Below are 72,089 nucleotides of genomic sequence, written 5' to 3'. Positions count from 1 at the left end.
GTGTATCTGGGTCTAACTTTCGATCGAAAGCTTACCTTCAGAGCACACATTGACAAAACAGACACAAGATGCAACATTTTAATCAGGCCATTGTATCCCCTGATCAATAGATACTCTCGATTATCTCTAACGAATAAACTTGCAGTATACAAACAAATAATATTTCCAGTTATCGCATATGCGATGCCCATTTGGGAGTGCTGTGCTCCAACTCACAAATTAAAACTTCAACGCATACAAAACAAAATTCTTCGTATGATTCTAAACTCTCCACCCAGAACGCGAAATTCGGAGATACATCAGCTGGCCGGGATTAAAACCTTGGATGAAATTATCAATAACAATTGTATGAAATTTGAACAGAGTTGTGCTCTCTCAACACACGGAATAATACAAAATCTGTATGAGTATGCTACCTGACTTCATAGTCGTTACCTTTCAAGGTAACCCCCCTAGTCTGTACCTCATATCTAGCGTGGTGCGTCTTTCTCGACTCGAGGAATCCAGGATAGAATGGTCACTAACCGGCGCAATCATCAGTTCATGTAGAGTTGTCATGAGCGGTACAACCTTTGGCTCTTGTTGAATGATCAGTGGACTGCACAACCTTTGGCCCGTGTATCTGTAAAGAGTGTGTGTATGTATTGCCGCGACTAAGTAAAAGTTTATCGATCGGATAGGAGGGATATAAAACGGGGACACAATGAAGGAAACATCATTAAACGTTGACATCGGCGTTCCTGAGGAACAGGTATAGATGAAGCAGAAGATCAGGATCACGGCCACCTAAGATATCCCGGACGGGGATCTCCGATTGTCTGCCTTGTGCTCTCAGTGCTCTAGAGAGCTGAGAGCGAGCAGTATGAAACCGGATACTCGACCAGACAACATACTCGATGTCGTGGTAGCCATCGCCACAATCACAAAGATTGTTTGCTGCGAGCCCAATGCGATAGAGATGCGCGTTTAGGTTGTAGTGATTGGACATAAGCCGAGATATCACGCGAATGAAATTATGTTTTTGTTATCACTCGATATTCCCATCTTGTTCGGTTAAACCTTCCTGTTTAGCGATTGCGTTTGCCACTCGCCACAGCTTTCACAGTTGGAAAATGAAACTAATTGTTGCCTTGATGAGCGCTGAACCGAAGCTGCTCTGTTCTTGATGCGGTTTTTTTTATTGTCGTGAGCAGCTTTGCAAGCCAACTCGAGCACTCCGACGGCCGAAACTCTATAATCGCTGTTAGGTATACTGGTGCTCCGGCACCAATCCGTTCGGCCTAGTTACCCTTGCGGAGCAATCAGTGAATGCGACCAACAGGGAAGTGGAGACCTGCACGGTTCGAGTGAGACTTTGCCTTTCCCTTAACTTGTCCTTTTTTGTTACGTTCACGATGCCGATGCCGTACAACCACACGGGTTTACGGTTTGAAAGAAAATAAGATATTTTTTTTTTCACTTAAATTCTTTTTATTTCTTAATTTGGTTTACATTATAATAAAGTACTACATATGAAGTGATCAACCTAGGGTTCTACATCTTAAAGTTGCAATGTCAAGTTTTGTAATGATTTGTATCATACACATTATTCGATTGTTTCATATTCCTATTGTAAAATCATGCCTAAACTTTTCTAATTTTTTGTTACCTTTTTTTTTTCCTAAATCTAACTTATAAGATACCCTCCCCAAATTATTTACATTATCCCAACTTACACTACTTATCTAACTGGAAATAAATATATCTACCCGAACCCAAAGCCGTTACCTTGAAAGGTAACGACTATAAAGTCAGGTAGCATAATCATACAGATTTTGTATTATTCCGTGTGTCGAGATAGCGCAACTCTGTTCAAACTTCATACAATTGTTATTGATAATTTCATCCAAGGTTTTAATCCCGGCCAGCTGATGTATCTCCGAATTTCGCGTTCTGGGAGGAGTGTTTAGAATCATACGAAGAATTTTGTTTTGTATGCGTTGAAGTTTTAATTTGTGTGTTGGAGCACAGCACTCCCAAACGGGCATCGCATATGCGATAACTGGAAATATTATTTGTTTGTATACTGCAAGTTTATTCGTTAGAGATAATCGAGAGTATCTATTGATCAGGGGATACAATGGCCTGATTAAAATGTTGCATCTTGTGTCTGTTTTGTCAATGTGTGCTCTGAAGGTAAGCTTTCGATCGAAAATTAGACCCAGATACACTACTTCTGAAGACCATTCAATACTATTTCCATTAAGACTGACTGTCATATTTTGAGGAGGAACAAGCTTTGGAGTGTTCTTGTGGGGAAACAATATAACTTGTGTCTTTGCGGCATTTATGCATATTTTCCAATTATTGAAATATCCAGACAAAGCGTCTAACCCTCTTTGAAGTTTAGATCTTAGTTCTGTGATACTTCTGCCCTTGTAAATGATGGCAGTGTCATCTGCAAATAGTGACAGTTTCCCATCAGATGGGAGTGCGGGAATATCTGAAGTGTAGATATTGAAAAGAATTGGTCCCAAGATGGATCCTTGAGGAACACCTGCATTCACAATGAATTTCTCCGATGAAATATTGTTTATAGAAACATTAAACGCTCTATCAGAAAGATAATTTTTGATAATTTTTATCAAGTATGTAGGAAAACCAAAGTTCTGAAGCTTGTAAATGAGACCATTATGCCAAACATTATCAAATGCTTTTTCAACATCAAGATTATGTTGTATACTCTACGAAGCTGGTGAATGGTAGAGTGGCCTTTTCGGAATCCAAACTGCTCATCCAAAAATATATTGTGCTCATCTGCAAAAGCAAGAATGCGCGTTAATATAATTTTTTCGAATACTTTCGAAAATGCTGGGAGAAGGCTAATTGGTCGATAGCTCTTTGAAGAAGAAGGATCTTTTCCGGGTTTTAGTATCGGGATCACTTTTGCCAACTTCCAACTCGAGGGGAAGTAGCCAAGTGATAGACATCTGTTGAAGACAGAAGTCATAATTTCATATAAGTTGTTACTAAGATGTTTCAACTCAATGTTAAATATACTATCGAAGCCGGGGGCCTTCATATTCTTCAACGAGCGTATAACCGAGATAACCTCTGCAGTCGAGATGATTTCATTCTCTTGAGGTACAGAATGAATATTGTCAATAGCCCTTACAGTATCATTCGCCGAAGCTTCAAATGGACTTGTAATGTTCTGGACAAGATTGTGTGAACTAGCGAAATGGTTGCCAATTGCATTAGCCTTTTCGGCAGGTGTTATTAATCGTTCTGAATTGTCAGGTTGTAGAAGAGGAGGAATAGGATTAGACTTGGTCTTGAGAATTTTAGCGAGCCTCCAAAATGGCTTGGAGTTATTCGGAAGTTTACTTATATCTTTTGCGAATTTTTTGTTACGGAGATCAATCATTCTGGTCTGGATAACCTTGGTTAACTGATTATACTGTCGTTTCCTCTCTCGAATACCAGTACGTTGGTACTGTCTTCGATAGAGGTTCCGAAGTCTAATCAAATGTTTAGTAATTGGATCAATTTGAACAGAGTCACTCACCTGAATCGTTTCTGGGATGTGGTTTTGACGAGCCTCAATAACTGCAGTTTGAATATAGCTGACTGTTGCTTCGATATATTCGGGAGATTCAAGAGGCTGATCGAGATCAATATTGTTGTCGATAAGCTGCTGGAATTCCACCCAATTCGCACGATGATAGTCTCGTCTACATTGTGGCCTCCTGACTACGACATTCACTCCCAATTCAACCATCACTGGGAAGTGATCCGAACTCAACTCGTTAAGGGCAATAGGATCACCGATGTGGCGATCCATGTTGGTAATGAAGAAATCAATGATGGAATGTACTCCAGAACGAGAAATTCGAGTGGGGGTTGCTGTACTAAGAATCCTGTAGTGCCCACACTGTAGCTCATCGTTTAGAGTCACTCCATTTTGATTCCTCCTTTGGTTTCCCCAGGACTGATGTCGAGCATTAATGTCCCCGCCGATAACGTATTTCGACTACCTTCGTGTTAGCTTGATGATATCGTTTTTAAGAAGCAACGCCGAGCCATCTCTGATTGACGTCTGCTTGGGATAGTAGACCGCAATCACGATAATAGGCCCAATCGATGTTGTGATTTCCGCTCCTATAGCTTCGATGATGTTGAGTTTCAGGCACGGCAAAAGTCGATATCTGATGTTATTTCTGATGGCTAGGGCAACACCTCCTCCACCAGAACTAGTACGATCCATTCTCAATAGACGATAATTCGGAACCCGAAGGTTAACATTCGGTGTAAGATGCGTCTCGGTAATGATAGCTACGTCGATGCTGTTTGTCACTAAGAAGTCAGTGAATTCGATGACCTTACTCTTGAGAGAGCAGGCATTCCAATTAATTAGCCTGAGAGATGACCGATCCATGGTTATAATAAAAGTGTAGCATGACTTGCACTTGTTCCTGTTGGTTGCGACAACTTCTAGTCTGTCGATCTAGTTCAAGAAACAGGGTTGCAAGTTCCTGCATGCTATAAAGCTCCTCAGTAGAAGAGGAATGAGGTGAAGGTTTTGGTGTAGGTGGTAAACCAATAGCTGCAACCTTACTATAGCTCGGTTGCTCCTTTTTTGGCTTTTCGCTAGAAGAGGCCGTTTGGGGACGACCTGTAGGAAGTGGAAGAGGAGGAAGAACAGGAATCGTGCGAGAAACCATTGTAGGGAACTGCTTGTCAGTAAGTTCTGGAACATTCTTCCTATTCTGTGTTTTATCAGTAGCTTGCTTCCGGATACGTTTAAAATCCGTACGTTTTGTGCAGCTACGGCTGGTGGCTTGGTGACTTTCGCCACAGTTAACGCACTTGCGAGGTTCTTCCTCTGGAAGGCTGCAAGTGCTTGTTAAGTGGTCAGCAGCACACTTGCCACAACGAGTTTTCATGTGACAGTTTCTTGTTCCGTGTCCAAAACCAAGGCAATTTGAACATTGCGTTACATCCCGATGTTGAGGTTTGTATCGGTCCCATTGTACCGAGATGTTGAAGATCTCACTGATTTCTCTTAGGCGAGTTATGTTGGCTGATCCTTTCTTGAAGTGGATCAGGTACAAAACATTGAAATACCCATTGTCTGGTGTCTTATGCCGAGTCATCCGATATACAGCCAACGGCTGAATATTGTATGATTGTTCCAGATTTTTAATATCCTCCAACTCAATAGCAGGAAGACCTCGCAACATCACCTTAAATGGTTTTTCAGACGGCGTATCGTGAGTGTAAAACTCATGATTTTTTGATTTCAGGTATGATCCAATTATTTTATATTGCTCCAGGTTGGGACTAGTGATTTTAATCCCGATGCTGCATATTTTAAAAACTGGCTGCAATTTCAGCGCCAGCAATTCAGACCTCAAAGTTTCTATATCTCTCGATGTTGTAAAATAAGGTGGTACTTTCACCTTTTTCTCAACATTTACTTTCCTGGTAGTTGGTTCCTCCTCGGTATGGCCATCCAATAAAGCATAGCGGTTCCTTTCTAATATTGGCTCCTTGCCGGTGTCCGATCGATGTCGTTTGTTGGTGCCATGTGGTATGCCTGGGTCGGTTGACCGGGTTTTCCCCATTGTTGTAGTCCTCAAGGGCAGACAGGTAGTTGATGAATCGCAGGTAGACAATCTGAAAAGAGAAATTAATAGCTTTTTTTAAAATCAGGTAATGGAAGGAGCTCCAAACACGTCCGTCTCTGTCGACGGTCGGAGTGGAATAAGATATTTTTTTGGGGTCCGCGTGTTTTATACTCTAGCGGTACACACTCACAGGATAGAGACAAGTCGGCAGACTCAGCCAGAGGGGCGAGTCCAACGAGACGAACGAATGAGCGTTAAAAGGGAGCGAAATACATTCATTACGATTTGTTCGTTGGATTCACATGCAGGCTAAAAAGGGTCCTTTTCAGGATCACAAAATTATCTTCAATCTAAAGAGTTTATTGTTTTGTTATCAATCGATATCCCCATCTTGTTCGGCTAAACCTTTCTGTTTAGCGATTGCATTTGCCACTCGCCAGTTGGAAAATTTCTTCCCATCCAGCTTGTGACATATTTTACAGTAAATTACATTCTATGGCACGTCGCATTACCACCACTCAGTATCGGATTGGAGGTAATTTTAACCTGTAATTGAACATTTGCGATGACAGTGGTACAGTGTCGACTTTCAATGTGGGGTCATAATTTGGACCCCGAACTCTATGTTTACAAAAATGTCCAACTAAATACGTCGCATTACAGGTCCGTCCAATTAGCTAAATGTCGAGATAAGTGTAAATTACTGTACTTTCAATCTAGAAGCAATTTAAGAATTGGTGAAAATCAATAAACTCAGAACAACTGCCAAATTCACATACTCATCATGTCCTGACAAACAAATTATGAAAAAATCAATTTGTGTTTTATTATTATTTTGGATATTGTTTTAGAAAGCATTGAACTGTATTTCCTAAACTCTTTTTTGGAAGGTTTAATGGCCCTGAAAAGCGCCTTGTTTTATGGAATGGTTCCAATTTAGAAAACTTAGTACTCGTGGTTTTGAAAAACACCATTTCGAACGCCCTCGATGCCGCCTTGTTCTGGATTTGCCACCAAAGCAGTTTGTATAAAGAACAAACTTTTTTCTTCTGCTACCTGATGTCGTTTTGCGATTGCGTTTGCCACTCGCCACTCGCTGCAACTGCCTGTTGTCTTGATGTCCACCGAACGGAATGTGTTCTGTTCTGAATGCGGTTTTTCTTATCGTCGCGAGCAGCTTTACCAGCCAACTCGATCACTTCGGCGGCCGAAACTATATAACGCCGGCTAGGTGGACTGGTGCACTGGTACTAACGCGCTCGGCCTAGCTACCCTTGCTGAGCAATTGGCGGATACACCTACGGGGAACTGCACACTTGCTCGGTTCGAGTGGGACTTTGCCTTTCCCTTAACTTGTCCTCCTTTGTTACGTCCATGATGCCGATGCCGTACAACCACACGGGTTTACGGTTTGAAAGAAAATAAGATTTTTTGACGTAGTATTACGTCTTTCGGGAACATATTGGGGTACAAATTGAAAATCGAAAATCGAGTACATCGTGAAAGTTGTCCAATTTCAACCGTCATTGCTCAGTCATTTCATGATGGATTGATAGAATTTTTGCGTCATTTGATTTCGGCACTCCATAACAATTTTTTATATCGAATAAATAAATATATGTCATGAAACTAACCATCAAACAATTTAAAAATCTCAACCCCTATCCTAACAGAAATACCCACTTCTGATTGACGACATGCGGCGGTTCCCTAACGGAGACATCAAAACCAAGCTGCCTGGGGGAAATCGGCATTTCAAATACATGAAAATAGGGGGAACTTTAGTTTTTACCGAAATATGTTCCCTAATAGAGACATCAAAACCAAGCTGCCTGGGGGAAATCGACATTGCAAATACATAAAAGTAGGGGGAGCTTTCGTTCCTACCGAAATGTTTTCCCTAACAGAGAATTCAAAACCAAGGTGCCCAGGAGGAAATCGGGATTACAAATATATGCAAGTCGGGGGCATTTTTATATTGCAAGTAAGGTGATTGATACGATTAATTCTAGCAAATAAAATTTAAATTTGGAACTTTAATGTTGGTTGCTTCGTGAAATTTCATATCCATGACCGATAGTGTATTGTGAAAAATTTAGCACAAGTGTAACTGCGAAATTGTATATTGTAGCAGTTGTGCTGAAAATGACTGGATATATGAAACGGTTTATTTCAATTTTCATAAATAAAAATCAAGGTGTGTTCCCGCTCGAGAACGGGTCGTTCGGTTTAAGCTGTCTGTTTTGTTGTGTCCATTTTCACCCAAGGAAAGTTCTTACGGCGAGAAAAGTTGGAAAAGTGAAGAAATATTCGAAAAAGTTATTTCCCATATGCTCTCCATATGGTATTAGGTGTTGTTAGTCCAATTAAAATTGGCATTGGGTTGAATAAACACTCAGAAATTTAAAAAAAAGAAAATTACCTTTTCCATTTCAAATATGTTTTCTCTATATTAAAGTAACATGTTTTTACTGATGAGAAAAATTGATAATTGTGTTCGGTATTGGTAATTATCTTTTTCATTCATACATAACACAGGAGGCATCTCGTCTAGGGTCACAGAGGGCGGTTTTCATCATATCTCATTCCACTTCGGTATCTTCTATCTGATACGCACCATCTAACGACTGATTACCATCATTCTGTCATCATCACTCGGTTGTAAACACTGGTGGATTGAACAAATAATACCCAACAACCAAACAAAACGGCCCTTTTTCAGGGCCACCAAATCGTTATCAAATAGCTTAATTCCTCAAACATATCCAAAATGAACAGATAGCTTAACGGAATCCTACGTCAACTATGCGGTCGTGCTTCAGACACAACCCTACTGTGATTTTTTTTGGGTCCGCGTGTTTTATACTCTAGCGGTACACACTCACAGGATAGAGACAAATCGGCAGACTCAGCCAGAGGGGCGAGTCCAACGAGACGAACGAATGAGCGTTATGAGGGTGCGATGGCAAAAAAATACATTCATTACGATTTGTTCGCTCGTTGGATTCACATGCAGGCTAAAAAGGGTCCTTTTCAGGATCACAAAATTATCTTCAACCTAAAGAGTTTATGTAAGTGTTCCCCATCTTGCTCGGCTAAACCTTCCTGTTTAGCGATTGCGTTTGCCACTCGCCACAGCTTTCACAATTGGAAAATTTCTTCCCATCCAGCTTTGTGACATGTTGTACAGTAAATTACATTCAATGCGACGTGCCGAAGCGCCACTCAGTGTCGCATTGGAGGCGATTTTAACCTGTAATTGAACATTTGCGATGACAGTGGTACAGTGTCGACTTTCAATGTGGGGTTATAATTTGGATCTCTATATTTACAAAAATGTCCAACTAAATAAGTCGCATTACATGTCCGTCAAATTAGCTAAATGTCGAACTAATTGTAAATTACTGTACTTTCAATCTGGAAACAATTTAAGAATTGGTGAAAATTGAATAATCAGGAAAGTCCCCAACTATCAAGAACAAGAACTCAGAACAACTGCCAAATTCACATACTCATCAGATCCTGGCAAAAAAATTATGAAAAAAATCAATTTGTGTTTTATTATTATTTTGGATAATGTTTTAGAAAGCATTGAACTGTATTTCCTAAACTCTTTTTTGGAAGGTTTAATGGCCCTGAAAAGCGCCTTGTTTTATGGAATGGTTCCAATTTAGAAAACTTAGTACTCGTGGTTTTGAAAAAAACCATTTCGAACGCCCTCGATGCCGCCTTGTTCTGGTTTTGCCACCAAAGCAGTTTGTATGAAGAACAAACTTTTTTCTTCTGCTACCTGATGTCGTTTTGCGATTGCGTTTGCCACTCGCCACTCGCTGCAACTGCCTGTTGTCTTGATGTCCACCGAACCGAATGTGTTCTGTTCCGAATGCGGATTTTCTTATCGTCGCGAGCAGCTTTGCCAGCTAACTCGATCACTTCGGCGGCCGAAACTATATAACGCCGGCTAGGTGGACTGGTGCACTGGTACTAACGCGCTCGGCCTAGCTACCCTTGCGGGAACTCCAGATCAACACGGTTCGAGCGGGATTTTGCCTTTCCCTTCACTTTTCCTCCTTTACCATGTCCAGACATGGCTGCTTGGGTTGGTTTGTTGATGTGTTGTGATGCGAACCGATGTGGTGTACGGTTTGAATGAGAATGATCGTTACGGCAGCGGAGCGGGGTTTTAAACTGACTGGCTGGCTCGAGAATTACGCATGTATGAGACTGCGATCAACGTTTCGTTCATTTTTTTCTTTTTCCTTTCCAATCGTGCTTCATTCTATTTCGCTGCTGCTCTAGTTGCCCTTTTGGTCGGTATGATTTGAGGAGCACAAAATGGACCAATCAAAAATGGGCACATAGTGCATTTTGACAATGCTTGATATTTCACAATTATTCAATTATTTATCTCAAGAAAAATGAAATGTTATTCGTTATGATAGATGCGTAGATATATTTCCTATCAATTGATGCAAAAACCTTTGCGATCTATTGAGAAATGCTCGAGTTATAAGCGTTCCAAAACTTGCATTTTTTCCTACTTGTTCAGTGCCTAGATTTCCATTTCACCCCCTATATCTTCCGGTTAGACGTAGTCCTACGTCAAAAGAATTTAAGTGAAAAAAAAGGAAAACTTTCATTCGGCATCAGACTGTTGAGCAATCCAGTTCACTTTGCTTTCGCTGCGCTTCGATCTAAGATTGGACCCCACCAATGGTAATCCATATATCGTCGTTTGGTTTTTCTGTTCGTTTTTCGCGTTATTCGTATTGTGTTTTTCTTTCCGCGTCATAAATTGGACGCTTCGCGTAGTGTGTGATGAGCACGAAGAAGAGGAAGGCAGGCTCGAGCCCTGCAAAAAACGAACGCATTGCCAGGGGCAATAAAATTTCGAGGCAAGCGTCATCTAATGATGCACGCGATGTTGGTGCAGTGAAAAGCGCTCGCATTGAACCGAGCCTTCGCGAGTGTGACACCGCATCGAACAGCGAAGTAGGCGATTTCGGCGCGTTGGTCGAAAATGTAAACGCCGTTACCCAGGCAGCAACCAAAATCAAGCTCTCCTCGCTGGTGGAGAAGGCGGCCGCTCTTGATAAACAGTCTTTTTCCAAGCAGTTAACATTGTTTGTTCTCCCCCATCAGAAGGGCTTCGTTGGTGCATTTGAGAATGCATCAATGCATTAAACTGACGTTATGGCGAAGCAGACGTTGAGGTTGTGTGTCAAAAAATATTTAGGGAATACCAAGCATCTTGAATGTCTTATTGGAATGTTATAAGTTATTTAGGTTCGCGTGCCAGTCGCAAAACTGCCTTCAACTAGGATTGCATTTGTGCTAATATTGATCATAATGAAGCATTGCTACTGTTTTCGAGGTTATTAACAAAAAGAGTTTATTTCGCTTTCGTAGTCACCAAGAAAGTAAATGTCGTTCTGGAATTTTGTATGTGATTAGGTTTCGCTTGCCAGTTGCAAAACTTCCTCCACTAAGGGTGACAGCTGCGCTTCTCTCGAGCATGAAAAAGTAATGCAACTTTCAACAACAACGCAACAGTTGTTTCTAAAGTTTCATAACATTATAGAATAATATCAGAAGGTATAAATAAGCGCAAGTGCACCCGTTCCCGAGTGGTTAGCGTCTCACATGATCATGCCGGGTGTTCGGGTTCGATTCCCGTTCTGGTCGGGGGGTTTTTCGTCAAAGAAATTTCTTTCGACTTGCACTGTGGTCACGCGTATTCTAGAGCTTGCCCCTCGGAATACATTCAAGACGTGTTATTTGGCATAAGAAATCTCAACTATGTATTGATAAATGACGCTAGTTAATGCATACGTTGAGACGTCAAAAGTTCCACAGGGAACGTTAATGCCATTCAAGGAGAAGAATAAATAAGCGACTTATATAAAATAACAGCGTTGTTCTACGTCAACAATGCGGTCGTATCTTGGACACAACCTCCTATAATTTTTTTGTCGTAGAACTACGTCTTTAAGGAAGGGTGCCACATCAGAATACAGGTCGCGTTTTTATGAAATAAAGTTAACGTTAATAACTACTTTCACTGTATACGAATTCTCATGATTTGCATACCAATCGAATCGGAAATTTTCTAAGATTTGTTTGATATGCTTCACATTACAATTCGCTAATCTCTAAACGGTTTCAATTCAGAAAAACTGGAAGAACCTTTTTCCCATACATTTATTCTGCGGATTGGTGTGCTAATCCTACCCATATTTCGAATGCTTATAACTCTAACATTTCTTAACCGATCGGAAAGATGTTTGCATCAATTGATAGGAAATACGCGTCTATCGCAATTAATAAAATATTATTTTCCATGAGATGAACAATTGAATAACTGTAAAATGTCAAGCGTTATTTAAACGCCTTAACTGACAAGTTTTGATTGGCCCGATTTACGGTTTCCCCAACACAGACTTCAAAATCGATGTACCTGAGGAAATACGCTCTGCGAATATACATGCAAGTCGGGGGTATTTTTCACGTAGGACTACGTCTAACCGGAAGATATAGGGGGTGAAATGGAAATCTAGGCACTGAACAAGTAGGAAAAAATGCAAGATTTGGAACGCTTATAACTCGAGCATTTCTCAATAGATCGCAAAGGTTTTTGCATCAATTGATAGGAAATATATCTACGCATCTATCATAACGAATAACATTTCATTTTTCTTGAGATAAATAATTGAATAATTGTGAAATATCAAGCATTGTCAAAATGCACTATGTGCCCATTTTTGATTGGTCTATTTTGTGCTCCTCAAATCGTACCGACCAAAACGGGCAACCAGAGCAGCAACGAAATAGAATGAAGCACGATTGGAAAGGAAAAAGAAAAAAATGAACGAAACATTGGTCGCAGTCTCACTCATGCATAATTCTCGAGCCAGCCAGTCAGCTTAAAAATCCCCCCTCCGCTGCCGTAACGATCATTCTCATTCAAACCGTACACCACATCGGTTCGCATCACAACACATCAACAAATCAACCCAAGCAGCCATGTCTGGACATGGTAAAGGAGGAAAAGTGAAGGGACAGGCAAAATCCCGCTCGAACCGTGTTGATCTGGAGTTCCCCGCAAGGGTAGCTAGGCCGAGTGCGTTAGTACCAGTGCACCAGTCCACCTAGCCGGCGTTATATAGTTTCGGCCGCCGAAGTGATCGAGTTAGCTGGCAAAGCTGCTCGTGACGATAAGAAAACCCGCATTCGGAACAGAACACATTCGGTTCGGTGAACATCAAGACAACAAGCAGTTGCAGCGAGTGGCGAGTGGCAAACGCAATCGCAAAACGGCATCAGGTAGCAGAAGAAAAAAGTTTGTTCTTTATACAAACTGCTTTGGTGGCAAATCCACAACAAGGCGGCATCGAGGGCGTTCGAAATGGTTTTTTCAAAACCACGAGTACTAAGTTTTCTAAATTGGAACCATTCCATAAAACAAGGCGCTTGTCAGGGCCATTAAACCTTCCAAAAAAGAGTTTAGGAAATACAGTTCAATGCTTTCTAAAACATTATCCAAAATAATAATAAAACACAAATTGATTTTTTCATCATTTGTTTGCCAGGATCTGATGAGTATGTGAATTTGGCAGTTGTTCTGAGCTTATTGATAGTTGGGGACTTTCCTGATTATTCAATTTTCATCAATTCTTAAATTGTTTCTAGATTGAAAGTACAGTAATTTACAATTAGTTCGACATTTAGCTAATTGGACGGACATGTAATGCGACTTACTTAGTTGGACATTTTTGTAAACATAGAGATCCAAATTATCACCCCACATTGAAAGTCGACACTGTACCACTGTCATCGCAAATGTTCCATTACAGGTTAAAATCGCCTCCAATGTGACACTGAGTGGTGCTTCGGCACGTCGCGTTAAATGTAATTTACTGTACAACATGTCACAAAGCTGGATGGGAAGAAATTTTCCAACTGTGAAAGCTGTGGCGAGTGGCAACAAATCGCTAAACCGGAAGGTTTAGCCGAACAAGATGGGAATATCGAGTGATAACAAAACAATAAACTCTTTAGATTGAAGATAATTTTGTGATCCTGAAAAAGACCCTTTTTAGCCTGCATGTGAATCCAACGAGCGAACAAATCGTAATGAATGTATTTTTTTGCCATCGCTCCCTTATAACGCTCATTCGTTCGTCTCGTTGGACTCGCCCCTCTAGTTGAGTCTGCCGATTTGTCTCTATCCTGTGAGTGTTTACCGCTAAAGTATAAAACACGCGGACCCCAAAAAAATATCTTGTTTTCTTTCAAACCGTAAACCCGTGTGGTTGTACGGCATTCTAGATTGAAAATACAGTAATTTACACTTATCTCGACATTTAGCCAATTGGACGGACCTGCAATGCGACATATTTAGTTGGACATTTTTGTAAACATAGAGTTCGGGGTCCAAATTATGACCCCACATTGAAAGTCGACACTGTACCACTGTCATCGCAAATGTTCAATTACAGGTTAAAATTACCTCCAATCCGATACTGAGTGGTGGTAATGCGACGTGCCATTGAATGTAATTTACTGTAAAATATGTCACAAGCTGGATGGGAAGAAATTTTCCAACTGTGAAAGCTATGGCGAGTGGCAAACGCAATAGCTAAACAGGAAGGTTTAACCGAACAAGATGGGAATATCGAGTGATAACAAAAACACAACACCAATGGTTCTTTTCAGAACCATCAACATATTCATAAAGAGTAAACATTAAACTAATCCATTTTTCGGGTAGATAGGTTGGTATTCTCGTAGGAGAAGAAAATAAAACAATATATTTAAAATATATATTTAACAAAAGCTGTCCCCTTTGTATAGTCCTACGTCACTCCGGTTATGTCCCCGACATTACCCACCCGTCTTTTGTTTCCACCAAGCTGTGTTTCCCTAACACAGACTTCTAAATCAATGTGCCTGGGGGAATCCGCTTTGTAAAAAGATGTAAGTCGGGGGTATTTTTTGCCCACTGAGTTGTGTTTCCCTAACACGAACTTCAAAATTAATGTACCTGCAAATATACATGCAAGTCGGGGGTATTTTTTGGTGTTAAGTAGAGATGTCTAAATTTTTCGTTTATTCGATTATCGATTAATCGTGGGGCCAAATAATCGATTCATTCGAATAATTGTCTTTCAGAATTCGATTAATCGAGCGAATATTTATTTCTTGTAATCGAGATGAACAGACATTTATAATAAAAAAAATTATGCAGAATATGCAGAATAGTAGTTTTGAATGGTAATTCAGTAGATTGATAAACTTACCATTTCGTGATTTTTTTGCGGGCGATTGAAAAAAGAGCACATCATGCAAATGATGCAAAATATTTTAATTGCACCAACCAATACAATATTTTGTGTTCAAAACTACCTGTTCTTCGAATGTTGTTGAAATAGCAGATTTATTTGAAAATTTCTACTTGGTCCCTATAACTACTAGTTCAAAAGAAGTATTTTTGTAGAATCATTGACCACTAGTATTTTCCTTGGTACTCTGAATTTGAATACTACCACATTAGTACGGGAGATTAGATCACATCCTTCTATTCCGCTATTTACTCCTGCAGATGCTGAATTCTTCTCCCCAGTCTCCTCCACCATCAGGGAATTATTTTTATGCTTCAACCGTAAGTGATTTAGCATAATCGATAAATTTCGACAAACAAAGTTTAAATTTTGCACTGTATTTTTTGAAAAAAATTGTTTCCTTTTTCATTAATCGCGATTACTGTGATAATTATTCGATGTATTCATATTTTTATTTTTCATTATTCGATACAAAATTACTCGGATAAAATTGCAGATATTCGATTATTTGAATTAATCGAACGATTAACCGACGTCTCTAGTGTTGAATACTTTTGCACTCACTTGTCGTGGTGCAGACCGGAATATATTTCCCTAAAGCCGGGTTCAGACGGTGCGAGTAAGCATACGAGTCGATCTAGTCAGTTACTGCAGTGCAGCTACTCACACCGTGTGAACACATCATGCCAGTTAGTGTCATGTGTGATTCGGCGTGCGAGCTACTTCAAAGTTTTTTGAATTTACTCGCACTCGCATCCCTCAAAACGTCAAAAAACAGAATTTAGCGTTCGAATCAGGGATGCCAAATGTAAACAAATGTCTCTATTTTTAAGATATTTGAAAATATGCGAAGATATTTATAGACTTGAAAAATATTGGAAAAACAAATAAAACCCTAATAGTTTCTAAACGGAATCGTTGTTATTTTGTTTGGCACACTGGCGGGGCACGTTTTCTTATTGAGACAGTTTTATTGGGAATCTAAATATAAAATCATCATCGGGCACAATTTTCATTCAAAATTCACTCACAACTTGCAAAAAAAAGTATTGTTCTAAGAAACAGAATACATATTCGATTTGAAAAAAGTATATTTTCATTCATTATTTTAGTTTTTGAGACGTATTTATTCCTCCGGCGAATCTACTATCATTTTCATTTCACAAATTGGTACACGAAGCTGCTGTCAACGCGAAGTAAATCAAATTTTGAAAAATCTTTTAGACTGCCATTTGTAGCACCACATACTTTCGGAATTAATTAAGCTATGGATGCTTTCGAGGTTCTAAAAAATAGCGACAATAATCTGATATATATTCCATATTCCAGAAGAAAGGCACATCATTTCTAGTTTCACTCATGAGTGTATATTGGCGTTGTATTTGTGGAGCAATTAAATCCAACAGTTTTTTCACTTTTTCAGGTGTTATTTCCAACACTGCTCTGTACTCTCGGGGATCATCATCGTGGAGTTACTCCAGTATTGTATTTGTTACTCCTTTTCTTTGCATCCAATTCCTGGCCCGAATCCTTTTTTCTTTCTGCTTTTTTCGGATAGTACCCTCAGTTCAAAGAAATTCAGCACAAAGTATTTGTAAACACGGCCAGCGTGTGTCTCGCGATAAAATTTAAAATTGTGTAATGATAAATTCAACTGAAAACCTAAGCCGAAAACAGCCAATAAATAAGTTGATTTCGGATCAATCATCTGTCAAATTCGGACCTGATTGCTGTTTCTGACTATTTGATGGACATTTGAAAAATCGTCTGGCATCTCTGGTAAACCCGTACTTAGTATCTAGTTTCTTGTCAGCAGCTCACATTGTGTGAACGGACAAGGCGAGTCAACCATTTGTCAAGCGAGTTCACCGGGTCAGTAGCTGCTCGTTGTGAAGTCAGCTACTAGCAACGTATAAATGGGCCTTAAAGCGGACCTTAAGGCCCATTTATACGTTGCTAGTAGCTGACTTCACAATGAGCAGCTACTGACCCGGTGAACTCGCTTGACAAATGGTTGACTCGCCTTGTCCGTTCACACAATGTGAGCTGCTGACAAGAAACCAGATACCACGACACGGGTTTACCAGAGATGCCAGGCGATTTTTCAAATGTCCATCAAATAGTCAGAAACAGCAATCAGGTCCGAATTTGTCAGATGATTGATCCGAAATCGGCTTCTTTATTGGCAGTTTTCATCTTAGGTTTTCAGTTGAATTTATCATTACACAATTTTATAGCGAAACACACGCTGGCCGTGTTTAAAAATACTTTGTGCTGAATTTATTTTATACTGAAGGTACTATCCGAAAAAAGCAGAAAGAAAAAAGGATTCGGGCCAGAAATTGGATGCAAAGAAAAGAAGCAACAAATACAATATTGAAGTAACTCTACAATGATGATCTCCGAGAGTACAGAGCAGTGTTGAGAATAACACCTGAAAAAGTGAGAAAACTGTTGGATTTAATTGCTCCACAAATATAACGCCAAGATACACTCATGAAGGATGCTAAACCTACAAGAGTGAAACTAGAAATGATGTGCCTTTCTTCTGGAATATCGTTCAGATTATTGTCGAAATTTTTTAAAATCTCGAAAGCATCCATAGCTAAAATAATTCCGAAAGTATGTGGTGCTCCAAATGGCAGTCTAAAAGATTTTTCAAAATTTGATTTATTTCGCCTTGACAGCAGCTTCGTGTACCAATTTGTGAAATAAAAATGTTAGTAGATTTGCAGGAGCAATTAATACGCCTCAAAAACTAAAATAATGAATGAAAATCTACTTTTTCTAAATCGAATATGTATTCTGTTTCTTAGAACAATACTTTTTTGCAAGTTTTGAGTGAATTTTGAATTAAAATCGTGCCCGATAATGATTTTATATTTAGATCCCCAAGAAAACTATTTTTAAAAAACGTGCCCCGTCAGCGTGCAAAACTAAATAATAACGATTCCGTTTAGAAACTATGAGGGTTTAATTTGTTCTTCCAATAATTTTCAAGTCTATAAATATCTTCGCATATTTTCAAATATCTTAAAAATAGAGAAATGTAAAGACAATGTCAAGATTTGGCATCCCTGATTCGAGCGCTAAAATCTGTTTTTGACGTTTTGAGGGATGCGAGTGCGAGTAAATTCAAAAAACTTTGAAGTAGCTCGCACACCGAATCACACATGACACTAGCTGGCATGATGTGTTCACACGGTGTGAGTAGCTGCACTGCAGTAACTGACTAGACCGACTCGTATGTTTACTCGCACCGTCTGAACCCGGCTTTACACGGTCAACTATATTGACAATATGATGACATTTGAGAGCATAATGACAGCTGAACATGGCCGACGACGCAGAAATCCGGATTTTCTGATTTTCGAGCATCAATATCGTGACATTTCATATAGATGCATGATGTTGACGTTTTACCTCACGGACTTCCAGACTGAGTTGCCAGATATGCAAGCGCACATTTAATTTTTGTTAGTCTTTTTTGTGATTGCAATTAAAATTTATAAACTACTGAAATTGTAGGAATCATAAATGGAAGCTTTTGGTTTGGAAAACCGATACTTTGAATAGCAAAATACGGTACTTTTCACGATACAAATCAAAACTTCAAAGTAAACTGACAAAAACGTTTTAGGAATTTTTTAACGTTGAACTCGGTCATTCTTTGCGCTAGTGAGCGGGTTGTGTGTTTCTTCACACTCCGCTATAAAATTTGGAGAATGAGAAGATCTGGGAAAATCACAGATGAAAAAACATCATGTGTTAACTCAAGCTACAGTAGAATCCCGATTATCCGCGGAATAGTCGGGAAAACTCACCGCGATTAACGAAAATCGCGGATGACCCATTAAAGTACAAAAAAAATGCAAACACGAAAAGAGATGTTTCAACATAAAAACTATGTTCTATCAATACAGAAATCAATCAACTATCCATCTATAAGGTCGTGTACACCAGTGGCTAAATAATGTAAAAGCCATGACCACAACAAAAGAGCATGGGCCTACCACTCACTAACAAATTCCGGAAAGGCCTATTGATTTACTATGGAACTCGCAGTCACGAATAATCCGCAGGGCGGATCACCCGCTCGCGGATAATCGGGGTTCTACTGTCATAGTCTCATTTATGGAATAAAAACAGGAAGTGGGTTATATTTATGGTATAACCGCAAGGGTGACGTAGGACTATCGTTGATTTAGAGATCATTTGTTTGAAGTTGAATCTAAATCCATCCTGAATGAATGAATAAATAAATATTTGGGTGACTTCAAAAACGAGAGTGTTACGTTGGAGACTCAAGGTTTTATGCATTCAATATTGGATACAAAAAACCTTGTTCTGAAGAATAATCTTCAGAAGCTTTCCTGCTAACTGCACTTGATTGACAAATCACAAAACCAAATGTATGTGGTCGCAGTATTATATGGATAGAAAACATTAAAATAAACTCGCTTGAATATAATTTTCAATTCTAAGGGGAACTGGCAGATTATTTTTCAGCAACGATCATTTCTTTCCAGGTTTCCTCTCGATAACCAGCAAACGAAAAGAGTTGCGCGCGTGTATGTGTGTGTGTGGCGGCTGCTTCTATGTCTTCCCGAGGAACCGTATTTCGATGCTGATACTCTCTTGGTCACGAGAGTATCACGGCTTTTCTGCGCTCCCTCACAGTTAAAACAAACTGATTGCATTTCAGGTCAGGTCAGGCCAGGTAATGAATCCCTCGATCCCTCGCCGTTCAGCTCGTTCAGTAACGATGTTGTCTTGTCGATGTCCTCAGGCGTCGTGCACAAATTACGTAACGCTAAAAATCCGAATTTTGAACCACCTCTCCCCTCCCCCTTTCGTAACGCAATTTCCTATCTCTAATAAACAGAAAGTAACGCAACATCTACCCCCTCCCCCCTTATCGCGTTACGTAATTTGTGCACGACGCCACACAAAAAATGAATCGGTTTCACCACCAGAATATCATTTCAGTATGCTTTTCGTGCGTGATTGAATCGAGAGAAGGTGTGGTTTACGATGGCAATTTGGAAGGCAAACTAGAGGAGAATGAACTCTCTGAGTATGAAAATTTCGGCGACTGAGCAATAATCGATTGAAAATTATATAATTTTCGCGATACGGAACATTTTCCGTTTTTCATGTTATGCATCCAATATTGGATACGAAAATATCCTACTGATGGGAAAGAATAATCTTCAGAAACTTTCCAGCTAATTACACTTGATTGAAAAATTATGAAATCAAATGTATTTGGTCGCTGTATTCGCCATATAATTAGAAAACATTAAAATAAACTCTTTCGCATGGATGTATTCTTCAATTCCCAGGGAACTGGCAGATTATTTTTCAGCAACGATTAGATCTTTCCGGAATTTTCTCGATGCTGTATGGCATCCAAACGAAAATTCTCGTTTCAGTTTGGCCTGTAAAAAACTTTTCTAAACTCTAATCCATCAAATTTGGAGCCCTGAAAAGGGCCGTTGATTATATGCTAAGCTAATATAGCACCCTCTCCTTGGATTCGATGGGCCAGCTGAATGTCCTTGGGCATGATGTGACGCGTTTTGCGTGGATAGCACACAAATTTGTATCTTCGAATAAGCCTCCTGCAGCGTCATAACCGCGGAACTTTGGAAGCGCAAGTCGGTTTTGAAGTCCTGAGCAATTCCACGATCCAAAAGCTGCAAAGGTAGCTTGCGGATCAGCAATTCGGTCGACTTCTGATAGCGACGAATTTCATGCGAAGTTCCCGGTCGATAGCGATGTGGCTTCTTCACGCTTCCTGCGGCTGATTCGCTTATCCGAGCTGCTTTCGTGGTGCCTTACCACCGAAAGACTAACGAGCTGTCTGCTTAGTCCCGATGAAGCGAGTCCTCACGGTGCGAGAGTAGAGTAAGAAATGAACGAAAGCAAGGGAAGTGTCATTATATAAAACATAAAAGAATCGAATGTAAACCCCACCCTCTTTATTGTGTAAGCTTACTGTATACTCACGAATATAATAAGGGTGGGATTTAGATTCTATACTTTTATGGTTTATAAAATGACGCTTCCTTTGCTTTCGTTCATTTCTTACTCTACTCTCGCACCGTGAGGACTCGAGCTCGTTAGTCTTTCGCAGACAGCTCGTTAGTCATTCGGTGGTAAGACACACGATAAGCAGCTCGGATAAGCGCACCAGTAGCAGGATAGGTGGAGAAACCACATCGCTATCGACCGGGAACTTTGCGTGAAATTCATCGCTATCGGAAGTCGACCGAATTGCTGATCCGCAAGCTACCTTTGCAGCATTTGGTTCGTGGAATTGCTCAGGACTTCAAAACCGACTTGCGCTTCCAAAGTTCCGCGGCTATGACGCTGCAGGAGGCTTATTCGAAGATACAAATTTGTGTGTTATCCATGCAAAACGCGTCACATCATGCCCAAGGACATCCAGCTGGCCCATCTTATCCGAGGAGAGCGTGCTATATTAGCTTAGCATATAATCAACAGCCCTTTTCAGGGCTCCAAATTTGATGGATTAGAGTACAGAAAAGTTTTTTACAGGCCGAACTGAAAGGAGCATTTAGCGAAAATCGTGGTTTCGATAATAATTCGTTACCGTTAGGTGCCATGGATATGGATTTCATAATGAAGAATATGAAATATATGACATGATGTAGTGAATATATCCGAAGAAATCACTTTGGTGAAACTGCATTATAAAATTATTTGTGTACGAATGCCGCAATCGATAGTCGACTCTAATTTGCGCTGGGTAATTTCCTCGGAGGACTCGATTCCTCCTTTGAGCATTAATAATCTCTTTCTGGCAAAATGATGTGGTATGAATCACATTATTTGAATGATAGAATGAAGAAGTTTTCTGCCAATTTCCTTCAACCTCCAAAATCTTTCTCCCGTTTGTCGTTTTCGCGTTCGCTAATCCTTTCTCACAACACCCATTTCTAGTTTGAGAAATTGTTGAGTAAACATTGTTTGCCAGTGCGCGTAGAGCGGGAATTCCTAAAGATTCATTGCACCTCTAATAAATTGCCGAAAGACGTGATCTTACGTTGATCGCACTTGATTGAAAAAATCCAAAACGAAATGTGTTTGGTCGCAGCATTATATGAGTAGAAAGCAAATAATCGCTCGAAAATGACTTGATTTTTGCGATGTGAAACATTTTCCGTTTTTCATGTTATGCATGCAATATTGGATACGAAAATTTCCACTGATGGTGAAAAAAATATTCAGAAGCTTTCCTGTTAATTGCGACTGATTGAAAAATAACAAAACCAAATGTATTTGGTTGCAGTGTTATATGGATAGAAAACATTAAAATAAACTATTTCGCATGAATGTATTTTTCAATTCCCAGGGGAACTGGCAGATTATTTTTCAGCAACGATGATAGCATCGAGAATTCCGCGCGTGTATGTGTGTGTGTGTGTGTGTGTGGCGGCTGCTCCGATGTTTCAAGCGGAACCGTGGCATCACTCTCCTCCTGACGGATTCCCTTTTGGCCTTAGGTGCACAAACAGGCTCTTGGTGACACCGTTCATCAGCGCTTTCATGATAAACGAAATGAGCTTCACAACAACAGCGACAACATGCTCCAATCGCTGTTCAATCATAACTGAGTGGGTTTACGAGCGGCGCTCGCTTATATACCGATTGATGATTTCAATAGCCTGTTTTGAAAGCAATTTTAAGACTATTGAAACAAGTTTTTGGATGAAAAAGTAACAAGTATATGACGCGTAGACATTTTATCTTTCAAATGAAGTGTTTATCATACCATTTCGTTCAGTTGTTTAAGAGCTATTAACGCTCAAAATCTCGGTCTCCGGCGTAACGCTTTCGTTCTCGAAACTTTGGTTTTACACCCCGGTATAGAAATGAAAGACGTAGTCCTACGTCAAAACATTTGCTTGCAGATAAAATAACTTGCATATATTTTCGCAAACTAAAATAATCTGGCATCTCTGAAACTGAAAGGAACAGTCTGTATTTGTGAAACGAGTATTATGATGTATTTTTGAGAATAAAAACCGAATTCTAAAGTGTAAATTATGAATGAAAATGAACTTTTACGAATCAAATTAGTATTCTATGTGAATGCAAATCACTTTTTTTCTGCAAGTGGTGAGAAAATCCCATACAAAAATTATGTCTGAAATTGACGTTATATTATAATAATACATTTTAGTAGGAATATTTGAAAATTCAGAGGAAGTAGGTTAAGTTAAGGTTAGGACTACGCGCTTCAACTAATTAAATAATACCAAGTAGATATTTTCATTCAAATTTTACCAATTGAAAATTGCCTTTTAGCCTTCTAATCTGATAGAGAATAGTTTGGATCCCAAACTCGAATGTCGCCACTAGCCATCGCGGATATTTTCGTTGTCTCGGGTTGAGGGCGATATTGACCGTGTAAGGTGGAAAAATATTGATTGAGGTTAGATCAGATGTTGAAAGCCTTGCTGTCACGATATTGAAGACACTTATTGTCAATCCGGTTGATCGTGTAAGGTGCCCATAAAACGTACATTTAAACTGAGAAGCCAGGGAAAATCGTCATTTCAGATACTAGAGGTGAATGAACATTAGCGGTTTGAGAACCGTTTGATCGTTTGACAATTCTTCCGTTCACATATTTTGGTGTCCCGGGCATCATGTCAAACGTAAAAGGAGTTCATCAAATTTATTTGTAACGAAGAACATAATCTATTACAAAAATTTCCATGCATTCTAAAATAATATTCGAAGTGGTAAACAAGTGGATTGCACAATATAATTGCGTAGTTCTACGTCGAAAATATGCGGTCGTGTCCTAGATACAACTCCTTACAATTTTTTTCACAACATATCAACATATCTACGCAACACTGAGGAAACATAAACATTGGTTAAACAAGGTTGGCCGAATCAATTTTGAACCAAGGAATTAAAGTTATAATTTTAGAAGTGAAAATGTGTGTTATGTTTATTTGAAAAATAGCAATTTATGGAGATGACTTTCAATGAGAGTGATGCGCATTGCATTAGTCAGGTTTTGGTTTTTCGCAATTTTCAGTTCGCCCGTTCGGGTTGATTGAAAAGATCAATGCAAAATGCTGTTGATTTCAGTCACCTTACTGCTGCTGATGGTCACCGTAGTGGTTAATGTGATTTGGAGATTGATGATTGTCTGGCGTTTACATGGGCAATGGGAAGTGCACCCGACGGGTGCGCATAAACGTTTTTTTTGTTTACGCCGTTGACACCATTGTTGTGATTTTGTGACTTCATGTCTTATTGAAATTTTCGGATGTAGACATTGCGAATTAATCTCAAATGGCTCACTGTTGTTCTCATACTCTATTTTATACAACAGGGTTTCCAACGAGAAAATATCCCGATGTCAATGTTTATAAACAAAAATTGCCGCTGTCATTTTTCATCCACTCTCGCATCTTCCATACCTTATCCTCATACTGTAAAAAACGAACCACCTGTCAATTCCAGCTTCTTGTCTTCAGCCATCTTGGAAGTCTACTGTGTTTTGTTTGTAAACACCCTCATAGTTTCTAAATGAAATCGTTGTTATTTTGTTTTGCACGCTGGCGGGGCACGCCCAGCAAACATTAAATCGTATAATTTTGCACGTGCCAAGTCTTACAAGAAATCCGAATAAATCATAATCGCATATAATATCAATCAAAGTATGTATCGTGTATATTTGAAATCGCATAAAATGTAAAAACTCGATTTTATATACCATTGTCAAATTAAGTCGCAGTTCGGTATAATAAACACCAATTTTATGATCTATATTGTCGTAAAATATATTTAATCCGCATCATATGCGTATATTACGCTGATGCAGTTTGTGTATCGTATAAGCGTATAATTCAAATCGATTCAGTACTGTAGTAAATCGTGTTGCATGCTGAAGAAAATCATGAAACAGTAAATCATATTAGATCCTAATAATTATAATGATCCTAATTGATTGGTTCGACAACTCGCAAGCAGATCGGACAAGTTATTAATCGATCCAACAAAGGTGTTTTTTTCACATCGAATAATAGTGTGCTTTTTCATCGGTTGCGCTTGCGAGTGTAGCGAAATTTAAAGTGGTGCGCGCTGAGGATCCAAATCAGACACATTCATCACACACGCCACACAGCCGCGGCAAGTAGAAATTTATTTTTCTTTTGTTTCCCTATCATTCCTTCTACCTTCTGTGCACGATTTACACCATTGTTCAACTTTGTGTTAACCAAATTGGCAAACGTTGGCATTAGGGGTGATCATTATTTCTTATATACCGTTGAACTTTTATTGGAACTTTTTTTCATTTTAGCATTTTATTTGACATAAAATAAATCATAACCTTATAAAAAAATATTTTTTTTTACTCATTTATTTATTTTGAATCATTATATTCTGTTCATATCGAACAGTTGACCGATTTTTTTTTATATGGCTGAGGGCGGGAAGGATCCCCCATCAACGCCATTGAATATTTCCGATACCGATCCTCCTCCTGAAGAGCAGGAAGATGAAGCTGAAGTTGAGGAAGAAACTTCTGTATATGAAGTTGGAAGTTCCGAAGATGAGGACATTGACGAAAAACAGGATTTTCGTCCAAAAGGATACCATGAAGGCTCCAAAGGCCCATTCATTGTATACTTTAGACGAAAATCTAAACCTCTCAATGTCATTCGTATCTCGAAGGAACTTACTCAGAAGTTTTCTGCAGTTACCGAGATTACACGGATGGGGCCAGACAAACTACGAGTTGTCGTCTCAAGCAGGACCCAAGCGAACGAAATCACGCGCTGCGACCTCTTTGCGATTGAGTATCGCGTATACGTGCCCTGTCGGCGAAATAGACGGCGTAATAACCGAAAAGGGTTTGACTCGAAAAGAGATTATCGATGGTGTCGGTCGCTTCAAGAACTCTCACTAAAAACTGTGAAGATTCTTGCATGCGATCGACTGAAATCTGTGTCACAAAATGACAAAAATGACAAAAGGGTTCTCAATCGGACAAACTCTTTTCGTGTGACTTTTGAGGGTTCCGCCCTTCCAAACTACGTTGCAATAGGTGCACTTCGTTTACCTGTTCGGTTGTTTGTACCCCGGGTAATGAAATGCAACAAATGTATGCAACTCGGTCACACGGCCGCCTATTGTTGCAATAAAAAACGTTGCGCAGATTGTGGAGACAGCCATGATGAGAATCCTTGCGCGAAAGAGCACAAGTGTCTTCATTGCGGCGGGACTCCTCATGATCTTATCCAATGCCCGGTGTACAAACAACGAGGGGAGAAAATCAAGCGTTCCTTAAAGGAACGTTCCAAGCGGACTTATGCAGAAATGCTTAAGAGTTCCGTACCAACGAATCAGGACAATCCCTACTCCATTCTGCAGAACGACGAGCCTGTTACTGACGCTCCCAATGCAGGAAGTTCCGGTACATCGCAGGGTGCCGTCAGGAAAAGAAAAATTACTTCTTTTCCATCACTCCCCAGAAAGACGACCGAAACTTCCCAAGTTGGAATGAAAACTCGAATTGAACCTGCTGAGAATAGACCGAAGCAAGTACCTCCTGGTTTAAGCGGTTCTTCTACGCACCAGGGGTCCTCAGCACTTCCCGGAGCAGCACCCACCCCGTCTGTTTCATTTTCGCGGTCGAGGCAACAGCCACAATCTGGTTTGCTTGCGCTTTCTGACCTGGTGGACAACATTTTAAATGCTTTAAATATAAATGACCCTCTTAAAAGCATAATATTATGTTTGCTCCCGATTGTGAGAACATTTTTGAAAGAAAAATGTGGTTTTTTAGCAGCGTTCATTTCCCTCGATGCCTGATTCAGTGCAAGAGGTCAAGGATTTGACCACTGTAATACAGTGGAATTGCAGAAGCATCATCCCTAAACTAGATCAATTTAAATTTTTAATTCATAGTTCTAACTGTGATGTATTTTCCCTCTGTGAAACATGGCTTTCTTCAGCCGACGAACTGAATTTCCACGATTTTAACATTATTCGCCTCGATCGAAATGACTCGTTTGGTGGCGTACTATTGGGGATCAAAAAATGCCACTCCTTCTATAGAGTCGCTCTCCCATCGATGACAGTTGTCGCTTGCCAGACACAAATCAATGGCAAAGACCTCTGCATTGCCTCGATATATATTCCTCCAAGAACTATGGTTGGCCGCCATCAGTTTTTTGATATCATCGAGGCACTGCCGGAGCCGCGGTTAATATTAGGTGACCTCAACTCCCATGGAACAGCATGGGGTTCACTCTACGATGACAACCGTGCCACTTTGATTTATGATCTGTGTGACAACTTCAAATTGACAGTTTTGAATACTGGGGAAGCAACCAGAATAGCCAACCCTCCTGCACGGGCAAGCATGCTAGACATATCACTTTGCTCTTCTTCGTTATCCCTGGATTGCACGTGGAAGGTAATCCAAGATCCCCACGGTAGTGACCACCTGCCAATAATTTTGTCGATCGCCAATGAATCAGGTTCTCGTGAGTCAGTCGATATTGCGTATGACCTCACGGAAAATATTGACTGGAGAAAATTTGCAGAAATAATATCTGAAGCACTTGTTTCAATGTATGAACTTCCTCCACTCGAAGAGTATAATTTTATATCGAGTTTAATTTACGAAAGCGCACTTCAAGCTCAAAAGAAACGTGTTCCTGCTACCACTTTACGACGTCGTCCTCCATCACTTTGGTGGGACAAGGAGTGTTCAAAGGTCTACCTTGAAAAATCATCCGCTTTCAAAAAATTCAGGAAAACTGGACTAGTGGAATGGTTTCGAAAGTACCAAGCTCTAGAAGCCAAACTAAAAGGTCTGATTAAAGCAAAAAAGCGTGGATATTGGCGAAAGTTCGTCAATGGTTTGTCAAGGGAGACCGCTATGAGCACTCTTTGGAATACGGCTAGGAGAATGCGTGGCTGGAACCATACAAATGAAAGTGAAGAATACTCTGACCGTTGGATTTTCAAATTTGCAAGAAAGGTTTGTCCCGATTCCGTTCCTGCACAAAACGTCGTACGCGACATTCCGCTCCAATGCGATTATGAGAATTTTTCGATGGTAGAATTCTCAATTGCCCTCCTCTCATGTAACAATTCAGCTCCTGGGTCGGACAAGATTAAATTCAACTTGTTGAAGAATCTTCCCGACTTGGCGAAACAGCGTTTGCTGAACTTGTTCAACAAGTTTCTGGAGCTGAATATTGTCCCGCATGACTGGAGACAAGTGAGAGTGATAGCCATACGGAAACCCAACAATCCGGCTTGCGATCACAACTCGTATAGGCCGATTGCAATGTTATCCTGTATTCGTAAATTGTTGGAGAAAATGATTCTACTTCGTTTGGACAAGTGGGTTGAAGCGAACAATTTGCTGTCAAATACGCAGTTTGGCTTCCGCCGCTGCTATCTTCTGAAATCCAAATCGCATTTGCTCGTAAAGAACAAATGGCTTCCGTTTTTCTCGATATCAAAGGGGCATTTGATTCAGTTTCCATGGAAATTCTCTCAGAGAAACTTCATAATCGTGGACTTTCGCCAATTCTGAATAATTTCCTGTACAATTTACTCTCAGAAAAGCACATGTTTTTCAATCATAGCAGCTTGAAATCTTCTCGATACAGTTTTATGGGCCTACCACAAGGCTCCTGCCTAAGCCCCCTCTTGTATAGTTTTTACGTCAATGATATGGATGATTGTCTAACTAGAAACTGCACGCTGGGACAACTTGCAGACGATGGAGTTATTTCCATCACGGGTACTAATCCCGCCATTCTGCAAAAATCCTTGCAAGATACCCTGAACAACCTGTTCACGTGGGCTCTAAAGCTGGGTATCGAATTCTCTACGGAGAAAACCGAAATGGTCGTTTTTTCTAGGAAGCACGAACCCGCCCAATTCCAGCTTCACCTATCCGGTAAAGCGATCAGGCACTCGATGTTTTTCAAATACCTTGGAGTATATTTTGACTCTAAATGTACCTGGGGAATACACATTGCGTATTTGAAGCAGAAATGCCAGCAAAGAATCAATTTTCTCCAAACAATAACCGGAACATGGTTGGGTGCCCATCCAGGAGACCTCATTCAGTTGTACAAAACAACGATATTATCAGTGCTGGAATATGGCAGTTTTTGCTTCCGATCAGCTGCCAGGATTCATATTCTCAAGCTGGAGAGAATACCATATCGTTGCTTGCGTATAGCAATGGGGTGTTTGCATTCGACACATACGATGAGTCTCGAGTACCCCCGCTTACCCCCGGAGTACCCCCGCTTACTCTTCGATTCACAGAATTATCCTACAAATTTCTCATCCGTTGCAAGATCATGAATCCATTGGTGATTGATAACTTCGAAAATCTACTCCAACTGACTCCTCAGTCAAGTTTTATGTCTTTGTACCATGATTTCCTTACCCATGAAGTGCACCCTTCACCGGGCATCTCCAACCAATTTTGCTTCCCATACTTTTGCAATTCCTCTGTCAATTTTGATCTGTCCATGCGACAAAAAATCCATGGAATCCCAGATCATCTGCGCTCCGATTCTATTCCGCCGATATTTTCGGCAGAATATGGGAAAGTTAGATCTGATAAAATGTTCTTTACTGACGGTTCATTCATAAACGGGTCCACTGGCTTCGGCATCTTCAATGAAAATTCCAGTGCCTCTTTCAAACTCAAAGATCCTTGTTCCGTGTATGTCGCTGAACTGGGTGCGATATACTACGCACTAGGGATCATTGAAACATTGCCCATCGACCATTATTTTATTTTTTCAGACAGTCTCAGCTCAATAGAGGCAATTCGTTCAATGAAAGTTGATAAACGCTCATCTTATTTCCTAACAAGAATAAGACATCTATTGAGTGTTTGGTCGAAAAATTATTCAAGATTACCTTAGCATGGGTTCCCTCTCATTGCTCGATTCCGGGGAATGAGAAAGCGGACTCGCTAGCTAAGGTGGGCGCTTCAGAAGGCACACTTTTTGAAAGGCAAGTTGCTTATAACGAATTTTTTCACATTTCTCGTCAGGACACACTCGTTAGTTGGCAGCGCATGTGGAGTGAAGATGAGTTCGGTCGCTGGTTACACACGATTATCCCTAAGGTTTCGACGAAAGCTTGGTTTAAGGGATTGAATGTAGGTCGTGATTTCATTCGCGTGATATCTCGGCTTATGTCCAATCACTACAACCTAAACGCGCATCTCTATCGCATTGGGCTCGCAGCAAACAATCTTTGTGATTGTGGCGATGGCTACCACGACATCGAGCATGTTGTCTGGTCGTGTATCCGTTTCCATGCTGCTCGCTCTCAGCTCTCTAGAGCACTGAGAGCAAAAGGCAGACAATCGGATATCCCCGTCCGGGATATCTTAGGTAGCCGGGATCCTGATCTTCTGCTTCATCTATACCTGTTCCTCAGAAACGCCGATGTCAACGTTTAATGATGTTTCCTTCGTTGTGTCCCCGTTTCATATCCCTCCTATCCGATCTATAAACTTTTACTTAGTCGCGGCAATACATACACACACTCTTTACAGATACACGGGCCAAAGGTTGTGCAGTCCACTGATGATTCAACAAGAACCGAAGGTTGTACCGCTCATGACAACTCTACACGAGCTGATGATTGCGCCGGCTAGTGACCATTCTATAATGGATTCCTCGAGTCGAGAAGACGCACCACGCTAGATATGGGGTACAGACTAGGGGGCGTTGCTGATTAATGGTCAGCTGCATCCCAAAAGGAAGTATCCCGTGTCGGGCACATGTACAGAGCATTGGAGACAGCAACATCACAATTACGAAAACACTTGTAATACTAACCTCGAGCCAACCGCGAGTAATCGGTTACATATTACTAACATAGTTATAAGGCAAACATTGTCGAAATATTGAACTCCCGGCCCCGTCAGGTTGACGCCATATGAGCCTTAATAAAAATATATATTTTGGATAAAAAAACATATTACATCATATTGAAATGTCAATGAAATGCAGATGCACTCGAAAGTTTTAACTGCTGTTGAATTAAATTTCAGATAGCCGCGCGAGATAGCTGGTGGATGATAATCCAGACGACCGGAGTTCGAACCCACATCGCAGCAGTTTTCGCCAAACATCAATCTGTGCCATTTTAAACATTCATATTCCACTCCCAACACAAGTCAATCAAACAATTATTATTTCTACAAACATTAATACTCATGTATAAAAATGGCGACTCGTGAGGCTATAATATACATTTCACGAAAATATTTTGCGCCATTTGTTTTTTTTATGTCTGTAATAAATCGTATATGAGTATGGCAAAAGTCGTATTTGGTGCTTTGACAAATCATGAATATATTCATATTATATCGCAATTCAATTCAACATAATCGCTATTATAGCCGGTCAAAGTTGCATATTCACCCAAACAAATTCGGTAAGCATTTGCCATGTATGTATATGGCCTCCACTTTTGCATGCATATGCCAGTTAGGCGCATTATATGCCAACCAAATTTTAGGGCATATGATGTTATATATACGCTTGTTATGCGATTTAATGTTTGCTGTGCGCTTTATTTTTGAGATTGTTTTCTTGAGAATTTCTAATATAGAATCAGGTACAATTTTCATTCAAAATTTACTCACAACTTGCAAAGAAAGTATTGTTCTAAAAAACAGAATACATATTCGATTTCAAAAAGTACATTTTGATTCATTATTTTAATTTTTGACGCATTTGACGTATTTATTCCACCTGCAAATCTATTATCATTTTTATTTCACAAATTGGTATACGAAGCTGCTGGCAAGGCGAAATAAATAAAATTTTAAAAAAATCTTTTAGGTTGTCTTTTATAGCATCACATACTTCCGGAATTATCTTAGCTATGAATGCTTTCGAGATTCTAAAAAATATCGACAACTATCTGGACGATATTCCAGAAGCAAGGTACATCAATGTCCTTTTTTCATTTCACTCTTGCAGGTATAGCATCCCTCATGAGTGTATCTTGCCGTTGTATTTTTGGTCCAATGAAATAAAAAAATGTTTCCACTATTTGAGGTGTTTTTCTCAACACTGCTATGTACTCTAGAGGATCATCATCGTAGAGTTCCTTCAAGATTTTATTTGTTGCTCCTTTTCCTTACATCCAATTCCTGGTCCAAATCCTTTTGCCTTTCTACTTTTTCGGATAGTACCTTCAGTTCGAAGAAATTCAGCACAAAGTATTTATATACACGGTCAGCGTGTATTTCGCGATAAAACTGTGCAACTAAATAAAATATATGCAATTGAAAACCTGAGACGAATACTGCCAATAAAGAAGTCGATTTCGGATCAATCATCTGTCAAATTCGGACCTGATTACTGTTTCTGACTATTTGATGGACATTTGAAAAATCATCTGGCATCCCTGGTAAGCAAATGCTGTAGTATCAGCATTCAGCGTCAGCAGCTCACACTAGAGGTGTGCAATCCAGCTCTCCTTATGATGAACAGCTCAGATCAGCTCAGCTCATCTAGAAGAGCTGTTCTTTATGAACAGCTCTTCAGCTCAGTTGTCAGAGTCGACATCTGGTGGCGACTTTCAATTTGGGTCCCAAACTCGATAGTGTAATCTTTATCAGATTAGAAGACGAAGCCAGTTTAAAATGTTAAAATTTAAATGAATTTTTGTCTATACATTTCCGATATTTTTACTGAGACTTTTCATTATAATATAAAATTGTCTTCAAGAAGAATTTTTTGAGATTTTTTCACCGCCTACAAACAAAGTGTTTTAGACTAATTTAATACACAGATTTTAATTTTCATTCATAATTTGAATTTTAAAAACGTGCTCATTCTGCCTGAAAGTCAATTATTATTTTTGGCGCCCCCTAAAACAAAGCCCAATTCCGTCAACCCGAATATAACAGTTGAAAAGACAAGGAACAAATGAAACTGAACTGATATCATAACACGGAGAGCGAGAGACGGTCAGTTCATTTGAATATTACAGCTCACACACTCTCTTCAATTCTACAGCTCTTTTCTCTCCTTCATCATCATCAAAGTGAGCTGAAGAGCTGTTTGATTTTTTTTGCGAGCTGTTCCGCGTCAACTCACTTCAAAGAGTCGATTCTTCGGAACAGCTCATGAGCGGATGGCACATCTCTAGCTCACACTGTGTGAACGGACAAGGCGTGTCAACCAATTGTCAAGCGAGTTCACCGGGTCAGTAGCTGCTCATTCTCAAGTCAGCTACTAGCAACGTATAAATGGGCCTTATAGCTGATTTACACATTGACCAGTAATTGGCGCCAGTTACTTGAACGTCAACGGCACGCCATATTTAGATCACCAGTTGACTGGTGCTGTGTGTTTATACACATTTTCAGCAACTGGACCAAGATGCTGAACTATAGGTGTTTCGTTCTTGACACTTTCAGGACATGACGTGAGACGAGTAGCGAGACGTAACTTTCAAAATTATTTACTTTTTGTTTGGGTGTGTGGTTATGATTTCAATGTCAACTCGCTAAGGAAAATAATTGAAGGAAAAAATAAGCAAATATATATTCGTGGAATATAGTGCACAACCTCCTTTTGCTCTAGCCAATTACCGTTACAAGCTCTTTCCGGATCTCCTTCCAGGTATATTCACAGCATTCTCCTCCTCCCTGAGCGAAATCAGAGGAGCCACAATCAGCGTTATTGTTTGTCACCATCGCCGTAAGCTGATAGTACTCTTTTCCCCGCCGATGGGAGCCAAACAGAAGTACATTTTACAATAAACAATAAAGCGCGAGCAGCTATTTTGCCAACGAATGCATTTGTCACCAAATGATACGACTTGTTTTGTAAACAAATTTGTTTTTTCACGAGCAATGGCCGAACAGCAATTTTGACATTGCGGTCCACCTATAATACAACGCCTTGAACTGGACAGCTTGGCTGTCACTTTATCCTCGATGACGAATTACAGTGGCGACATCTGGTGGCGATAACCATTTTGGGAGGCAAATTAATCTTTATCGGTTTTGTAGGCCCGGAGGCAGTTTTAAATTGTAAAAATTTGAATGAAAAATTTTACTTCTTGTTAATTTACTAATTAAAACACGTCGTACTGAACCTTCATCAGCTGTTTTTATATAAATTTCCTGATATTTCCATGATTTCATTGTCTATTATCATTTTCGCTTCACAAATCGAACACATGAAGCACAATGCCGTCAACGCGAATGGAGATTCTTCCATGTATACGTTGAGGGAATTGAATTTGATATTCCTTGTACCGTCGAACCATCCAGTGTTGGCAAATGTACAGATCTATCCGGAAAGGTATATTTTTTCAGTTTTTTTTTTTGTTTTGTTCTGTACAGTAAGAACACAGATTTTTCTCATAAAGCACCGATAGGAACTGTTTTTAAACGGTTTTATTTAGCTTGCCCTGTAATTTGTATGTTTGTAACATGTTTGTGTGTAGCGCATTACCACATAGATAGAAATTTGACCTGTTTGTATGTATGTTTGAATGTTTGTAGGGTTGTCCCATATTAATAGAAAATTGCCCCGTTCCTATTGACTGATTGATCTGAAATATGGAACATACTCTTAATTCTACTGCCATTATCAAACTACGTATTCTATGACCTTGAAAAATCTATTTTGGCTTTCGCTAAAAATGGCTGAATGACTTGGCATGAAGAACATGAAACATAATAAACAACATAAATTCAAAAAGGTCGCCGCCACTAAATGGTCGACTATGTATTTTTCGCAATTCCCTCAATATCGGTATCAAATAAAATGATTTGACTAATAGAATACAATACATCATGAGAATATTCCGAAGAAAATTAGGTAAGAAATAAACGTTGGATTTCCATTATCCACAGTTATTTGTTTCATCATATACCCCACGATGTTATTTTAATCTCATCTTTGCCCTAGATCAATGAAAGAACGGATGTGATAATTTACTTATTTTATTTCCTAGTTTCTCTACATTAAAACCATTAAAAAAAATTGTGTTTTTTCAATTTTTGTTTCTTACCTAACTTTCTTCGGAATATTTCGATGGTGTACTGTATTCTATTAGTGAAATCATTTCATTTGATACTAATATTGAGGGGATTGCAAAAAATACATAGTGGACCATTTTATGGCGGTGACCTTTTCGAAATTATGTTGTTCATAGTGTAGTGTATTCTCCAAGTCAAGCCATTCAGCCATTTTATAGCGGCGGCCAAATCAAATTTTCCATGAACATGGAATACGCAGTTTTATAATGACAGTAGAATTAAAAGTATGTTTCGATGTTTGTTGGGATTTTTCATGATCTACTGTGTTCTACCAGTCGAGCATCTTCATTTGATACCCATATTGATGGGCGTTGAGAAAAACATGGCGCCATTTTATGATGGCGGTCATTTTGGATTTACATTTTTCATAATTTTCCATAAATTTCTGAAAATATGTAATCCACCATTTTGTAGTGGCCGCCATTTTAGATTTGCATTTTTGATAAATAACTGTATTCTACCAGTCAAGCCCTTTCATTTGATACCCATATTAAAAGGGTTTTGAGAAATTATGTGAACCGCCATTTGGATTTGCATTTCTCATGAATAACTGTGTTCTACTAGTCAAGCCCTTTCATTTGATACCCATATTGATGGGGTTCTGAGAAAATATGTAATCCGCCATTTTGTAGTGGCCGCCATCTTGGATTTGCATTTTTCATGAAAAACTGTGTTCTACTAGTCAAGCCCTTTCATTTGATACCCATATTAAAAGGGTTTTGAGAAAATATTTGATCCGTTAATTTGTGGTGGCGGCCATTTTGGATTTTCATTTCTCATGAATAACTGTGTTCTACTAGTCAAGCCCTTTCATTTGATACCCATATTAAAAGGGTTTTGAGAAAATATGTGATCCGCCATTTTGTGGTGGCGGCCATTTTGGATTTGCATTTCTCATGAAAAACTGTGTTCTACTAGTCAAGCCCTTTCCTTTGATACCCATGTTGATGGGATTTTGAGAAAATATGTGAACCGCCATTTTATGGTGGCGGCCATTTTGGGTTTGCATTTCTCATGAATAACTGTGTTCTACTAGTCAAGGCCTTTCATTTGATACTCATATTAAAATGGTTTTGAGAAAATATGTGATCCGTCATTTTGTGGTGGCGGCCATTTCGGATTTGCATTTCTCATGAATAACTGTGTTCTACTAGTCAAGCCCTTTCATTTGATACCCATGTTGATGGGATTTTGAGAAAATATGTAATCCGCCATTCTGTTGTGGCGGCCATTTTGAATTTGCATTTCTCATGGATAACTGTGTTCTACTAATCAAGTCCTTTCATTTGATACCCATATTGATAGGGTTTTGAGAAAATATGTGATCCGCCATTTTGTGGTGGCGGCCATCGTGGATTTGCATTTCTCATGAATAACTGTGTTCTACTAGTCAAGCCCTTTCATTTGATACCAATATTGACCGGGTTTTGAGAAAATATGTGAACCACCGTTTTGTGGAGGCGGCCTTTTGGATTTGCATTCCTCATGCATAACTGTGTTCTACTAGTCAAGCCCTTTGATTTGATACCCATGTTGATGGGGTTTTGAAAAAATATGTAATCCGCCATTTTGTAGCAGCCGCAATCTTGGATTTTTAAAATAATGAAATACCCAGTTTTATAATGACTGCAGAGATAAAGGTGTGTTCCAAATTTCAGACCAATCGGTCAACAGGAAGGGGGTTAAATTTCTTTTAATGTGGTAATGCGCTACAAACAAAAATGTTACAAACATACAAATTACAGAGCAAGCCAAATAACACCGTTTAATTATTGTCTTCACCATAGCCGAAAAAGATTTTTCCCCTTCCAGTACAAATAAATATATGGCACCACTGAAACTGCCTGGCATTTCGATTTCACACAAATGTCTAATATGACGCACTGTTTGGAAGAAATTGTCATTTATCTATTGGCGCCAGTATCTAGAAAATTTTCTATTCGCTGGCGTGGCCAATTACTTGTGCGATACTTGCGCAAGTAACTGGAACCGGGTGTTTACATGGCTCTAATAACCACGATAAATACAATACGGTAGCGCGACTTATGAGAAAGGCCTTTCAGCCATCTTGGATTTTGTATGTAAACAATCTGCAATATTTTGCAATATGTTTTTTTTTGCTTCTTGTGTGTGGAATTGTTTTGGTGGCAATAAGAGCATTGAAAAGTTGAAAGGTAAGTATTCCACGGTTATGGTTAGGTTTGTAATATACTCTATCTTATTATATGTTTCAGCTCAAGAGAATAAATCGACTCTCGGTGTCGGTCGGTGATGGAGATATTTTTCCCACGTTTTGCAGTTAGAGACGTCGGTTGATTGTTCGATTAATTCAAATAATCGAATATCTGAAATTTTAATCGAGTAATTTTGTATCAAATAATGAAAAATCTAAATATGAATACATCGAATAATAATTAAAGTAATCGCTATTAATAAAAAAGGGAATATTTTTTTCAAAAAATACAGTGCAAAATTTGTTGAACCGTCGGTGTTTCGTCGAAATTCATCGAATATGCTAAACCATTTACGGTTGAAGCATAAAAATGGGAAGAAGAATTCAGGGTCTGCAGGAGTAACATGCGGACTTGAAGAGAGAGGTCTCAACTCCCGTTCTAAAATAGTAGTATTCAAACTCCGGGTGCCAAGGAAAATATACCATACTAGTGGTCAATGGTTCTATAAATATACTTCATTAGAACTAGTAGTTATAGGGAAAAAGCAGAAAAATACACACAAATCAGCTATTTCAACAACATTCGAAGAATAGGTAATTTTGAACAGTAAACATTTTATGTTGGTACAATAAAAATATTGTGGATCATTTTCATGGTGTGCTCTTTTTTCAATCGTCGTTCAAAAATCATGAAATGGCAAATTTATTAATATACTGAAATACCATTTCATTCAAAAACCATTATTCTGTACCATGTTTATTTCAAAATTCTATTTAATGTAACTTTTAAAATTATGACATCATTTTTTTTATTATAAATGACTGTTCGTTTTGATTACAAGAAATAAATATTCGCTCGATTAATCGAATACTGAAAGACAATTAAAAATTTAAATTTCAAAATGACCCCACGATTAATCAAATAAACGAAAAATTTAGACATCTCTATTTGCAGTCAAATCCCTTCCCACAATCCTCTGTATATTTATACCGTTTCCCCTCGCGCTCTTATTGACGACACGGTCACACCTTTATTCCACACATCTTGCTAATAACTAGACTCAAGTGATTGGATTCTTCTACTTGCGCGTTGACTGGCACCGTCTAAATCAGCCTAGAGTCAAGCCTTTTTAAAATAATGAAACAACATGATAAGGCAAGATGTGTGGAATAAAGGTGTGACCGTGTCGTCAATAAGTGCGCGAGGGGAAACGGTATAAATATACAGAGGACTGTGGAGTGGGATTTAACTGCAAATAGAGATGTCTAAATTTTTCGTTTATTCGATTAATCGTGGGGTTATTTTCAAATTTAAATTTTTAGTTGTCGTTCAGTATTCGATTAATCGAGCGAATATTTGTTTCTTGTAATCACAACGAACAGTCATTTATAATAAAAAAAATGATGTCATAATTTTAATAGTTACATTAAATATAATTTTGAAATAAATATGGTGTACTGAAAAGGTATTTCAGTATATTAATAAATTTGCCATTGCATGATTTTTTGAGGACGATTGAAAAGAGAGAACACCATGGAAATGATGCACAATATTTTTGTTATACCAACATAAAATGTTTTCTGTTCAAAATTACCTATTCTTCGAATGTTGTTGAAATATTTGATTTGTGTGTATTTTCCTGCTTTTTCCCTAAAACTACTAGTTCAAAAAAAGTATATTTATAGAATCATTGACCACTAGTAGGGTATATTTTCCTTGGCACCCGGAGTTTGAATACTACTATTTTAGAACATGAGTTGAGACCACCTTTTTCAAGTCCGCATGTTACTTCTGCAGACCCTGAATTCTTCATCCCAGTATCCTCCACCAGCAGGGAATCATTTTTATGCTTCAACCGTAAATGGTTTAGCATATTCGATGAATTTCGACGAAACACCGACGGTTAAACATATTTTGCACTGTATTTTTTGAAAAAAATGGTTCCTTTTTTCATTAATCGCGATTACTTTGATAATTATTCGATGTATTCATACTTTGATTTTTCATCATTCGATATAAAATTACTGATGCAGATTTTCGATTATTTGGATTAATCGAACGATTAACCGACGTCTCTAACTGAAAAACGCGGGAAAAATATCTCCATCACCAACCGACACCGAGAGTCGATTTATTCTCTTGATCTGAAACAAAAAATAAGATAGAGTATATTACAAACCTAAATTTAATCGTAAAAGACTTACCTTTCAACTTCTCAATGTTCTTATTGCCACCAAAACAATTCCACACACAAAGAGCAAAAAAAAAGATATTGCAAAATATTGCAGATTGTTTACATACAAAATCCAAGATGGCTGAAAGGCTTTTTTCATAAGTTGCGCTACCGTATTGTATCTATCGTGATGATAAGGTACACCGGGACCAAGATGTGTAGAATAAAGGTGTGACCGTGTCGTCAATAAGTGCGCGAGGGGAAACGGTATAAACATACAGAGGACTGTGGAAAGGGATTTGACTGCAAAGCGGGGGAAAAATATTGCTGTCAAGTTTGACTCTGATGAACATTCCACGAACGAGAATATTTCTGGATTATAAAAATCATTTAACATCAATTAACATCGAATAACATTACAATTGTTTGTTATCAAAACATTTGAATTGTGCCAAGAAATAAGGATAGTTTATTTGGGCAGAGGAATCACCTGTGAGGAATTTCGAGGTAAGTGTATTTATCTTTTAAATTGTGCAATATATAATAAGATATAATTTCGTTTTCTTGCAGATGGCTAATTTCTGTGCCGTTAAGGGTTGCGAAATAACTCGTTCTCGATACAAAAATGAAGCTGAATGTATTACCGTGCATAGATTTCCCAAAAGAGAGGATCTGCTCTTGAAATGGATCGCTTATTGTGGACAACAAAAACAGTGGAAACCTCTAGGTAACCAAGGAATTTGTTCCAAACATTTCGATTCCTCTTGCTATAAAAGGAATGAAGAGTGCGAAAATGTCTCATACTCGGTTGAGGGGCGTCGAAGAATCAATGCTGATGGTGAGTGTATCGTATTGAATAAAAACCGTGTAATAAACTGTTTTCACTTCTAGCATTACCAGGGAATCCTGAACACTGGACTCAATAGGGAGAAGCTGAAAATCAACCCGCCGACAGAGCAAGAAGTAGTAGTAATGAAATAGAAAATGTCGAGATATCTTGTGAGTTTTTCTTCTTCATTTCGTTACACAAATATGTTGTTCATATGTTTTATGTTGTACTGAGATGCAACATATTATGAATACTTTTATTACATATTGTTGAAATATGTTTTTTTTTTCTGAACAGCTGTTCAATTTTAACAAGTTGATCTATAGAAATCATATCCATATGTTTCAAAATTGACGTGTTGCATACTGTTGATTAATGAAAAATGAGTATCAATAGTTCAATAGATTTGCAATAATCTCATTGAGTATAAGTTTAAAACCAATTCATTACCGATTGATAAAAATCTGTAAGGCTTTTCTGTTCAGATTAGTATAGAAACCGTCAGTTTTGTTCATCGATAGCAGCGATACTATGCCGAAGAATATCACCGCTGGGGCGGATGCAGTCGAATATATGAATCTGATGCACGTTTATAGACTGAATGTCTACTCAATGCTTAAACTCAATACTCTGGTTCTGACTAGAAGCGCAGCGCAGGAAATTGAATCGAAATTAAGCGAACATTCACATCGCAACGATGCGAAGTCATTTATGACGAAATTCCATGTCGATCGGTAAATCATTAGCATCATGAAATAAAATCGAATTTTGTTTGATTCAAATTTACTTTACAGTTTGTTTCGCACTTTCCATCTAAGCTCTGAATGGTTGTTTTCTCCTGGTAGACGATATTTGAACCGTTTCCATTCTTTTGACGTAGGACTACGTCTTTCATTTCTATACCGGGGTGTAAAATCAAAGTTTCGAAAACGAAAGCGTTACGCCGGAGACCGAGATTTTGAGCGTTAATAGCTCCTAAACAACTGAACGAAATGGTATGATAAACACTTCATTCGAAAGATAAAATGTCTACGCGTTATATACTTGTTACTTTTTGATCCAAAAACTTGTTTCAATAGTCTTAAAATTGCTTTCAAAACAGGCTATTGAAATCACCAATCGCTATATAAGCGAGCGGCGCTCGGAAATCAACTCAGTTTTTGAACAGTGATTGGATCATGTTGTCGCTGTTGCGGTGAAGCTCTTTATTTATCATGAAAGCGCGGATGAACGGTGTCACCAAGAGCCTGTTTGTGCACCCTAGGCCAGAAGGGAATCTATCAGGAGGAGAGTGATGCCACAAACGGTTCCCTGGGAAGACATCGCTACACACACATACACGCGCGGCTATTAACAGGTGGTTATCGAGTTGGCATTAACCACTGGTGGGCTTCCAGTATCGAGGAAAATGTGGAAATATCTAATCGTTACTGAAAATAATCTGCCAGTTCCTTTGGGAATTTTCAAAATATATTCATGTGAAAGAGTTTAATTGAATGTTTTCTATCCATGTAACACTGTGACCAAATACATTTGGTTTTGTGGTTTTTCATTTGGTTCAACCTTGTGCCTCCAACGTAACGCTCTCGTTTTCGAAGTTCTCCAAATATTCATTCATTCAGAATGAATTCAGATTCAACTTCATACAAATGATCTCTAAATCAACGATAGTCCTACGTCACCCTTGCGGTTATACCGTAGATATAACCCACTTCCTGTTTTTTTATCTGCATGATAAGTGCAACAGGGACATTTTTCCGACAACCCATCGCGCTTGTGCTTGTCCCTGTGAACAAAGTCGTTAATATTGTCAATCCAATGTGTTTGGTCGATTACTTATACATTTTATTCGGAGTAGATTCCTATTCCTTCGAAAGTAAAATCCCGCGTTCATGCTGATTTTCCTTATCGGCACTGCTCCCCCGTGGCTGCTCAGTTTTCGCCTCATTGTCTGTTTCCGATCCTATTTCCGATGGAGCAGCGGAAGGTGCCTTTGCAATACCTTCCTTCGCGAGCTTCGCATAATAGCTAACGGTAGTACGAGTGTGCAATTGCTGGAATGTGTTCATTTAATGCGCCAGCTGAAACATAAGATAAGAGTATATTACAAACTTAGTTTTAACTGTAAAATACTTAACTTTCAACTTTTTAATGCTCTTATTGCCACAGTTCCAGTCATTTTAAAATAACAACTTTGCCCATATCCATCAACACTCTCTCCCTGCAGAAATTCAGAATAACCAAAACAATTCTACACACAGAGAGCAAAAAAAAATATTGCAAAATATTGCAGATTGTTTACAAACACTGCAGAAAAAATCCAAGATGGCTGATAGGCCTTTTTCATAAGTCGCGCTACCGTATTATATTTATCGTGGGGGAGGCTAGGCTGGGCTGGATTTTCTGAGCTAATTCATAAAAAGTTTTCTAGAAAACCGGTCTTTCAAAACCGTAATTAACAACCACCGACCTTCTCTAAAAATCCCCGAAAACGGTTTCCAGCAAGTGTATATACATGCATTTATATACAAGCATCTACTAACACATATCATTACTACTATATTTCCATTTATAGCATTACTTAACTGATTCCCAAATTTCACAGCTTCACTCACCAATAAGCACAAATACATTAAACAAACCAATCCATTTTTCAGCTCTACTACAGGGTTTTCCAACTTTAAATTCCGAAAGTAAATTGAAATAAAACACACTTAGAATTCGAATTTCGATGAAACTTTTATTTCAAATTAAAGTTTGGTTAATGCCATTATGTGTGAATAAAACATCATTCAAATGTCCACCTAGCGCTTCCTCGCCTGTTCCTTGATCTGGAACAGGTAATTTTCGATGACTTTTCGGCACATATGGGGCGGTATCTCGGACATAACTTCACGAATGTTGTCTTTCAAATGTGAGCACGCCGTGGAATCGAAACATTCGGGTCATCCTCCACACTGGCAGCAACAGCAGCAATATTTTCGGCCGAACGCACATTACGATGATGGACAGGTTTCACAATATCCGCTACGGATCCAGTTTGTTCGAATTTACGCACTACATTAGCGATTGTGTGCTCCGTAGGCCGTCCATGTCGACCAAAATCCTCGAAAAACATTTGCCGGTTTTTCATCATTTTTATACTATAATTTAACAAAATTAACACGTTGTGCGATGCTAAAACGATCCGTATTGTAAAATGGCAGACATTCAACTAACGATATAACGCTTTGGTTGACAGCTATGTCAAACGGTTGTCAGCGCAGGGCTGTATACTTTCGGAAGCCCGAAATGGAAAACCCTGTATATACCATTAAATTAAAAACCACTATATATTCTTATTATCTATTCAAACTGTATTTCACTTCATTCCACTGGTTTTATTGTGGCTCTTCACTGGGCTAGAGGCGAATGAACTACAAAGTTTAAAGCCTCTTAAAAACAAAGAAGAAGAAGAAAAATATATTCATTACGATTTGTTCGCTCGTTGAATTCACATGCAGTTGTTTCTAACAAACACGAAGGCACCGAAGACTAATGGAATAGTGGAAAAGCCGCCAAACAGTTCGGAACGGCGCAGAAGAATATCTCGGAAACCGACAAGAAGAAGGAGAATTTACATCGAAGGCGATGAGCGTCATGAGCTTCATCAATGCATCTTTGAGCGTATCGTGGCGGAAGCCCCGCGTCTGACCCACTACAATAAGCGGTCAATCATTACGGCTTGGGAAAATCAGAACGCACTCAGTCTGTTGCTGCCCGGTGAACTTGCATGTTTCTTGCGGTTTCCGAAGGTACCAAAGCGCGGTGAAGAAGTAAACCAGCTCCAAATAAAGAGCGTTTTCCGACTGCTGATTCAGAAGCAAACCCTAAAAAGGGTCTTTTTCAGGACCACAAAATCATCTTTAATCAAACGAGTTTATTGTTTTGTTATCACTCGATATCCCCATCTTGTTCGGCTAAACCTTCCTGTTTAGCGATTGCGTTTGACACTCGCCACAGCATTCACAGTTGGAAAATTTCTTCCCATCCAGCTTGGGACATGTTGTACTGTAAATTACATTTAATGCTACATGCCGAAGCACCACTCAGTGTCGCATTGGAGGCGATTTTAACCTGTAATTAAACATTTGCGATGACAGTGGTACAGCTTTCACAGTTGGAAAGTTTCTCCCCATCCAGCTGGGACATATTGGGTCATAATTTGGACCCCGAACTCTATGTTTACAAAAATGTCCAACTAAATATGTCGCATTGCAGGTCCGTCCAATTAGCTAAATGTGAATTACTGTACTTTTAATCTAGAAGCAATTTAAGAATTGGTGAAAATTGAATAATCGGGAAAGTCCCCAACCATCAATAAGCTCAGAACAACAGCCAAATTCTCATATCATATCCTGGCAAACAAATTATGAAAAAAATCAATTTGTGTTTTATTATTATTTTGGATAATATTTTAGAATGCATTGAACTGTATTTCGTGAACGTGAATCTTTTGACGTAGGACTACGTCTTTCATTTCTATACCGGGGTGTAAAATCAAAGTTTCGAAAACGAAAGCGTTACGCCGGAGACCGAGATTTTGAGCGTTAATAGCTCCTAAACAACTGAACGAAATGGTATGATAAACACTTCATTCGAAAGATAAAATGTCTACGCGTTATATACTTATTACTTTTTGATCCAAAAACTTGTTTCAATAGTCTTAAAATTGCTTTCAAAACAGGCTATTGAAATCACCAATCGGTATATAAGCGAGCGGCGCTCGGAAATCCACTCAGTTCTAATTGAACAGCGATTGGAGCATGTTGTCGCTGTTGCGGTGAAGCTCTTTATTTATCATGAAAGCGCGGATGAACGGTGTCACCAAGAGCCTGTTTGTGCACCCTAGGCCAGAAGGGAATCTATCAGGAGGAGAGTGATGCCACAAACGGTTCCCTGGGAAGACATCGCTACACACACATACACGCGCGGCTATTAACAGGTGGTTATCGAGTTGGCATTAACCACTGGTGGGCTTCCAGTATCGAGGAAAATGTGGAAATATCTAATCGTTACTGAAAATAATCTGCCAGTTCCTTTGGGAATTTTCAAAATATATTCATGTGAAAGAGTTTAATTGAATGTTTTCTATCCATGTTACACTGTGACCAAATATGTTTCAATCAAGTGCTATTAACAGGTGGTTATCGAGTTGGCATTAACCACTGGTGGGCTTCCAGTATCGAGGAAAATGTGGAAATATCTAATCGTTACTGAAAATAATCTGCCAGTTCCTTTGGGAATTTTCAAAATATATTCATGTGAAAGAGTTTAATTGAATGTTTTCTATCCATGTAACACTGTGACCAAATACATTTGGTTTTGTGGTTTTTCAATCAATCGCAATTAACAGGATAGCTTCAGAAGATTATTCTTCCCCATCAGTAGGATATTTCCGTATCCAATATTGTATGCGCCCGCAATCGATTATTGCTCAGTCGCCGAAAGTTCCGAGCTCAGAGAGTTCATTCCCCTCTAGTTTGCCTTCCAAATTGCCATCGTAAACCACACCTTCTCTCGATTCAATCACACACAAAAAGCATACCTCAGCGATATTCTGGTGGTGAGACACATTCATTTTTCGTGAGGACATCGACAAGACAACATCGTTGCCTAACGTGCTGGAGGAGGTGGACGGCGAAGGATCGACACATACACGCGCAGAACTCTTTCCGTTAGGATGCCATTCAGCATCGAGAAAGTTCCGGAAAGATCTAATCATTGCTGGAAAATAATCTGCCAGTTCCTCTGGGAATTTTCAAAATATATTCATGTGAAAGAGTTTAATTGAATGTTTTCTATCCATGTTACACTGTGACCAAATATGTTTCAATCAAGTGCTATTAACAGGTGGTTATCGAGTTGGCATTAACCACTGGTGGGCTTCCAGTATCGAGGAAAATGTGGAAATATCTAATCGTTACTGAAAATAATCTGCCAGTTCCTTTGGGAATTTTCAAAATATATTCATGTGAAAGAGTTTAATTGAATGTTTTCTATCCATGTAACACTGTGACCAAATACATTTGGTTTTGTGGTTTTTCAATCAATCGCAATTAACAGGATAGCTTCAGAAGATTATTCTTCTCCATCAGTAGGATATTTCCGTATCCAATATTGTATGCGCCCGCAATCGATTATTGCTCAGTCGCCGAAAGTTCCGAGCTCAGAGAGTTCATTCCCCTCTAGTTTGCCTTCCAAATTGCCATCGTAAACCACACCTTCTCTCGATTCAATCACACACAAAAAGCATACTTAAGCGATATTCTGGTGGTGAGACACATTCATCACTTTCAAAACAAACACCAGGTCTACACAGACGGTTCTGTTAACTCCGATGGAGTTGGGTGTGGAATTTTCGAGAACAGATACACCGGTAGCTTTTCTCTTCCACCGCAATGCTCCATCTTCAGTGCGGAAGCTTTTGCTCTATTAATAGCTACACAAGAGTGTACCCATGATCACCTTCCTACGGTAATTTTCTCCGATTCAGCCAGCTGTCTTCAAGACCTGCTCAGTGGAAACAGTAAACACCCATGGATAATACAGACAGAAGAGGCTGCTTCAGAAAAAAACATCTCCTACTGTTGGGTTCCTGGTCATTCCGGAATCCTCGGAAACACAGCCGCAGACAAACTGGCCGGTAAGGGTAGCAAAATGGAACCACCAGTTATACCCTGTCCTCGAACTGATATAGTTCGCTGGGTCAAACAGCAAATTCGCGAAAGCTGGAACATAGGCTGGCTAAATAGCCCTCCCACCCATCTCCATCAAATCAAAAATACCACACTTCCTTGGTTTGATCAAAACAACAGCAAAGAAAGACGGGTGCTAACCCGTCTTCGAATTGGACACACTTTTTTCACACACTCACACCTAATGAAGAAAACCGAAAGACCACTTTGCGCATGTAACTCAGCCCAAGTTTCAGTTAGGCATCTTCTACTAGAATGCCAACACACCAAAGATGCTCGTGTCCGACACAATATAGGTCAGAGTCTCCGAGACATTCTCAGTAGAGACGAGACACAGGAAACCAATTTGATTGCGTTTCTGAAAGAAACCGGCTTCTTTGGTAAAATCTAAAATACACTCTTATTTCAGTTAGTCACTTCACCGCCGCGTATGCATATACATGTAGATATAAGTAAATAAAATGTATATATATGTATGCATGTACATGCGCATGCATGCACAGGTTTATGTACAAAATTACAAATCTAACAAAAATGGCGTATGTATGTGTATGCATCTATAAACATATAACATACAAAAATATTAAAACAAATAAAAATATATAAACACAAACATCTTCCATATATAACTCACAAATTAACTTTTTCCAGCATATGCAGCAGTACTATATAATCAAACAGCATACCTTTTAAACATATTATTATTTTATTTACTCAATTCTAACCACACTAATTCATACTTATCCAGCATTTTACTAACACCATTAAACTAACTACATTTATAAATCACCCAACATCACATCATTCCTTCCCACTCCATCCCACCCCTTCTCCTTACCTTTCCTTTCCTTTTCACCCACCCCCCACCCCATTCCCTCCCTTTCCCTTTGTTCTAGAGCTTGGTTCTACGATGCTTCGTCGCCGCTTTGGTACTAATTAATAACAATACAATTACGTTACAGCTCATATTAAACATCTTATATGGCATAGGATCCTTTCCTGCCTTCGCCCGGTTTTACATCTGAGCAGACAGGTCCGCTGAATATGGTTTTTTCTTCTTTTTCACCAGCCTCCTCAAGACTGGTGCTCAATGGCTCTTCTCAGAGCTAGAGGCGAATGAACTGAAAAGTTTAAACCCTCTTAAAGCCAAAAATAAGAAGAAGAAGAAGAGACACATTCATTTTTCGTGAGGACATCGACAAGACAACATCGTTGCCTAACGTGCTGGAGGAGCTGGACGGCGAAGGATCGACACATACACGCGCAGAACTCTTTCCGTTAGGATGCCACTCAGCATCGGGAAAGTTCCGGAAAGATCTAATCATTGCTGGAAAATAATCTGCCAATTCCTCTGGGAATTTTCAAAATATATTCATGTGAAAGAGTTTAATTGAATGTTTTCTATCCATGTTACACTGCGACCAAATATGTTTCAATCAAGTGCTATTAACAGGTGGTTATCGAGTTGGCATTAACCACTGGTGGGTTTCCAGTATCGAGGAAAATGTGGAAATATCTAATCGTTACTGAAAATAATCTGCCAGTTCCTTTGGGAATTTTCAAAATATATTCATGTGAAAGAGTTTAATTGAATGTTTTCTATCCATGTAACACTGTGACCAAATACATTTGGTTTTGTGGTTTTTTAATCAATCGCAATTAACAGGATAGCTTCAGAAGATTATTCTTCCCCATCAGTAGGATATTTCCGTATCCAATATTGTATGCGCCCGCAATGGATTATTGCTCAGTCGCCGAAAGTTCCGAGCTCAGAGAGTTCATTCCCCTCTAGTTTGCCTTCCAAATTGCCATCGTAAACCACACCTTCTCTCGATTCAATCACACACAAAAAGCATACTTAAGCGATATTCTGGTGGTGAGACACATTCATTTTTCGTGAGGACATCGACAAGACAACATCGTTGCCTAACGTGCTGGAGGAGGTGGACGGCGAAGGATCGACACATACACGCGCAGAACTCTTTCCGTTAGGATGCCATTTAGCATCGGGAAAGTTCCGGAAAGATCTAATCATTGCTGGAAAATAATCTGCCAGTTCCTCTGGGAATTTTCAAAATATATTCATGTGAAAGAGTTTAATTGAATGTTTTCTATCCATGTAACACTGTGACCAAATATGTTTCAATCAAGTGCTATTAACAGATGGTTATCGAGTTAGCATTAACCACTGGTGGGCTTCCAGTATCGAGGAAAATGTGGAAATATCTAATCGTTACTGAAAATAATCTGCCAGTTCCTCTGGGAATTTAAAATTACATTCATGTGAAAGAGTTTATTTTAATGTTTTCTATCCATGAAACACTGTGACCAAATACATTTGGTTTTGTGATTTTTCAATCAATCGCAATCAACAGGATAGCTTCTGAAGATTATTCTTCCCCATCAGTAGGATATTTCCGTATCCAATATTGGATGCATAAAACCTTGTGGCTCCAACGTAACGCTCTCGTTTTCGAAGTTCTCCAAATATTCATTCATTCAGAATGAATTCAGATTCAACTTCAAACAAATGATCTCTAAATCAACGATAGTCCTACGTCACCCTTGCGGTTATACCATAGATATAACCCACTTCCTGTTTTGACGTAGGACTACGTCTTTCATTTCTATACCGGGGTGTAAAATCAAAGTTTCGAAAACGAAAGCGTTACGCCGGAGACCGAGATTTTGAGCGTTAATAGCTCCTAAACAACTGAACGAAATGGTATGATAAACACTTCATTCGAAAGATAAAATGTCTACGCGTTATATACTTATTACTTTTTGATCCAAAAACTTGTTTCAATAGTCTTAAAATTGCTTTCAAAACAGGCTATTGAAATCACCAATCGGTATATAAGCGAGCGGCGCTCGGAAATCCACTCAGTTCTAATTGAACAGCGATTGGAGCATGTTGTCGCTGTTGCGGTGAAGCTCTTTATTTATCATGAAAGCGCGGATGAACGGTGTCACCAAGAGCCTGTTTGTGCACCCTAGGCCAGAAGGGAATCTATCAGGAGGAGAGTGATGCCACAAACGGTTCCCTGGGAAGACATCGCTACACACACATACACGCGCGGCTATTAACAGGTGGTTATCGAGTTGGCATTAACCACTGGTGGGCTTCCAGTATCGAGGAAAATGTGGAAATATCTAATCGTTACTGAAAATAATCTGCCAGTTCCTTTGGGAATTTTCAAAATATATTCATGTGAAAGAGTTTAATTGAATGTTTTCTATCCATGTTACACTGTGACCAAATATGTTTCAATCAAGTGCTATTAACAGGTGGTTATCGAGTTGGCATTAACCACTGGTGGGCTTCCAGTATCGAGGAAAATGTGGAAATATCTAATCGTTACTGAAAATAATCTGCCAGTTCCTTTGGGAATTTTCAAAATATATTCATGTGAAAGAGTTTAATTGAATGTTTTCTATCCATGTAACACTGTGACCAAATAGATTTGGTTTTGTGGTTTTTCAATCAATCGCAATTAACAGGATAGCTTCAGAAGATTATTCTTCCCCATCAGTAGGATATTTCCGTATCCAATATTGTATGCGCCCGCAATCGATTATTGCTCAGTCGCCGAAAGTTCCGAGCTCAGAGAGTTCATTCCCCTCTAGTTTGCCTTCCAAATTGCCATCGTAAACCACACCTTCTCTCGATTCAATCACACACAAAAAGCATACCTCAGCGATATTCTGGTGGTGAGACACATTCATTTTTTGTGAGGACATCGACAAGACAACATCGTTGCCTAACGTGCTGGAGGAGGTGGACGGCGAAGGATCGACACATACACGCGCAGAACTCTTTCCGTTAGGATGCCATTCAGCATCGAGAAAGTTCCGGAAAGATCTAATCATTGCTGGAAAATAATCTGCCAGTTCCTCTGGGAATTTTCAAAATATATTCATGTGAAAGAGTTTAATTGAATGTTTTCTATCCATGTTACACTGTGACCAAATATGTTTCAATCAAGTGCTATTAACAGGTGGTTATCGAGTTGGCATTAACCACTGGTGGGCTTCCAGTATCGAGGAAAATGTGGAAATATCTAATCGTTACTGAAAATAATCTGCCAGTTCCTTTGGGAATTTTCAAAATATATTCATGTGAAAGAGTTTAATTGAATGTTTTCTATCCATGTAACACTGTGACCAAATACATTTGGTTTTGTGGTTTTTCAATCAATCGCAATTAACAGGATAGCTTCAGAAGATTATTCTTCTCCATCAGTAGGATATTTCCGTATCCAATATTGTATGCGCCCGCAATCGATTATTGCTCAGTCGCCGAAAGTTCCGAGCTCAGAGAGTTCATTCCCCTCTAGTTTGCCTTCCAAATTGCCATCGTAAACCACACCTTCTCTCGATTCAATCACACACAAAAAGCATACTTAAGCGATATTCTGGTGGTGAGACACATTCATTTTTCGTGAGGACATCGACAAGACAACATCGTTGCCTAACGTGCTGGAGGAGGTGGACGGCGAAGGATCGACACATACACGCGCAGAACTCTTTCCGTTAGGATGCCACTCAGCATCGGGAAAGTTCCGGAAAGATCTAATCATTGCTGGAAAATAATCTGCCAATTCCTCTGGGAATTTTCAAAATATATTCATGTGAAAGAGTTTAATTGAATGTTTTCTATCCATGTTACACTGCGACCAAATATGTTTCAATCAAGTGCTATTAACAGGTGGTTATCGAGTTGGCATTAACCACTGGTGGGTTTCCAGTATCGAGGAAAATGTGGAAATACCTAATCGTTACTGAAAATAATCTGCCAGTTCCTTTGGGAATTTTCAAAATATATTCATGTGAAAGAGTTTAATTGAATGTTTTCTATCCATGTAACACTGTGACCAAATACATTTGGTTTTGTGGTTTTTTAATCAATCGCAATTAACAGGATAGCTTCAGAAGATTATTCTTCCCCATCAGTAGGATATTTCCGTATCCAATATTGTATGCGCCCGCAATGGATTATTGCTCAGTCGCCGAAAGTTCCGAGCTCAGAGAGTTCATTCCCCTCTAGTTTGCCTTCCAAATTGCCATCGTAAACCACACCTTCTCTCGATTCAATCACACACAAAAAGCATACTTAAGCGATATTCTGGTGGTGAGACACATTCATTTTTCGTGAGGACATCGACAAGACAACATCGTTGCCTAACGTGCTGGAGGAGGTGGACGGCGAAGGATCGACACATACACGCGCAGAACTCTTTCCGTTAGGATGCCATTTAGCATCGGGAAAGTTCCGGAAAGATCTAATCATTGCTGGAAAATAATCTGCCAGTTCCTCTGGGAATTTTCAAAATATATTCATGTGAAAGAGTTTAATTGAATGTTTTCTATCCATGTAACACTGTGACCAAATATGTTTCAATCAAGTGCTATTAACAGATGGTTATCGAGTTAGCATTAACCACTGGTGGGCTTCCAGTATCGAGGAAAATGTGGAAATATCTAATCGTTACTGAAAATAATCTGCCAGTTCCTCTGGGAATTTAAAATTACATTCATGTGAAAGAGTTTATTTTAATGTTTTCTATCCATGAAACACTGTGACCAAATACATTTGGTTTTGTGATTTTTCAATCAATCGCAATCAACAGGATAGCTTCTGAAGATTATTCTTCCCCATCAGTAGGATATTTCCGTATCCAATATTGGATGCATAAAACCTTGTGGCTCCAACGTAACGCTCTCGTTTTCGAAGTTCTCCAAATATTCATTCATTCAGAATGAATTCAGATTCAACTTCAAACAAATGATCTCTAAATCAACGATAGTCCTACGTCACCCTTGCGGTTATACCATAGATATAACCCACTTCCTGTTTTTTGAAAGGTTTAATGGCCCTGATAAGCGCCGTGTTTCATGGAATGATTCCAATTTAGAAAACTTAGTACTCGTGGTTTAAAAAAAACAGGAAGCGGGTTATATCTATGGTATAACCGCAAGGGTGACGTAGGACTATCGTTGATTTAGAGATCATTTGTATGAAGTTGAATCTGAATTCATTCTGAATGAATGAATATTTGGAGAACTTCGAAAACGAGAGCGTTACGTTGGAGGCACAAGGTTTTATGCATCCAATATTGGATACGGAAATATCCTACTGATGGGGAAGAATAATCTTCAGAAGCTATCCTGTTGATTGCGATTGGTTGAAAAACCCCAAAACCAAATGTATTTGGTCACAGTGTTACATGGATAGAAAACATTCAATTAAACTCTTTCACATGAATATATTTTGAAAATTCCCAAAGGAACTGGCAGATTATTTTCCAGCAATGATTAGATCTTTCCGGAACTTTCTCGATGCTGAATGGCATCCTAACGGAAAGAGTTCTGTGCGTGTATGTGTCGATCCTTCGCCGTCCACCTCCTCCAGCACGTTAGGCAACGATGTTGTCTTGTCGATGTCCTCACGAAAAATGAATGTGTCTCACCACCAGAATATCGCTTAAGTATGCTTTTCGTGTGTGATTGAATCGAGAGAAGGTGTGGTTTACGATGGCAATTTGGAAGGCAAACTAGAGGGGAATGAACTCTCTGAGCTCGGAACTTTCGGCGACTGAGCAATAATCGATTGCGGGCGCATACAATATTGGATACGGAAATATCCTACTGATGGGGAAGAATAATCTTCTGAAGCTATCCTGTTAATTGCGATTGATTGAAAAACCACAAAACCAAATGTATTTGGTCACAGTGTTACATGGATAGAAAACATTCAATTAAACTCTTTCACATGAATATATTTTGAAAATTCCCAGAGGAACTGGCAGATTATTTTCAGTAACGATTAGATATTTCCACATTTTCCTCGATACTGGAAGCCCACCAGTGGTTAATGCCAACTCGATAACCACCTGTTAATAGCACTTGGTTGAAACATATTTGGTCACAGTGTAACCTGGATAGAAAACATTCAATTAAACTCTTTCACATGAATATATTTTGAAAATTCCCAAAGGAACTGGCAGATTATTTTCCAGCAATGATTAGATCTTTCCGGAACATTCTCGATGCTGAATGGCATCCTAACGGAAAGAGTTCTGCGCGTGTATGTGTCGATCCTTCGCCGTCCACCTCCTCCAGCACGTTAGGCAACGATGTTGTCTTGTCGATGTCCTCACGAAAAATGAATGTGTCTCACCACCAGAATATCGCTTAAGTATGCTTTTCGTGTGTGATTGAATCGAGAGAAGGTGTGGTTTACGATGGCAATTTGGAAGGCAAACTAGAGGGGAATGAACTCTCTGAGCTCGGAACTTTCGGCGACTGAGCAATAATCGATTGCGGGCGCATACAATATTGGATACGGAAATATCCTACTGATGGGGAAGAATAATCTTCTGAAGCTATCCTGTTAATTGCGATTGATTGAAAAACCACAAAACCAAATGTATTTGGTCACAGTGTTACATGGATAGAAAACATTCAATTAAACTCTTTCACATGAATATATTTTGAAAATTCCCAGAGGAACTGGCAGATTATTTTCAGTAACGATTAGATATTTCCATATTTTCCTCGATACTGGAAGCCCACCAGTGGTTAATGCCAACTCGATAACCACCTGTTAATAGCACTTGATTGAAACATATTTGGTCACAGTGTTACATGGATAGAAAACATTCAATTAAACTCTTTCACAAGAATATATTTTGAAAATTCCCAAAGGAACTGGCAGATTATTTTCCAGCAATGATTAGATCTTTCCGGAACTTTCTCGATGCTGAATGGCATCCTAACGGAAAGAGTTCTGCGCGTGTATGTGTCGATCCTTCGCCGTCCACCTCCTCCAGCACGTTAGGCAACGATGTTGTCTTGTCGATGTCCTCACGAAAAATGAATGTGTCTCACCACCAGAATATCGCTTAAGTATGCTTTTTGTGTGTGATTGAATCGAGAGAAGGTGTGGTTTACAATGGCAATTTGGAAGGCAAACTAGAGGGGAATGAACTCTCTGAGCTCGGAACTTTCGGCGACTGAGCAATAATCGATTGCGGGCGCATACAATATTGGATACGGAAATATCCTACTGATAAATAAATATATATGATGGCCCTCCACTTACCCCGTACATGGAAATTTATATGTTTGGGCAAATTTATCTAAAACGATAATTTTAAATTAATTTCTTTGAAAGCTAATGTCCTTGCATTGTCTTTGATTCCTATGTACGTCCATCAAAACCTTTTTTAATTTTTTTTTTTTTTTTTTTTTTTTTGCATTTTGCTGCATCATCATATTTTTACATTTCAACAAAACAGTTCAAACGCAAACACAACCACTTATTTACAAAGCCACATTAGTTCTGACAAATGTCACACAATTCCGTTTGAACTCATTCACACTAGCTTCTTTCATTTGTACCGGTAGCATATTATAAAGCCTTATCCCTTTGTAGAACAGTGAATTCTGAGTGCTTGCTAGCAGAAACGATGCCGTACGGATGTTATTAGCAGATCTTGTACTATATCGGTAGATGTCCCTTCCTCTTATTATCCTGGACGTCAAGTATGCTGGCGCTGAACCTTTTGCAATTTTGTGTATCAGTAGTAGCGTGAGATACGTCACGCGTTGCTTTACTGAGAGCCATTGGAGTGTTCGAAGCATCAACAGAACGGGAGTCCTTCGATTGCATTGCAGGATTATACGCATGATCTTGTTTTGGATTTTCTGGAGGCGACGCATTTGCTGATCATTGGCGAGATACAAGATTGATGGGCAGAAATCTATGTGCGGTGATATCAGGGCTTTGTACAAGTGAATCAAACTCCACTGCGATAAATCTTTCTTTAGTCGACAGAGAACTCCAAACTTCTTCGCAATCTTTTTCACTGTGTGGTCAATATGGCTTTTGAAGCTTAGTTTATCATCTATTATAACACCTAAGTATTTAATTTCACAAACACGTTCTAACAAACGATTATCAATCGTCACATTCACACTTTCACTATACACTGACTTATTGCTAATTAACATGTATTTTGTTTTGTCAATGTTCAGCTTCAATTTCTTAAATTTCAGCCATTTGGCCAAGTTTGAAAGATCACAGTTCAATTTTTCAGTAGCAGCAATAGCATTGTCGGAAGAAATGTATATCACAGTATCGTCGGCAAATAGGTTTATATCACAGTGCTTTAGTATTCTCTTTAAGTCGTTAATATATAAAATAAACAAAATAGGACCTAACACACTGCCTTGAGGCACACCAATATTTGTCTCTTTGGTATTGGATATCACAGAATTGTACTTGGTCCTTTGAGTTCGACTGTCAAGGTAGGATACAAACCATTGTAGAACAGTGTCAGTAATACCATACTTTGTAAGAGTGTTCAGTAGTTTTCTTCTCGATATCGTCTCAAAAGCCCTTTTCAAGTCTAAAAACACCGCAATCACATTTTGCTTCTTCTCGAAGGTCTCCTTCCATTTTACAAGGACTAGGTTTAAAGCACTTTCACAAGAATGTTTCTCACGGTATCCAGATTGTTCAGGAACTAGAAGGTCGTTTACTACAATGTATTCCAGCAACTGTTCCTTGACGATTAGCTCCAACACTTTCTCGTACACTGGAAGCATGTTTATCGGGCGATGTTCTTCTACTTTCACTGTTCCATTCACCTTCTCGATGGGCACTACCACCGATTCTTTCCATGAGTCAGGTACATTTCCAGTGGCCAAAGAGTCGTTTATAATATTTAACAGGGGTACTTCAATAGCTTCAAATGCATCTTTCAAGATTCTGGAATTGATCTCATCAGATCCTGATTTTTCCTCCAGCGACCAAACCACCGTTTTGAGTTTTTCAAGAGTGATTGATTGAAACTTCGACAGCTTACTACCAGTGAAATTTTCTGTCAGTTCTAATGGTTCGTCTACCTCATCTATTGAGTCACTGATATCCTCGATGCTACTCACAAAATATTCGTTGAACTTTTCAGCAATGACCTGCTCGTCACTCACTTCTTCTCCATTAAAGTTAATAGCTTGAGGGTGGACTAGCTTAGGTTTGATCATTTTTTTCAAGATCTTCCATAGCTCTTTGGTGTTATGTTTGTTTACTTCTATCGATTGCTGCACGTATTCATGCCTTGTTCTCTTCAGTGTACATGCATATTCGTTCCGGTGGACTTTGTATGTTTGCCAAGCTTGGTCAGAGCGTTGTTGGAGGAATTTTCTATATGTAGCATCTCGTTTTCGCTTCATTCGCTGTAACTCTACGGTGTACCACTTGTTTGTGTTTTTCAATTTAACAAACTTGACAACCACTAGTTGATTAACACATATTTTCATTACTTCAATGAAGCCGCTAGCTTTCTCATGGAAGTTGTTTAAACTCACTACTTCTGACAATTTTTCCCTTAATAAATTCAAAAGGGCAGTACGGCTATAGTTTTTCCAACACTTAATTTTCACGTTAGTTTCATCAACTTTGTCCAAGCTACCGTCAAGAGACACACACAAAGTTTCGTGGTCAGATATCTTAAAATCCGGTACAACACAAACATTGATATCACAGTTCGAGAATATTAGGTCAATTAATGTTTGACTAGTACGGGTTATACGTGTGCATTGTTGGACTAGTTGCATGAGTCCTTGCGCTTCAGCCACAAGCTTTAACTGGGAAGCATCTCGTGAATTGAACCAGTTGATGTTGAAATCGCCAGCAAGTAGTGTGAATTTGGACAGATCAACGATTTCTTCCAACCACGAATCCTCCAAAATTCGCAGAAATATCGAATCGCTTGCTCCCGGTGAATGATATAAGACTCCATAATGACCGGGCTTCATACCATTCAGGATCTCAATCGCCACGATCCAGTTTTTGTCGGCTTGCTCTCTGAAGATTAGTCGATGTCTCAAGCTATTCTAGACGTACATCATGACACCACCGGTATGTCTTGAGTCCGAGTAGCAACTTATTATTTTGTATCCATTGATCTGGAAATGATCATCTCCTATGGTTTCAGTGACGTGTGTTTCATTGATCATAACCAGTTTTGGTTTCAGGGTTTCTACAAGAAGACGAACTTCAACGAAATTTGTAGATAATCCACCACAATTTAGATAGATTACCGGATGATAATCTTCCGTAACCATTAGTTGCTATTGGTTTCGTTCAAGCAGCTGTCGTTTTCTAGCAACCAGTTTTTTATAAACAGCACATTCGTTGCTGTATGCAAAATGCTTCGTGCACAAATTTAACTTCCGACTTTTATTCATTCTATCACAGTTGGCGCAGCAAACTGTTTCCGATTGGCACTCGCCTGTTTTATGGGCACCAGCACATTTTGCGCAGGTCTCAGAATTTGGACAAATCGTGCTTTTGTGATTGAAATCACAGCATTTGAAGCACCGTATGATTCCAAAACACTCTGCAACCTGGCATCGTTCCCAACCGACATTCACTCTCCCTAAATTGAGAAGTTCTTCGTGACTCTTGGCATCGAATTCCACAACAAACGTGAATGAGAAGTGATTTTTATAGCGTGTTATCAACTTGAACTCAAACCGCTTCGGTAAATCATTCTGCTCCTCCAAAGCTTTGATCAACTGTTCTTCATTCAACTCATCAGACACTCCTATAATTTTTAGTCTTGGTCGCATTGGTTTTGGGACGATGACGTCATATTCTCCCCCACATTTCTCTTTAACCGAATTCACCAAAGAACTAACATTTTCCCCTGTTTTCACTTCCAGAATGACAGAGCCATCCCGCCCCTCACGTACAGCATTAATTTGATTTGCGGAGCGATCGATTTTTTCTTTCAAACTCTGCTTCGTGGTTTTCGCCGATTGTTTCACATCCTTCGATCGAACTATCACTACAGGCTCTCTGCTTTTCCATTGCTTTGGAGTTGATCTCTCGCTCCTCACCATATCAGCATAAGTTGTGCGCCTTGCTTCATTTACTTTATTTTCCCCAGGAATAGGAACATGAAGGTCCTCAATTCTAGGTCTCTTCCGCGATCGAAGATTGCTACTTGGACCAGACGGAGTAACAATATCACCCACTGGCTCATTTGTTTGATTTCTTGCTCTCTCCCATTCAGTTTCACTCGACTCCAATTGATTAAATTTCTCCTTATTTTCTTCTGCCATTCTACTAATTTCCTTCGCTAATTTTCCAACTTCCATTTCAATTTTTAAACTCACACACGTTTCCATATCTTTCATTCTTCTGTCCAATTTTTCTTCCCATTTTTGCACACTTTCACTGAATTTTCCAAGAATTTCATTGCATTTTTTCATCACATCATTGTAGCTAACTTGCTGCTTGCGGCACCCATGACACATATATTTCAAACCACGATTTGTTTTCATTGCTTCCATTCCATGCCTATCTATTTACTGATGGGGAAGAATAATCTTCTGAAGCTATCCTGTTAATTGCGATTGATTGAAAACCCACAAAACCAAATGTATTTGGTCACAGTGTTACATGGATAGAAAACATTCAATTAAACTCTTTCACATGAATATATTTTGAAAATTCCCAAAGGAACTGGCAGATTATTTTCCAGCAATGATTAGATCTTTCCGGAACTTTCTCGATGCTGAATGGCATCCTAACGGAAAGAGTTCTGCGCGTGTATGTGTCGATCCTTCGCCGTCCACCTCCTCCAGCACGTTAGGCAACGATGTTGTCTTGTCGATGTCCTCACGAAAAATGAATGTGTCTCACCACCAGAATATCGCTTAAGTATGCTTTTTGTGTGTGATTGAATCGAGAGAAGGTGTGTTTTACAATGGCAATTTGGAAGGCAAACTAGAGGGGAATGAACTCTCTGAGCTCGGAACTTTCGGCGACTGAGCAATAATCGATTGCGGGCGCATACAATATTGGATACGGAAATATCCTACTGATGGGGAAGAATAATCTTCTGAAGCTATCCTGTTAATTGCGATTGATTGAAAAACCACAAAACCAAATGTATTTGGTCACAGTGTTACATGGATAGAAAACATTCAATTAAACTCTTTCACATGAATATATTTTGAAAATTCCCAGAGGAACTGGCAGATTATTTTCAGTAACGATTAGTTATTTCCACATTTTCCTCGATACTGGAAGCCCACCAGTGGTTAATGCCAACTCGATAACCACCTGTTAATAGCACTTGATTGAAACATATTTGGTCACAGTGTTACATGGATAGAAAACATTCAATTAAACTCTTTCACATGAATATATTTTGAAAATTCCCAGAGGAACTGGCAGATTATTTTCAGTAACGATTAGTTATTTCCACATTTTCCTCGATACTGGAAGCCCACCAGTGGTTAATGCCAACTCGATAACCACCTGTTAATAGCACTTGATTGAAACATATTTGGTCACAGTGTTACATGGATAGAAAACATTCAATTAAACTCTTTCACATGAATATATTTTGAAAATTCCCAAAGGAACTGGCAGATTATTTTCAGTAACGATTAGTTATTTCCACATTTTCATCGATACTGGAAGCCCACCAGTGGTTAATACCAACTCGATAACCACCTGTTAATAGCACTTGATTGAAACATATTTGGTCACAGTGTTACATGGATAGAAAACATTCAATTAAACTCTTTCACATGAATATATTTTGAAAATTCCCAGAGGAACTGGCAGATTATTTTCAGTAACGATTAGTTATTTCCACATTTTCATCGATACTGGAAGCCCACCAGTGGTTAATACCAACTCGATAACCACCTGTTAATAGCACTTGATTGAAACATATTTGGTCACAGTGTTACATGGATAGAAAACATTCAATTAAATTCTTTCACATGAATATATTTTGAAAATTCCCAAAGGAACTGGCAGATTATTTTCAGTAACGATTAGATATTTCCACATTTTCCTCGATACTGGAAGCCCACCAGTGGTTAATGCCAACTCGATAACCACCTGTTAATAGCACTTGATTGAAACATATTTGGTCACAGTGTACATGGATAGAAAACATTCAATTAAACTCTTTCACATGAATATATTTTGAAAATTCCCAAAGGAACTGGCAGATTATTTTCAGTAACGATTAGATATTTCCACATTTTCCTCGATACTGGAAGCCCACCAGTGGTTAATGTCAACTCGATAACCACCTGTTAATAGCACTTGATTGAAACATATTTGGTCACAGTGTTACATGGATAGAAAACATTCAATTAAATTCTTTCACATGAATATATTTTGAAAATTTCCAAAGGAACTGGCAGATTATTTTCAGTAACGATTAGATATTTCCACATTTTCCTCGATACTGGAAGCCCACCAGTGGTTAATGCCAACTCGATAACCACCTGTTAATAGCACTTGATTGAAACATATTTGGTCACAGTGTACATGGATAGAAAACATTCAATTAAACTCTTTCACATGAATATATTTTGAAAATTCCCAGAGGAACTGGCAGATTATTTTCAGTAACGATTAGTTATTTCCACATTTTCCTCGATACTGGAAGCCCACCAGTGGTTTATACCAACTCGATAACCACCTGTTAGTAGCACTTGATTGAAACATATTTGGTCACAGTATTACATGGATAGAAAACATTCAATTAAACTCTTTCACATGAATATATTTTGAAAATTCCCAAAGGAACTGGCAGATTATTTTCCAGCAATGATTAGATCTTTCCGGAACTTTCTCGATGCTGAATGGCATCCTAACGGAAAGAGTTCTGCGCGTGTATGTGTCGATCCTTCGCCGTCCACCTCCTCCAGCACGTTAGGCAACGATGTTGTCTTGTCGATGTCCTCACGAAAAATGAATGTGTCTCACCACCAGAATATCGCTTAAGTATGCTTTTTGTGTGTGATTGAATCGAGAGAAGGTGTGGTTTACAATGGTAATTTGGAAGGCAAACTAGAGGGGAATGAACTCTCTGAGCTCGGAACTTTCGGCGACTGAGCAATAATCGATTGCGGGCGCATACAATATTGGATACGGAAATATCCTACTGATGGGGAAGAATAATCTTCTGAAGCTATCCTGTTAATTGCGATTGATTGAAAAACCACAAAACCAAATGTATTTGATCACAGTGTTACATGGAAAGAAAACATTCTAATAAACTCTTTAACATGAATATATTTTGAAAATTCTCAAAGGAACTGGCAGATTATTTTCAGTAACGATTAGTTATTTCCACATTTTCCTCGATACTGGAAGCCCACCAGTGGTTAATACCAACTCGATAACCACCTGTTAATAGCACTTGATTGAAACATATTTGGTCACAGTGTTACATGGATAGAAAACATTCAATTAAACTCTTTCACATGAATATATTTTGAAAATTCCCAAAGGAACTGGCAGATTATTTTCCAGCAATGATTAGATCTTTCCGGAACTTTCTCGATGCTGAATGGCATCCTAACGGAAAGAGTTCTGCGCGTGTATGTGTCGATCCTTCGCCGTCCACCTCCTCCAGCACGTTAGGCAACGATGTTGTCTTCTTCTTCTTTCTTTGTTTTGACGTAGGACTACGTCTAACCGGAAGATATAGGGTGTGAAATGAAAATCTAGGCACTGAACAAGTAGGAAAAAATGCAAGATTTGGAACGCTTATAACTCGAGCATTTCTCAATAGATCGCAAAGGTTTTTGCATCAATTGATAGGAAATATATCTACGCGTCTATCATAACGAATAAAATTTCATTTTTCTTCAGATAAATAATTGAATAATTGTGAAATATCAAGCATTGTTCAAATGCAAAATGTGCCCATTTTTGATTGGTCCATTTTGTGCTCCTCAAATCGTACCGACCAAAACGGGCAACCAGAGCAGCAGCGAAATACAATGAAGCACGATTGGAAAGGAAAAAGAAAAAAAAAGAAAATTCTCGAGCCAGCCAGTCAGCTTAAAAATCCCCGCTCCGCTGCCGTAACGATCATTCTTTGTGTGGACACCGACTGGACAACATCGTTGCTGGACGAGCTGGACGGCGAGGGATCGAGTGCCTTTCTCAAGGCAAGAGGGTGGAGGTGGTAGCGCTGGAGTAAACAGAGTAGAGTTTTCAAAGGGCCTTTCTCAAGGCTAGAGACGAATGAACTGCAAAAGTTTAAAGTCTCTATAATACAAGACCTTCCTTCCTTCCGTAACAATCATTCTCATCCAAACCGTACACCACATCGTTTCGCATCACATCACATCAACAAACCAACACAAGCAGCCATGTCTGGACATGGCAAAGGAGGAAAAGTGAAGGGAAAGGCAAAATCCCGCTCGAACAGTGTTGGTCTCCAGTTCCCCGTATGTGTATCCGCCAATTGCTCCGCAAGGGTAGCTTGGCCGAGCGCGTGCACCAGTCCACCTAGCCGGCGTTATATAGTTTCGGCCGCCGAAGTGATCGAGTTGGCTGGCAAAGCTGCTTGCGACGATAAGAAAACCCGCATTAGGAACAGACCACATTCAGTTCGGTGGACATCAAGACAACAACAGGCAGTTGCAGCGAGTGGCGAGTGGCAAACGCAATCGCAAAACGGCATCAGGTAGCAGAAGAAAAAAGGTTGTTCTTTATACAAACTGCTTTGGTGGTAAATCCAGAACAAGGCGGCATCGAGGGCGTTCGAAATGTTTTTTTTTTCAAAACCACGAGTACTAAGTTTTCTAAATTGGAACCATTCCATAAAACATGGCGCTTATCAGGGCCATTAAATCTTTCAAAAAAGAGTTTACGAAATACAGTTCAATGCATTCTAAAATGTTATCCAAAATAATAATAAAACACAAATTGATTTTTTCACAATTTGTTTGCCAGAATATGATGAGTTTGAGAATTTGGCAGTTGTACTGAGCGTATTGATGGTTGGAGACTTTCTCGATTATTCAATTCTTAAATTGCTTCCAGATTGAAAGTACATTAATTTACATTTAGTTCGACATTTAGCTAATTGGACTGACCTGTAATGCGACATATTTAGTTGGACATTTTTGTAAACATGGAGTTCGGGGTCCAAGTTATGACCCAACATGTCCCAAGCTGGATGGGATAAAATTTTCCAACTGTGAAAGCTGTACCACTGTCATCGCAAATGTTTAATTACAGGTTAAAATCGCCTCCAATGCGACACTGAGTGGTGCTTCGGCATATCGCATTAAATGTAATTTACAGTACAACATGTCCCAAGCTGGATGGGAAGAAATTTTCCAACTGTGAATCCTGTGGCGAGTGGCAAACGCAATCGCTAAACAGGAAGGTTTAGCCGAACAAGATGGGTATATCGAGTGATAACAAAACAATAAACTCTTTAGATTAAAGATGGTTTTGTGGTCCTGAAAAGGACCCTTTTTAGTGTTTGCTTTCGAATCAGCAGTCGGAAAACGCTCTTTATTTGGAGCTGGTATACTTCTTCACCGCTTTGGTACCTTCGGAAACCGCATGCAAGTTCACCGGGCAGCAACAGACTGATTGCGATCTGAATTTCCCTCGCCGTAATGGTTGTCCACTTATTGTAGTGTCTCAGACGCGGGGCTTCCGCTACGATACGCTCAAAGATGCATTGACGAAGCTCATGACGCTCATCGCCTTCGATGAGAAAGCGGTGTCGGGATGATCCGGATGCAGCACCTTATGATGTAGATAGCATATGATTCCTTCTCCTCCTTCTTGTCGGTTTCCGAGATATTCTTCTGCGCCGTGCCGAACTTTTTGGCGGCTTTTCCATTATTCCACTAGTCTTCGGTACCTTCGTGTTTGTTAGAAACAACTGCATGTGAATCCAACGAGCGAACAAATAGTAATGAATGTATTTTTTTGCCATCGCTCCCTTTTAACGCTCATTCGTTCGTCTCGTTGGACTCGCCCCTTTGGCTGAGTCTGCTGATTTATCTCTATCCTGTGAGCGTGTACCGCCAAAGTACAAAACGCACGGACCCGCAGAAAAATATATCATTCTCTTTCAAACCATAAATCAGTTCGATTGTATGGCATCGGTTCACATCACATCGCATCAACGGATTGGTGCCGGAGCACCAGTGTACCTAATAGCGGTTATAGAATTTCGCCCGCCGGAGTGCTCGAGTTGGCTTTCAAATCTGCTCACGACAATAAGAAAACCCGCCTACAGAACAGAGCACATTCGGTTCGGTGGCAACAACTAGTTTCAGCGAGTGGCAAACGCAATCGCAAAACGGCAGCAGGTAGAAGGAAAAAGTTTGTTTATACAGACTGCTTTGGTGGCAAAACCAGCCACCGTAAAACATGGCCTTTTTCAGGGCCATTAAACCTTTCAAAGAAGAGTTATTAAAAGTTTTTCACAATACATTTCACAATGCATTCTAAACTGACATAATATGACATATAATATAAACGGATTTATTTTGTTTATGCTTGTTCTTGAGCTTATTGGTGGCTGAGGTCTTTTAAATTGATCATTCAGTTTTCACAAATCCATACATGGTTTCCGAATTAAAAGTGGCTTCAAATTACAACACATTGTATGCAGGATGGCATTAACGAAATTTCTCGGTAGCAAGAACTGCTTTCTTTGGTTGATAACTGATGTTGAAAATTGACGGACGTTACATCTGCATTGTATAGAAAAATAACTAAGGAGCAACATGATGAGCTATGTATTTCCTGCTGCTCTGTTCTTATTTTAAAGGACTTTAATCCGAAGGTCATCCGTCCCTGTATTTACTGTTGGTTTTTCAGAACGCTTATAGCTCGTTTATTTCTCGACAGATCGTAAAGTTCGTCTCCAAAACCTCAGTTCTGTTTCATTTTTAATTATTTTGTTTGCGGAGACTACAAATCTTACAATTCATTCGTCTCCGAAACCACAGTTTAAGGGACGATAATATGCTCAATAGTGAAATATATGATAGTGAATGAGCTGATGACCACCTATGCATTCCCTATCACAGCCATCATTTTGATTGTACGATATGTGCATACGCCGAAAGATGCCCGGCTTTGAACATTTAATAAGTACAAAGCCTTCAGAAAAAAAATCAAGAATCAAGTTTGTAAAAAAAAACGCAAAAACACAACACCAAGAGTTCTTTTCAGAACCCCCAACATGTTCATAAACAGTAAACTAATCCATTTTTCAGGTAGATAGGTAGGTATTCACGAAGGAGAAGAAAATAAAACAATATATTTGAAATATATATTTAGCAAAAGCTGTCCCCTTTGTATAGTCCTACGTCACTCCGGTTATGTCCCCGACATTACCCACCCGTCTTTTTTAAGAGGCTTTACTTTGCAGTTCATTCGCCTCTAGCCCAGTGAAGAGCCACAATAAAACCAGCCCAGAGGGGACTGGCGAAAGGGAAACCAAACAAAATCACTCATCAGATCTGTCCACTCGACTCTCGGTTAAAAAAGAAGGTAGGAAGGGATCCTATGCTTCATAAGATATTTATATATGCTGTAAAGAAAAGTAAAAATTTACTGATCCGAGGACCAAAGCAGAAACGAAGCACAAGTGACCTAGCGAAAGGCGTGTTCCAAAGCCAAAAAACAAAACGGCCCCTCTCAGGAGGATAGGAAGGAAAGGAGTGGAAAGGATTTGGGTGGGATTAGTGGAGTGGGAGGGGGCGGGAGTGGTATGGGAAGGAAAGAGGGGAGGAGTAGGTGTGGGGTGGGGTGAAATGAAATGAAATACAGTTTGAATAGATAATAAAATATAGTGGTTTTGGATTTAATGGTATATAGTATAGCTGAAAAATGGAGAGGTTTATTTAATGAATTTATCCTCCTTGGTGAGTGTGGCTGTAGGAATAGGAAGTTGATTAAAGTATAATGTAATGGATAGAAGATAGATGTGGGTATGAAAGTATATATTATATTATTTGTTATTTATTATTATTGAATGCGTGTATATACATGTATGAATACCTTCCTTCCGACCCGTACATACATGTGTATACACACATAAACACGCATACATGACTGTGAAGTGGCGAACTTAAATAAGCAATTTCCAAGGTATTTAGTATTTCGGTTTAGATTTTACCAAAGAAGTCGGTTTCTTTCAGAAACGCAATTAAATTGGTTTCTTGGGTCTCGTCTCTACTGAGGATATCTCGGAGACTCTGACCTATGTTGTGTCGGACTCGAGCATCTTTGGTATGTTGACATTCAAGTAAAAGGTGGCTAACGGAAACCGGAGCTTCGTTGCAAGCACATTGGGGTTTTTCGGCTCTGCAGAACAAGTGTGAGTGGGTGAAGTTAGTGTGCCCAATTCGAAGACGGGTAAGGACTTGCCTTTCCTTACTATTGAGACGGTCCTCCCAAGGAAGAGTGGAATTTTTAATTTGAAGAAGATGGGTGGGACGGCTGTTTATCCAACCTATGTCCCAGCTTTCACGGACTTGCTGTTTTACCCAGCGGACAATGTCAGATGGAGGACAGGGCATGTCTGGGGGTTCTATTTTGCTGCCCTTGCCGGCCAGTATGTCGGCGGCTGTGTTTCCGCGGATTCCTGAGTGACCAGGAACCCAGCAGAAGGAGATGTTTTTATTTGAAGCAGCCTCTTCTGTTTGCTTAATCCATGGGTGTTTGCTGTTTCCACTTAGAAGATCGTGGAGACAGCTAGCTGAGTCTGAGAATATTGTGGTAGGAAGAAACTCATGGGTGCATTCTTGGGTAGCTATTAGAAGGGCGAAAGCTTCCGCACTGAAGATGGAGCATTGCGGTGGAAGAGAAAAGCTACCCGTGTATCTACTCTCAAAGATTCCACATCCAACTCCATCGGCACTGACTGAACCATCTGTGTATACCTGGTGGTTGATTTGAAAATTGGATGCAACGAGGTTATTGAAGCAGGCTTTGACTTTTGGAGAAGGGTCTCCCGCCCGAACTGCCTTGAGAAGTTCAAGGTTAATGTTCGGCGGTTTGACGTTCCAATTTCTTCCCGTCGCAGATGAACGTTCACATATATCCGGAAGATCTTTGTTCGTGAGATTTTTGAACCATGTTTTAGCTCTATGTATTAATGGGACATTGTGGTCGCTTTCGGGGAGTGACAAGTGACGGATGGCTTTATTCGTGATGGCTTTTGTTACCAGGTGGGTGAAGGGAAGTTGCCCACTTTCTGCCATTACAGCAGGAGTAGGACTGGTGGGAAAAGCGCCAATTGCGAGCCGAATTGCTTTATTGTAAATTGGTTGAATGGTGTTTAACACCTTGTCCCCTCCACGGCTGAAGGTGCCTATTCCGTAAAGGATTTGTGGGACCAACCAAACATTTACAACATTTAGCAGCGTCTTTCTATGGCCAGAGGCTAGGTTGCCTGCGATAGCCTTGATGATGTTCAATTTCTTTCTGGTGGCTATTTTGGTCTTTTGGGAATGTGATAGGAAGTTGAGTTTCTTGTCGAAAGTAACCCCTAGTATTTTCAATGTCCTCATTGTAGGGAACGGGATTTTGTTGAGCTGAAGATAGGTTCTCCTTCTGAGAGCTTTTCCGATATGTATGTGTTTGGATTTCTCCGGGGAAATTTTAAAACCTGTTTTTAGAGCCCAGTTTTGGATGGAGTCTAAGGTTTTTTGAAGCCTCTTTCTCTGAATTAAGCCGAAGCAGCTCGTAGAGATAAGAGTGATGTCATCTGCATAGACTATGACCTTTATATGGTCCGGGATAATCTCGAATAGAGATTGCATGGCAATGTTGAAGAGGGTTGGTGAAAGTGCTGAGCCTTGTGGGAAGCCGTTTTCTGGGATTTTTAGAGAAGATTGGTGGTTGTTAATAACGGTTTTGAAAGACCGGTTTTCTAGAAAACTTTTAACGAAGAGACCTAATCTCCCACGAATCCCCCAGTCGAAAAGGCTTTTCAGCACTGGGTACCTCCATGCCCGATCGAAGGCCTTGGATAAATCCAGGGAAACAATATCAATGTGGTGTAATTTTTCAGTTGCGTCGTCTAGGATTTTTTCGATTGCTACAAGGCAATCTTCTGTACCTTTTCCCGCACGGAAGGCGAATTGTCTGGGATCAATCAGCTTATTTGACTCTAGAAAAGTCGTTAAGCGTCGATTGACCATTTTTTCCAAGACTTTCCCAACACAACTTAGGAGAGTGATGGGGCGGAAATTGTCAAGAAGATGGTTGTTCATGTCTGGTTTCGGGATACAGATCATTAAACCCTCTTTCCAGCAACTGGGGAGGGTTCCACTGTCCCAGACTTTGTTGAGGAGCTTCAGAAGTGCTTTTTTCCCGAGATGGGGTAGATTCTTAAGCATAGGGTAGCTGATGTCATCAGGTCCTGTGGATCCTTGTTTGACTTTGTTCAGTACCCAATCGAGCTCTTTGAGGGAGAGGTTTTTGTTGAAGTCAAATTCCACATCGGTATGAAAATCGATGGGAATTCTTTCGCATTCCGTTTTGTGGGTTAGAAAGGTTTGGTCGTAGTTTTGATTGGAGGAGGCGGAAGCAAAGAAATCTCCAAACGCCTCGGCGATGATTTTCCGGTCATTGGTGTATTGACCGTTAATTAGAAGATTATATTCTTTGCTTCTTTTCTTTCCATGAAGCCTGCCAATCTTACTCCATAACTCCTTTGTTGACGCGTTGGGATTAATTTCGCTGACGAATTTAACCCAACTGTTGTGTTTGGCTGTGTTGATAGCAGTCTTAGCTTCGCGAGCCCTTTGGAACTCTGTAAGCAGAGTGGGTCTCAGTGGGCTGTCCGGATGGGCCTTTCTTAATTTGCGTAGGGCCTTACGTCGACCTTTGATCGCTGCCTTCAGCTCAGGCGACCACCATGGGACACATTTCCTGCCAGGGATGCCACTGGTTCTGGGGATGTGCACCATTGCAACTTCTAGGACAACTTTGGAGAATTCCTCGGCTGTCCAATCTCGTTTAGCGGAGAGGCGGTTTTCAATGTCAAACTGATAGCCAGCCCAGTCAGCGTATTCAAATTTCCATCTTAGCCTTGTTGAAAACTCTGGAGAAGTTTGGCCGAAGGAAGTGAAGATTGGAAAATGATCGCTTCCGCAAGTATCATCGTGGATGTTCCAAGAAAGTTTTGAAGATAGTTTGTCTGATACTATAGTGAGATCGATGGCTGAAGTAGTACCAGAATAATGGATTCTGGTGTGTTGGCCGTTGTTAAGAAGTAGAAGAGAATGGTCGGATATGAAATCCTCAATGATGGATCCTTTTCGATCGAGGTATGCACCTCCCCAGGCGTATGAGTGGGCGTTGAAATCACCCATAAGCATGATTGGGGCGGGAAGTTGGGCGAACAGATGGTCCAGTTGGCCGCGTAGAGTGTTCGGATCGGAATCATAAGTGATGTAGATGCTAACGACGGTGATTGGAAAGGGGTGTTTAATGCGCACTACCACTGCCTGAAGATCAGTGGTAATGGGAAGAAGATCATGTGGAGTGCCATCTTTGATTGCGATTGCAACTCCGTTTTTTGAGGGGTTGGGACCCTCTTTGAAATATGTGATATATTTTGAGATGAAGTGTTTATCGAAGTTGTTTGGAGTCATAGTTTCTTGAAGGGCTATGACTGTGGGATTAGAGTTTGAAATAAGCATTTTCAGTTCTAGAATATTTCGTCGGATACTTCTGATGTTCCATTGTATCCCGAATTTCTGTGTTGGAGTGAATGTGTTGGTGTTTTTAACTCTAATTCCTAAGTCTTAATTGTGTGTATGTTCGAACTATTCAAAGAGAATTAGTTCGATGGTCCTTTACCCTTGGAAAGAGAAGCTTTCTTTGAGGTATTGGTGTTGTTTTTGTTTGGTGTAGAAGTCTTTGGAGTGTTTGTTGTGTTAGTATTGTTTTTTGTTGAATGTGCGTTGCTGTTGTTGTTATTGTTGTTTTTTGTTTGATGTGTGTTGTTGTTGTTTTCTGTTGGTGTTGTGTTGTTATTTGTTGGTGGTGTAGTTCTTTGTTCATTCTTAGTTCTTTTCTTGTCCTTGTTTGTTTGGATTTCATCTTCGGATTTTTGATCTGAATCTGAAGATGATCCTTTCGCCATTTTTCTTTTATTTTTATTTTTGTTTGGAACATCAGAAGTGTCCATTGAAATGACTGATTCGTTTTCAGATTCCGTTGTTGAGCTGTCGGTTGTCGACTCTGTCATGGAAGTATCGATTGTAGTGTCAATTGGGGGAGTGCTTTCGCGGCTAGAAGAGGCCGAAGCGGCCGAGGCGCAGTTACATTTGCAGTTGCAGCTGGGTGTTGGCTTTTGCAAGTTGGAGAGTCTGTCTTGCAGAACACTTGCAAAAGTTGGTCCATTATTTTGACCGTTGTGTTTTTCTTTCGCCTCTTTGTAGGAGATACCATAATCGATTCTGATTTTTGTGATGTTGTTCTCGGTTTGCCATACGGGGCATTTCCTATTCGAAGAGGAATGGTCCCCTTGGCAATTCAAGCAAAATGCTGAAGCGTTGCAGGTTTTAATTCCATCCTTTTGTTCTGGATGTTCCTGTCCACAATTTCGGCAAAGCGGGTTCTCGCGTTTGCATCGTTTGCTAGTATGTCCAAATTTGTAACACTTAAAGCATTGCATTGGGTTGGGGTAGAAATTTCTAGTCCCAGCCCGAATAAATCCAAAATTAATGAAATCGGGAACAACAGTTCCACGAATCGTCAAAATAAGAGTGGCAGTTGGTACAACAATATTGTTCTCCTTTCTGGTGATGCGCTTGACATCGATCACACCTTGATCGGAAAGCTCTGTCACCAGTTCGGATTCTTTGATGTCCATGACATCACGACAAGTAACAACACATTTGCGTTGGTTAAGGGTTGGGTGGTAAATCACTTCAATAGGGGTTTCATCAATTAATTTGTTGATTAAGAGGAGCTTACCAATGATATCTTCGTCCTTGGCCGTAAGGATATATTGCGTCCTCTTCTTGTCGTCTCGTTGCGGTCGCGCTGTGTAGTACTTCTTTCCTACAGCGTTGGCGATCGTCTTACTCACGACGAACGGGTTAGCCGGAATCACGTTCTCTCCTGTGGCACGTAGTAACAGGATCTGTAGGTTGCCGTTCAGTGGATCGGCCCATCTTGGAGCAGTACGTTGGGTAGGTTTACCCTCGTAAAATTTGTAGCCCGGCCTCCCGGAGGCCCGGAGCTACTGGAAGCCATGC

At 39.5% G+C, this 72,089-nt stretch overlaps 2 long non-coding RNA genes across 2 annotated transcripts; one reads left to right on the top strand and one right to left on the bottom strand.

The window, feature by feature from the left end:
* Nucleotides 1–38,757: 38,757 nt before the first annotated feature.
* Nucleotides 38,758–39,566, bottom strand: LOC129762411 (uncharacterized). Its single transcript, XR_008740615.1, has 3 exons — nucleotides 39,457–39,566; nucleotides 39,247–39,396; nucleotides 38,758–39,171 (listed from the first exon to the last, which is right to left on the bottom strand). It is a non-coding gene; the product is annotated as an uncharacterized LOC129762411 (long non-coding RNA).
* On the top strand, nucleotides 39,558–41,019 carry LOC129762410 (uncharacterized). Its single transcript, XR_008740614.1, has 3 exons — nucleotides 39,558–39,932; nucleotides 39,996–40,263; nucleotides 40,317–41,019. It is a non-coding gene; the product is annotated as an uncharacterized LOC129762410 (long non-coding RNA).
* The last annotated feature ends 31,070 nt before the right edge of the window (nucleotides 41,020–72,089 follow it).

The sequence above is a fragment of the Toxorhynchites rutilus genome, chromosome 1 (genome assembly GCF_029784135.1).
Source record: "Toxorhynchites rutilus septentrionalis strain SRP chromosome 1, ASM2978413v1, whole genome shotgun sequence".
In the NCBI taxonomy this organism is placed as follows: domain Eukaryota; kingdom Metazoa; phylum Arthropoda; class Insecta; order Diptera; family Culicidae; genus Toxorhynchites; species Toxorhynchites rutilus.
The sequence above is the reverse complement of the archived record's forward strand: the minus strand, read 5'-3'. Positions and strand labels throughout refer to the sequence as shown.